General features: G+C 42.2%; 3 protein-coding genes across 8 annotated transcripts; 2 read left to right on the top strand and 1 right to left on the bottom strand.

The window, feature by feature from the left end:
• Positions 1–4514: 4514 nt before the first annotated feature.
• wdr45 (WD repeat domain 45) lies at positions 4515–12293 on the top strand. Of its 3 annotated transcripts, XM_012956862.3 has the most exons (10): positions 4518–4808; positions 6552–6626; positions 6696–6800; positions 6882–6978; positions 8788–8882; positions 8987–9066; positions 9762–9970; positions 10077–10178; positions 10832–10977; positions 11977–12293. In XM_012956862.3, exons 1-10 carry the CDS (start codon positions 4760–4762, stop codon positions 12084–12086), a joined length of 1068 nt encoding a protein of 355 aa, XP_012812316.2. In that variant the 5' UTR covers positions 4518–4759; the 3' UTR covers positions 12087–12293.
• A 1877-nt stretch (positions 12294–14170) lies between these two features.
• ccdc65 (coiled-coil domain containing 65) lies at positions 14171–23650 on the top strand. 4 transcript variants are annotated; one of them, XM_012957774.3, is made up of 9 exons: positions 14171–14277; positions 14943–15112; positions 16749–16916; positions 17273–17442; positions 18186–18324; positions 19303–19500; positions 20245–20463; positions 21353–21505; positions 22643–23650. In XM_012957774.3, the coding sequence occupies exons 2-9, from the start codon at positions 14972–14974 to the stop codon at positions 22955–22957; spliced, it is 1503 nt and encodes a 500-aa protein (XP_012813228.3). In that variant the 5' UTR covers positions 14171–14277; positions 14943–14971; the 3' UTR covers positions 22958–23650. The 4 variants fall into 4 exon arrangements, with proteins under 4 accessions (XP_012813228.3, XP_031753008.1, XP_031753007.1 ...); XM_031897148.1 differs by having other exon boundaries at positions 14199–14277; positions 14946–15112; positions 22643–23085; XM_031897147.1 differs by lacking the exon at positions 14171–14277 and adding an exon at positions 14284–14387 and having other exon boundaries at positions 22643–23085.
• A 3609-nt stretch (positions 23651–27259) lies between these two features.
• Positions 27260–36876, bottom strand: fkbp11 (FKBP prolyl isomerase 11). The gene is made up of 6 exons (XM_004921446.4): positions 36717–36876; positions 34702–34764; positions 31582–31669; positions 28829–28862; positions 27893–27963; positions 27260–27496 (listed from the first exon to the last, which is right to left on the bottom strand). Exons 1-6 carry the CDS (start codon positions 36822–36824, stop codon positions 27279–27281), a joined length of 582 nt encoding a protein of 193 aa, XP_004921503.3. The 5' UTR covers positions 36825–36876; the 3' UTR covers positions 27260–27278.
• Positions 36877–72089: the final 35213 nt, after the last annotated feature.

The following is a 72089-nucleotide window of genomic DNA, read 5'->3' on the forward strand; positions in this document are numbered from 1 at the left end:
GGTTCATTTACTGAATGATATCAGCGTCTTCTACATTAACTTTCCAGCAGGGGAATGACTGGTTATTATACAGTAACATCAACTATTTATATTGGGATCTATTTACTGAATGATATGAGCGTCTCCTACATGAACTTTCCAGCAGTGGGGATGCCTAATTATTAGCGTTCCAATGTCCCCCTAGTCTCTGTGCCCCCCAGCATTTGCAGGGTCAGTTTAGTTTATAGTAATCCCCCTTAGTGCTGGGCGGTATACCGGTTTTTAAAAAAAAAAACGATATGGTTTTTAAACATACCGCTACACCGGTATGCGCGCCTCCTGCTATTTTTCTTCAATTATATCCGGGTTGCGCCCGTGCGCATGTGACATCAGCGCGCATGTGACGTCAACGCGCACGCGACGTCGCTAGGACGCATCGCTGGAGGAACCACAAGTTGGGTAAGTTCTGCTGGGGGGTTGTGGTTGGAGTTGTGGGGGGGTGTTGGGGTTGGGGTTGTGGGGGGGGGTGTTGGGGGGGTCGGGGTTGTGGTTGGGGGGTTGTGGTTGGGGTTGTGGGGGGGTTGGAGTTGTGTGGGGGGGTTGGAGTTGTGGGGGGGGTGTTGGGGGGGGTCGGGGTTGTGGGGGGGGGGTTGTGGGGGGGGCCACCAATATTTATTATTTATTTTTTATTTATATACCGTCAAATACCGTGATACCGATATAATTTTGAAAAATACCGTGATATAAATTTTTGGTCATACCGCCCAGCTCTAATCCCCCTGCTATTCAGTAAAATGATCGGTGAGTTTGTATCATAGTATTACCTCCACATTCATAAAGTTTAACCTTTTGTCCTAGAATAACCTCCCTTCCTGCTAGTTAATCTTTTGTTTATTGCATACAAGGGGCATGGTCTAAAATTTGGTACTGCACACTTGTGTTCATGAGGGGGCCCCAGACAAATAAGTTGTATGGGGCCTACATCAGAACTTGGGTTACATTAACACCCCCAGGTTACTCAGAGCAGAATAGGGGTCCATATCTACTTCACCGGCTATTCACAGCAGAATAGTAAGACCCCCGTCATGTCTACAAATGGATATAAAGTGTCAAATGCAAACCATAGGTGCAAGTAAGCATTTTTCACAAAATGAAGTTTTTTTCTGAAATTGAACCTCATTGTGCCTGCCGTCATTGGCCACAAAAGTTTGCACTGTCTGGGCTAAAATACTTGTTTTACCGCTGCCTGTTAATGGGTGCAAGCTGCATTTATGTCAGCTTAGACGTCCTCTGAGGGATGTCAGTGCTGAGCAGTTTTATTTGGTGCAATAAATGTAGAGTGCAAAGTTAACACTGGGCTAACTATCTGATGAATGGCGGGTGTACAGTGCAGGTTCCAGATCCCCATTATTTAATCCTTTCTACCAGTTTAGGAACAAGGAACAGTAACACCAAAAATTAGTTTTAAAGTAATATATATATATAAAGAAACAAAGAAGAGTGGAGCACACCCTATGGTGGTTCAAACGCCCTGGGTGCTGGCTAAAATTAGGCAATATATGGACAGAGAGCCGCACACACAAGGACTTAGCAAAAAAAGTGAAAAAGTTTATTCAAAAAAGATCCAACGTTTCGAGTACCAACTGTACTCTTCCTCAGGGACAAACCAGGTGGTTTGGAAGAGTACAGTTGGTACTCGAAACGTTGGATCTTTTTTGAATAAACTTTTTCACTTGTTTTGCTAAGTCCTTGTGTGTGCGGCTCTCTGTCCATATATATATATATAATACTGAGTGCTAGGAAGCTGCACACCATAAATATTGATGATATCTGGGTGCCTGTGCAAAAGATAGTTAAATAGGCATGAAATGACGGCACCGTCATTTCATGCCTATTTATATATATATATATATATATATATATATATATATTGACACCATCTCCTAGATGAACTCTCCAGCAGGGAAATGACTGGTTATTATACAGTAACATCAGCTTTTTCTATTGGGATCTATTTACTGAATGATATGACCGTCTCCTCCATGAACTTTCTAGCAGGGGAATGACTGGTTATTATACAGTTAAATCAGAGGTTTATATTGGGATCTATTTACTGAATGAAAAGAGCGTCTCCTACATTAATTTTTTTTAGCAGGGGAATCCCTACACTTACTTCAATTTAAAACTTACGCAACTTATGCAAAAACTGAAGTTACTTTTAAAGACATGTTTGAGGTAACTTACATATTAACTCCAGTGACCCCCCCCCCAATTGAAATTGACTTATCAGCACTTTAATTATTTGTAATATTTTTATGAACTACTACTGCCTGGTTATTGGGCCCCACAGCAATATCATTGGCCCCCTAAACTCATGCATTTGGGCCCCAAAGTTTCTTATGGCAGCCCTGTGCATAATAAGCTAGCAGGTAGATCCGCTCATTATGCACGAGTGCCAAACAACATGACCAGGGTCAGACTGGGCTAGTGGGGCACTGGGAAAAAACCTAGTGGGCCCCGCCGGCCTAGACCCAATGCCTGCAGGAGCTTCCCTGGGCTGCCACTGCCTCTCCTGACGTTCTAAAAGTAAATTTAACACATGCTCAGGGGAGGGCTTTGGGCATGTGGCAGGGGTGGCCCCAGCTGAACACTGAACATGGCCCCTGTACCAGGAGCTCCATCCCAGCACTGACGGCCTAGCACTGAGGGGGCTACTTTTTTTCAAGAAAAACTATTGTTTCCCCCAACCACAATGCAAGCTGTATTAGCTCGCACTTCTGGGGGAAACAATATGAGGGGGTGATAAGTGCACTTTAGGGCTGTGACAGATGGGGAGATTAGTCGCTGCACAACAAATCTCCCTTGTCACAGGCAACTAATCTCCCCGAAATGCCATCCCACTGGCTATAATGTAAATCGCCGGTGGGGTGGCATACGCCATACACCCCAACTGTCCCGCTTTCTATAGCGCGTCCCGCTGTCCCGGATAGTTCCCTGAATGTCCCACATTTCCGTAATAGATTACAGAAATGCGGGACATTCATAGAACGATCTGCGACAGCAGGATGAGAAGGTTTAAGCTGAGCGCTCCTACTCCTTGCGCTGCTTCTCTTCTTATGTGGCTCCTTCTCCGGCGGTCCCTGGCCCTTTTATAAGGTTGCGCCCGTGCATAATGACGTCACACGTACACACGGGGCGCAACCTTATAAAAGGACCTGGGACCGCCGGCGAAGGAGCCACATAAGAGAAGCAGCGCAAGGAGTCGGAGCGCGTATGTGTATGGGGGGGTGTTCTGTGTATGGGGGGGTGTTCTGTGTATGGGGGGGTGTTCTGTGTATGGGGGGGTGCTCTGTGTATGAAGGGCACTGTGTATGGGGCACTGTGTATAAAGGGTACTGTGTATGGGGGGTTCTGTGTATGAAGGGCACTGTGTATGGGGGGAACTGTGTATAAAGGGTACTGTGTATGGGGGGCACACTGTATGGGAGGCACTGTGTATAAAGGGTACTGTGTATGAAGGGTACTGTGTATGGGGGGCACACTGTATGGGGTGCACTGTGTATAAAGGGTACTGTGTATGGGGGGCACGCTGTATGGGGGGCACTGTGTATAAAGGGTACTGTATGGGGGGCACGCTGTATGGGGGGCACTGTGTATAAAGGATACTGTGTATGGGGGGCACTGTGTATAAAGGGTACTGTATATGGGGGGCACTGTGTATGGGGGGCACACTGTATGGGGGGCACTGTGTATAAAGGGTACTGTGTATGGGGGGCTCTGTGTATAAAGGGCACTGTGTATGGGGGGCTCTGTGTATGAGTCTCCCCTGTGTGGGGGGGCAAAACTGGTAGATAGTTAGAACTCACATATAACTCACTGCCTTCTCTCTATATTTGTATTTATATGTAGGAGTTGCTATATTTTTCCTTAGGTAGTACAGTATGAGGGTATAGCACATTTGCATCTGATCCTGCCATTTCAACTATATAAAAGGAGTATTTTTAGAAAACAATGGGGTGTGTTAATTGGGGCGTGGCCACAAAGTGGGCGTGGTCAAAAAATTGCCCTCTTTTTTGTCCCTCTTTTCGGTTTTCAAATGTTGGGAGGTATGCATACGCGCCACAGCGATTTGCCGAAATCGCCAAAGTTGTCTTGAGAGGAAACTTATGCGATTTCGGTGACACATATGCCAGCCCAGCAGCGATTTACATTATAGCCAGTGGGATGGCATTTCGGGGGGGTTTGGCCCCCTGGCCATATATTGTAAATATATTGTCAACTTTTTAGCACAAACTATCACTAAAATAACATTGGAACAATTAAAACATACTCATAATACACAAACCTTCATTGCTCCCTTAGTGTTTTAAACAATTCAGCATCCAAAAGAATATAACGTAAGACAAATAAGCAAATGCACTTTCTTTTGACGTCTCTGCATGTGACACAGGCGCCATACGCAGTAGGCAGAGCCGCGCTACCGAAAGAACTAAACGCGCCTGCGCCAACTTTCTTGTCTCGTCACGTGACTCTCGATAGCAAGCGAAACGTCATCGGGTCTGTTCCACCAATAAGAAGGAACAAGTCAGTGTCATGTAAACAAGGGAAGTACTCGCTAAAACAGAACTGCTCCCGGTGTACCGAGCCCGTTGTCGCTGAGCAGATAGATGGTGCTTAGTGAGACCGGGAGCGCGCTTCCTCAGTCACGCCATTCCTTATATCGCTATTGCGGGTGTTATACATTCTCTTTCTTTGCGACTGCCATTTGGTGCTTTACGTTATGGCTCAGCAACGTGGTGTGAATGGGCTGCGGTTTAACCAGGATCAGAGTAAGTTGAGGGGATGGACTGTGGTACATTATGTGCTTCCTAAAATATGCTTTGGGCTCGTTGGTCAACGCTGGGCACAGTGGGCAAGGCTTGCACCTGGGCAGTAGCTTAAAGCGAATAATTAGTAATTGGCTTTCATTAGCCAGAAGCACAGCCTTTTAGTGTAACATTTTAAGGGAAAACACTTATTTCTGACAAATGTTGGGCCTTAAAGGAACCTTGAGTCACAAACTAAGGCAGAAAACCAATGTTAGAATGTCATCTGTCATCTAAAGGCTGTGTCAGTGAATCAGCTACTAATGTGCTAGCTGTGGGACTGGTTTGGACAGTCTATATCTAAGTCTGGAAATACATCTGTACCAGAAGTATAGTTTATAGCAGGGGTGGCCAGGACGTCGAACGCGGTCCACCGGTCGATTCCCCATGGATTTCTGGTGGACTGCATCGAGGCTGGGGGATGCGGAAGTGCGCCGTGAATGCGTACGTACACTGTGTCTTGGGGGAGGAGTCATCGGTCATTCGCCAATGGGAAAAGTCTGGCCACCCCTGGTTTATGGGAAGGTTAACAGCATGGATGTCAGCTACAATTACTAGCCCAGATCTGATCTTGAATACTGAAATTAGACATTGTCAAAGCCGTCACCCCCGGGATATCCCGTGTGTTATTTGATGTCAACATGCATGCACATAATAACATATTGTGGAGTGCTCACTGTGCGTGTGCAGTGAGCATTTTGGAGATATTAAAGGGGTGGTTCACCTTTAAGTTAACTTTTAGTATGTTATAGAATGGCCAATTGTAAGCAACCTTTCACTTGGTCTTCATTATTTTTTATAGTTTTTGAATTATTTTTCTTCTTTTCAACTCTTTGTAGCTTTCAAATGGGGGTCACTGACCCCAGTAGCCAAAATATTTTGCTCTGTGAGACTACAGTTTGTTATCATTACTTTTTTAAACTTATTTTTCTATTTAGGTCCTCTCCTATTCATATACCAGTCTCTCGTTTAAACCACTCCCTGGTTGCTAAGGTAATTTGGACCCTAGCAACCAGATGATGAAACTCCAAACTGAAGAGCTGCTAAATAAAAACTTTTTTTTTTTTAAAAACTACAAACAATAACTAATGAAGACCAATTGCAAATTGCCACAGCACTCTCAACATCATACTAAAAGATGATGAACCCCTTTAATCTTTATCTGGAGACCCGGGGGTTGCTGGAATTTTAAGCAGTTTTTTTTTTCAAAACACATCAGTTAATAGAGCTTCTCCAGCAGAATCCTGCATTGAAATTCGTTTTTCAAAAACACAAACAGATATTGTTTAAGGAAACAAGTAGATCTCTACATAGAGAGGTGGCAGATGGGAAGATTAGTCGCCCACAGTAAATCTTCGCTACTTCGGGCAACTAATCTCCTCGAAATGCCATCCCACCAGCAAGAATGTAAATCACCGGTGGGATGGCATATGCGTCACTTTGGTTTTCCGAAGTCGCTTAAAGTTTTCCTGTAAGGCAACTTCAGAAAACTGAAGAGATGCATATGCCATCCCACGGGCTATTCTTTTCGGTGGAATGGCACTTCGGGGAAATTAGCGACGTTTTGTCGCGGGCAACTAATCTTCCTGTCTGCCACCTCCCTTACAGTATTAGAGCTGATAACTATTACTGTATTGCAGGTACCTATAGTTTTAATAGGCCTTACTTCTTCTTTATATAATCCAGGTGTGTGTCTCTTGTTCCTAGGCTGCTTCTGCTGTGCTATGGAGACAGGTGTGCGAATCTTTAATATTGAACCCCTCATGGAGAAAGGGCACCTTGGTGAGTGAAAGCAAGAGCAGTGAATGGTATACACAAATACTCTGTCTTATCTTACCTTATGTCTTTCAGATCAGGAGCAGGTGGGCAGTGTAGGACAAGTAGAGATGTTGCACAGATGCAATCTGCTGGCTCTGGTGGGAGGTGGAAGTAATCCAAAATTCTCAGATATATCAGGTAATGCATTTGTTTTTCATTTTTTATAATATGACATAAAAGTTATTCTTCACTTCATGTTAATGCTCTTTTTTTATTCAGTATTGATTTGGGACGATTCTCGTGATGGGAAAGATAAGTTGGTCCTTGAATTTACCTTCACTAAACCTGTGCTGAGTGTGCGCCTTAGATCTGAGAAGTGAGTCTCTCTATGTTTTGACATCATGTAAAATCAGTGTTCTTCTAACCAAGAAGGCTGGCCGTTAGAGCAAGCTTTTGAGTGATCTCAAATTTACTACTGACTTACAAAGCTAATGGTAGGCACTAATATATTTAATGTGATCCACATTTCTATGGTAATAGGTATCAACATGTCAGTGTAAATAATGGAAAGTCACAGTGTTATTTTTATACAAAACTGCCTCCAACCCCCACCCCCGCCCCCCAGGCCAGGAGTTCTTACTAATTTTCAGACATTTTTGAAGTGGCTTACATGAAGGGGGGCAGTAAGCCGATCCTGTCACACTGGGCTGGAGGTAGCGTGACACTGCAGGGCGCTAGAGTATTGTATACGTTTGTACTCCAGCTTATAGAAGGATCACACCACCCCTATTTGAGCATAAGAGAATGAAAACACCCTTGTTCTTAATTACTGTGAGTACAAGGGTGCTGGTCTGGTTGTACAGACATAGCCACACATTAAATCGATGTGATTATTTAGACAGCAGTTGCTATAATTAAAGGAAAGGTAAAGTTACTGGGGGCTGCCAAGTTGTTAGGCACTCCCCAGTGATTCTAGTTGCTTACCTGTTACCCTGGGCTGGGGCCTCTCTTCTTTAGACAATGCATTACCCTGGGGTACAATTTACTGTGTGCTGTGCTTCCATTTTTTTCCTCCTATCTGTCCCCTGCACAATATTTAGGAGGGAACGTGTGCAGTACATAAATTTCATTAAGAAGTTCTGAACTGTGCATGTTTTCACCCAAGCTCAATGGGGCAAAACTGGAAGAATGAAAGAAGATGCAGAACGGTACTCTGGGCTGCTGCATGTACATTTCCCTCTGCTTAAAAAGGGTAGTTCACTTTAAGTTAACGTATAATATGTTATAGAATGGTCGTAGTACAATTTTTTTTTTTCTTCCTTTTATACCTCTTTCCGGCTTTCAATTGGGAGGGGGGGTCACTGATTCTAGGTGTCAAAAACTCTTGCTCTGCGAGGCTACATTGTTATTGTTAATTTGTATTACTTCTCTTATTATTCAGGCTCTCTCCTATTCATCTTTCACTCTCTCATTTAAAACCATACTCCCAAACTGGAGAGTTGCTGAACAAAAAGCTAAATAATTAAAGAAGAAGGAAAGGCTTGGGGGTGCCAAAATGTTAGACACCCCCAAGTGACTTTAATCGCTTACCTTATAACCCCGGGCTGGTGCCCCTGTTAGGAGAAAACTGCACCAGCCCAGGGTAGCAAGAGCGCCAGCGCGGAAGAGGGAAGCGCTCACAGCTACCCCGGGCTGGTGCGGTTTTCTTCTAACAGGAGCACCAGCCCGGGGTATAAGGTAAGCGATTAAAGTCACTTGGGGGTGCCTAACATTTTGGCACCCCAAAGTGACTTAGGCTTTCCTTCTCCTTTAAAAAAAAAAAAAAAAAAACACACAAAAAAATAGAAAGTGAAGCCCAATTGCAAATTGTCTCTGAATACATCATACTGACAGTGTATTAAATTCAATTACATGTGAAGCAAGTCTGTCACCTATGTGTACCTATGTGTACCTATTATTATCAAGTAATAGAGGTCTGTATGCTCCCGCAGCATGCTTTATCTTTTTATGCTGTTATTTTTGTTGTATGCAAAGGAATAGACAGGAAAAACGAAACTCTAAATGCAAAATCTAAATGCTTTCAACAATGCAGCAAACAGCACTGCTTAGTCACATTTGATATATTCTATTATACCATTCTAGTATTAGGATTGCCAGAAAGTTCTAACTCTCTATAATAATGCAGGATTGTCATAGCCTTGAAGAATCGAATTTATGTCTATTCTTTTCCCGACAATCCAACCAAACTCTTTGAATTTGACACACGGGACAACCCCAAAGGTAAAGTCTTTCATACATTCTTAACAAGTGGATGGACTAATTGTTGAAATGTCTCTTCTACTTCTGTTGTATTTATATATGCTTTGCTATAATGTATTTCCCAGGTCTTTGTGACCTATGCCCTAGTCTGGAGAAGCAACTGTTGCTGTTCCCAGGCCATAAGTGTGGCAGCCTTCAACTTGTGGTAAGTGTCAATACCAGGCTAATATCATCTGGAAATAGTGCTTAAATGAGAACTAAAGCTTAGCTAAAGAAGTGGGCTAGAAATGTTGTACATTTTGTTTTGGGCTTCGTCACCAGCCCAAGCAACCATTGTCCTTTAGTAAGAACAAAAAATGCCTCCATAAATGCCCCCAGTAGCTTCCCATCTTCTTTTCTGCTGATTTACTGCACATTCTCTGGGCTGATTTCAGTTACTGAACTTAGGGACCGATGTATAATATACTTATACATAGAATATAAATGTCATAATATAAGGCTGATTAGTAATATAGATTATTTGTGCATGGCAGCTCTGAAACCAGTGCATTTAGCATCAGAATTTAAAAACCAGCCCTGTAGCACCAAATTATATTGTAGGCAGACCTCATTTTTTTGCTTGATAATTTGGAACAACCCCTAAGCTTAGCTTCCCAAGGGCTGCCCAGAGCACACTGAACATGTGAGTGTCACTGACACTTCTAACTGTTTCCAGTATGGTGAACCCATATGTCAACTTTAAAGGCCTCGATCTTTGCTACTATAGAGATGCAAAACCATTAGGCTGGTTCAATTAGTTCAGTATATAATATATGGCATTTCTAGCCATATTTCTTTTTAGGGTTTAGTGACCAATTAAACACATATGGAGTAAATGAATACATGATATTTTCTGTCCAGGATCTGTGTAATGCAAAGCCTGGCAGTTCATCAGCACCATTCACAATTAATGCTCATCAGAGTGAACTAGGATGCCTGGCAGTCAATCAGCAGGGAACTCTGGTAGCTTCTGCCTCACGCAAAGGAACATTAATCCGTCTCTTTGACACCCAAACACGGGAACAGCTTGTGGAACTCCGTCGGGGAACAGACCCAGCCACTCTGTACTGGTGAGTCCACAACCCACATTTATAGTTACGAGTAGTGGAGAACACATAGAATCCAGCATACTGATTTTACTTCTGTGTGATGTCCCTTACTACTTTTATCTTTCAGTATAAATTTCAGCCATGACAGCTCCTTTCTCTGCAGTTCCAGTGATAAAGGCACTGTACATATATTTGCCCTGAAGGATACCAAGCTTAACCGCCGATCAGCGTATGTACAATATATTTTATAGCATCTGTGGTCAGTATGTCCAAAACAGATAGAGGTAAATGTCTGTTAGAATTGTAGATGTTGTAACAGCAGTTAGCACTGCCTTCTTACAGCACTGGGGACCAGAATTCAGTTTCAGACAGGGGCACTATCCACAAGGAACGTGTATGTTCTCCTCATGTTTGCGTGGGATTATTCCAAGTATTCCAGTGTCTTACTTTTAAACATTTTAATGACTCTCTTTTACTACATATTACACAATGTATATTGCTCTTAAAGACCCGTGGGAACTTGAGACATGACAGTGTGAGCAGAGGAAAGAGTTAAAAGCAGGGGGTGCTACTATATAAGCAGCAGGGGTGGGCCAAGCCTACCGTGTGCCCTAGGCAACCCGGTCAGACACCTCGCACCTGCAACTTCCCCCCATGTGTGCATGTAGGGGTAGGCAGGAGAGGTACCCTCTCATCTTTGCACCCTAGGCAGGTGCCTCTTCTGCCTACCCCTAGTTCTGGCCCTGATAAGCAGGCTTTTTTTTAAAAAAAAAAAACTATATTCCTGTTGCAATTTTGTTGATCATGAAGTGCTCTTTTAATACTAATTAGCTCTGTATTGTAGTTGTAAGCATAAATACACTTTTTGTTTTCTTTTGCCAGTTTGGCACGTGTAGGAAAAGTTGGCCCTATGATCGGTCAATATGTGGATTCACAGTGGAGTTTGGCCAGCTTTACTGTGCCTGCAGAATCTGCCTGTATCTGTGCTTTTGGCAAGAACACCTCCAAAAATGTCAACTCAGTCATAGGTAATAGGAGGATATCTGTCCTCCAATAAATTTTTGACTTATTTAAATAAAAATAAGGATACCAAAATGCCTCCATACAAAAAAAAGGCCTACATCTGAAAAGTAACATGTGACAATTAGCAAAAGACAGGTATCATTTGGATCTTTTCTGACTTTCATACTTGCATTACCTGTTATTTTTATGCATGTCTTTTCCGTTGCATTATACATTTCGAAAAATAGAAGGAATGTGTCTGTAAAAGGTACCCAAAACCCTAATAGTAACCCTAGTTTCCCAGACTGTGAGATGTGAGATGCAGTTACAATTTTGGAAATTCTGATGGAAGCCAGTCAGCAGCTAGGTAGACCTGTGTGTCTCCTTGTATTTATGACACTGATTGGAAAGTTGCTTAGAATTACAATTTTTTTGATGATTAAAATAAGTAAAATTATGGGAAAGCACACATGACACAGTACCAGAATCGTCCTCGCATCTGCACTCAGGATAAATCTCGATGTGCTTTAGTGTTATTTCAGCGTGGCTGCCAGTCATGTCGGCGACTGTTTGGACACAACGTGCTATTTTAATGGTAACACGTAAAAGGGAGCTGCAGGTTTTACAGTATTTGGTTATGTGACCTGTGTCTGTTTACTGATGGGAGACCTGCCCTGCATGCTCTCCACAAAGAGCACTCTCTAAATAAGTCTCTAGTTACAGGGCTTTTGCTTAACACACTGTACTATTAAGAGTGAAAACACATGGGGCGACTAATCGCAGTGATTTAGCCACCAGAGGCTAATTTACAAGTTGCCGTGACCAATCGTATTTCAATTTGTGGCACGGCAATTAGTTGCCATGCCTTTTTAAAAAGTTGCATTGACCCCCATGTGTCTTCGACCTTCTAGAATCTAGGGCAGTAAAGGAAAGGGAAGTAGGAGCAGTGACCAGGTTTTTCATGTAGTGCCCCCTATATATATAATTTATATATGAGACACATAACAATATTTTTTTACCTGCAGCGGTCTGTGTGGATGGAACATTTCACAAATATGTCTTCACACCAGAAGGAAACTGTAACCGTGAGGCCTTTGATGTGTATCTGGACATTTGTGATGATGATATCTTCTAACCCGCAACTTCCCTTCTGACACTCACGTGGACAATATCAAGAGCCTACATACATTTGTACAAGATATTATCTGTTTGATGCAATGTCATTGGATTTGCTGCTCTGTGTATAACTGTACATATATATATAAATAGTATGTTTTATTAGAATATATGTTTATCTTGAGCTTTTCATATTAAATATTACAGAGGCCTCGGCTATAAAGAATCATTGTTTTGCTTTATGTAGTTCCACTAGCATGGATTTGCATCTGTGTACTGTATGTATGGCCAAAGTATATTGTTAAAGTGCCTAAATTATTTTAACATTTATCTATGTCCCTGAGCAAGTGTACTAAGGGTTCCAAAATTGCCCTTTGTGTTGTACTTATTTGTTTCCAGGGCATTGTGCTTGGCACCTCAGGCTGGATTAAAAATACAATTAATACTAAATAATAAATATGAATAATATTGAAAAAATATATTAATGACAATAATATAAATTTCAGGTATACAGTATAAATCCAGTCCCTATATACATATGGGAGTAGAGAAAAACAGATGAAATAACAAACATGGCTATACATGAAGAACTGCTGATACACAATAAAAATGCAGTTCTTTGTAAGCATACATCCTTATTTCATTACAATGAAGTAGTTTACTCTTTGTGTCTTCTGGAGATAGAAATAATTATAATACTGACAAAAAATATAAAAACAACTGTACCCAATTTGGTAAATATGTTCCCCTGTGCTTAAGGTGCGCCAAGCCAAACAGAAACCCAACTGGCACTTTGAAAATAACCTGTGGGAATGCAGCCTATTTAAAAATGTTGCAAAGCAATATGCCTGGGGTGGGGGAATGCACAAAAATTGACTAGGCTAAAATTTGAGGTGGAGAAATAGTGGAGTTGAAGGAAAAGTAGAGGATAATAAACTGGAGGATGTGCAAGGGTATTGAATCACTAACTTTTTTTTTCCCAGGATCCCCTACTTATCACCACTTGCCATCATTTTTTAATGTTTCTCAAGACTCCCTTGTGGCTTTTTAATATTATAACTACAAGTTTGTTTTCTGGCATTAACAACACTTTACTCACATTTATAACATCAAATTAGAAAAAAAGTTAAACCAACACATTTGCTTAAATTCAACTTCTTTTTTTTAAAAAAAAAACCAAAACATTTTGGTGTAGGGTGGTGTAAAAAAACATTGGTGTTTAGACAATTGTGAATTTGTCATTTAATAATTTTCTGTTTTAAATGAATTTTTTCCTCTTAATGCCACTTTTGTGAATTCCCCCCCTTAATGTGGGGCAGCAGAGATTTGATAGATCTGGTGATAGCACAAATTGTGGCGTGCTCTTATTTGCTCTCTGTGCACAAAGTTTTACACAAAACAAAATTATTTCCAATTAGGTTTGCCTGCGAACAACACACACCCAACTAGTCCCAGCACAAGAATGCCCAGCGCCACTTGCACCCACAGCTCCCTGATTGGGTATTGATCATGCCCTCATTCTGCCTATGCCATGTCTGTTTTGGACATGTCAACTCCAAAAAACTTGTTTTGCGAAAATTCACACTCATGTCAAAATAGGTTGCATCAAAAAAATGTTGAGGTTGCTTAAAAAAACACAGTTGCGTCAAAAAAAGGGTGTGGTCACACAAAAAAAGTTGAGCAGCACCAGCGTTTTTCCGCAATTTCCCAAGTTTTCTGTCAAAGCAAAACGGGACACATTAACTCCTCACTTGTAATTAACACCTCTGCAGCTCCCATATGGTCCCCTGCAGCTTTTCAAATATATAAAACCTCTTGTAACCCACCAAACGCACTTGCTGCAGCAAAGCACCTCCACCAACCAACATGCCTTTGCCCTAAGACATTGTTTTTTTAATAGCTAAATCTTAATATCTAAATAAATAAGCTTTGCAGCCCTAAATTTGTTTTAAAAATCTTCTCCTCATCTTAAGGACTATTTTCTACTACAGGAGACTATTTTCAACTAAAGGAAACTTTACACAAAATAGGTACAAACACCAAACCCACGACCCCTGGCCAGCCTGTGCACTGTAACCCTCCAGCTCATCCTTATTCTACTCAGCTACGTCCCCTCTAGCTTCCAGCGCTAGGTACCGCCCAAAACAGGCGGGGCTCTCTGTTGCTAGGAGACCTCCGACAAACTGTTCAGGAACCGGAGCTGTAATAAGGTAAAACTATTCAATTTGCGATTTGGTTGGGCAAAAAGGTACTTAAATTACCGTGTCCTGGTTCTACATTTGGATAGTGCAACGCGAGCAGGATCAGGCCAAGGAAGCGGGTGAGGAGCGCTCTGGGGAATGGGTTCTACTGCTCTCTCTGCTTTCTGTCGGGATCCTGTGTTAGACATCATAAACATTGAGTGTGTATATATATATATAGATATACACGCACACACACACACATATATATATATAGGTAACGCGAGTATTCTGTTCATGAATAAATAATTATAGTGTGCTACATAATAGAAATATATTAGGTTTCTTGTTTGGAAACTCACAGGGTAGCTGTATCTAGGCAAAGCAACTAAACATGATGACAGTCATTCAGGTTTCCCCCTGTACTACATTCCCTTCTCTGTTATATGATTTTATTTACAGTGCCACAAGCACAGAATTAGCCAGACATAGAGATTCATTTCTAAGTAAGTTTTGCCCCCAGACTTTACAGTATGTTACTTTTGCTGTCCGCTGTCATTCTAGTAAAGATGTTTCAATTTCAGTGAGTATCCTATATCGATCTGTCTGTCTGCCTATCAATCAATCCTAGATAGATAGATCTATTATAGTATGCATTATGATATTATTTATTCAGTATGTTTATCTGCACTTAGAAGAATCGCTACTTTGAAATAACGCAGTCATGCCTAAAAAAGCTGGGAAAAAATCTAGCAAGCTGAGCCGCATGAGTGAAGAGGAAAGATTGCTTTACATGCAGCAGAAATTACTCGCAGAGGAGGAGCAGAGCAAGAAGAAAGAAGACATGCTTATGCAGTTTCTAAAGGTAATTGTGCTCAGCAACTATGCTTCCCATGGAGACACAGGTCACAGTATGAAATGCATTTATTATTAGGGCTTAGGGCTGGAGTGCATAATTCTGCCCCTTAGGGTCCGTGCAGGTAGAGAACACTTGCATTGGGAGGTTCAAGTTGTGCTTGGTACCTTGAGGTGAAATAAAAATTTTGCACAGCAGCCTTGTACTCAAAAGTCTGACAGGTGTCTAATGAAAAACTCTCATATATGTTGAAAAATGATATGGAGGCCTATGACAAAATCTGGCTACCCTGGATAGACAATTATTCATGGCTATACGAGCTAGAACAACTCAGCATGCATCTAATCATAAAAACCCACAGAATAAACAAGGAGTACACATCCCCACTCCACTACAATATAGGTCTCAGCCGCTATAACTATGTTTTCTGTTGTTACTTGTTACTGTTTTTTATCTCTTTTAATTACCTTCTTTTTCTTATCTACACATTTTCATTTATGATTTCACTTAACAACTGTTTTCCTGAAGCAGAAAACTGCATCAAGCAGTCTGCCAAAGATGTAATGCAAATGCATGAATGATGAGCAAGCTATTGATGTTCCAGGGGATAACTATATGCTGGCACTAAAGAAAACTGGACCAAAAAATGTGTATAAATATTTGCATTTTATTTAAACAAAAAAACATGTCAAACACACGCATTTCATGCCAGAAAGGGGCACTTAATCATAGGCTATGATTAAGTGCGCCTTTCTGGCACGAAACACACCAGGCTCTTTGTGTTTGACATGTTTTTTCTTTAAATAAAACGCAGTGTATTAACTGCGCCGCTATACACATATTCTTTGGTCCAGTTATCTTTAGTGCCAGCCCTGTTCTCATTTTGTGGGGATTTTTTGGTTTGAAGTTTTCCTGTGAGCTAAAGGTTTTTTCAGACTTGTGCACCTGGGCTATACATACCAATTGATGTAAATATCATTCAACTTGTCCAGTTGGAAAATTCTTTTGTACAGGTATGGGATCCCTTATTCGGAAACCATTTATCCAGAAAGCTCTGAATTACAGAAAGTCTCCTACAAACTCCATTTTAATCAAATAATTCAGAATTCTAAAACCATTTTCCTTTTTCTCTGTAGTAATAAAACAGTACCTTGTAATTGATCCCAATTAAGAAATAAATAATTCTTATTGGATGCAAACAATCCTATTGGGTTTAATTATTTTTTTATTGATTTTCTAGTAGACCTAAGGTATAGAGATCCAAACTACAGAAAGACTGGATAATGGGTCCTGTACCTGTATTTGGATAACCATAAGCTCCAGCCCTTTTCTACAGGCCTGGACTGGCAATCTGTGGATTCTGGCAAATGCCAGAAGGGCTGCTGTAAGATGTCATAGACAGTCACAATTTATTGGGTTGGTGGGGGCTGTGTGGCCCTCTGTGTACTCAGAATGCTAGGGCCTATTTTGCTTTCCATTCCGGACATGCTTCTCTGTATATAGTTACTCCCACCCACTCACTAAAGCTTGGAGTCACACACTTATTCATATACACTTTGTGCTATTAGCCTAAACCTTAAAACAAAAAAGGACATTTTGTTTTTGTGCTGATTTTTAACCCTTATTTAATTTGTCACTCCCTCAGGATAAACTTGCTAAAGAGGAGCAGAGCAGCAAAATTAACTTGAGCAAGCTGAATGTGCAGTGGCGCTCAGTGTTGCGGGAGGTGAAAACTAAAGAACTGCGCAAGGATATAGAGATTCTCAGTCAGACCTTTGAAAGAGTTGTGGACTGCAAGGACAGCGTTATCAAAGTGAGCTTTATTGTCATTACTTGCTAATGACCGTCTGTTGTTAGATTATTTGCACAAACTTTAAAGAATCTTAGGGATTAATATAATTAAAGGTTTTAAGTTTGCTACAGGTTTAGGAACCATAGTGACCAATCAACAGGTAGCATTTTATTGGTCAGCTGTTTTAAAGCAAACATCTGATTGGTTGTTATGAATTACTAGACCTGTGCAAACGTTGGCTTTTTGTTTTTACTTTACCCCATTAATTTTTTTGTTGTGCCTATCCCTTAGGGCAGAAATATGCTTCCCTGAGCCAGTAAGTGCTTTTTAGTGCATTTTCTAACTGTAAACACTAAGCCACCATCGTTTTATAATAGGCCTTAGCACAGGATGTCGAGGAAGCTGAAGAACAGTATGCTCATGCCCTGCGTGGCCACCTTCAGAACATTGATCAGCTGTTGGAGCTGCAGAGGGAGCGCCTTGCACTGTTGCAGGAAGAATATCAACAAGAGTTGGATGCCATACAGAAAGAATTTGAAACAGAAAGGTTTGTGTACTGTTATGTTGCTGCATAAGTTGAAAAAAATATGGACATAAATTGTTAAGCTTGCTTACAAATGGTTGGGGAAAGGTGCAAAGTGCAAAATATTCTTGATTCAGTGCTCACCTAGCTATGGTGGGACTGATGCCAGGGTCAGTGGTTGGAGCAGGAGCCATTGTATCAGATTTTTGGACATAATAGCAGCCTACAAAGTGCTGACTTATTGGTCATCAGTACAGGACAAGCCATATAAATTTAGTCAGAACAATGCCACCACAGAGAAAGGATATGCAAATAGCAATGCAGGAAGTAGCTCTGATTCTCAAACATCTAGAATAGTATAACTTTATCTGCTACCAGTATCCCAAAAATTGGAGCAGGTATTCCAAGTAAAAAATCTCCACCTCCTGTTAAGCTTTGGTTACACAATACTAAAGCAAAAAAAAAAGATGGTGCTCAAGCAGAGGAAAGCTTTTAGGAAGTTTAGTCTTTCTGCTCTGCCAATATCAGCCTATGAGAAAAGTACTTATCAATGAATATAAATTCCTTATTAATCTATGTAAGGCACATACTGATATTGCTAGAGGAAATCAGTATCTGAATGTCCTCTATTTAAGACCCTTTCCCCCCCGTATTTAATAAATAGCACTAACTTTGCCCAGGATCAGTAACCCATGGTAACCAATAAGGTTTGCTTTTAAACAGTTTTATAATTTCCAGTGTAACAATCCTGTTGTTTTGTTTAATAGGAAGATGATCATCCAACAAAGAGAGACCGAAATTACGTACCTGCAGAATGTTTTATTGGCCATGGAACAGAATACTACAGAGAGTGAAAATGAGGCCAAACTGGAGTATCAGAGCATGAGAGATGAAATAAAAAACAAGGTGAAGACATGCTAGCCTTAGTATTGGCACACTTTCCTGTAATATATGTAATGATGCACGCATACAGCCTGTGATATGGCTAAGCAGTTCTTTTATTTTAAGAATTGTTAGGGAGTTACCAAGAATAACCAGATTAAATCTTATCCCCTTTAACAAAAATATGTCGGTATATTTTATTCACCTAAATATAGAAGAAATGTGCTTTTCTGGCTGATTTATTGAAAATGTCTCCATCCTACTAGTCCCACACATCTCTTTCCCTTCCAGGCTGTGTAGGGAGGCCTGTAGCAGTCAGCACACCTCATTGTGGGAGAGAAACCAATCAGCATCTATGTGGACCTGATAGGGAACTGAAGCCTGTCAGTTTTATGACTGCAGAGCTGGATTTGGCTGCCCCCCTCCTACTGTGCTTCTGGTGGGGACTGTTAGAACATGCTCACGAATGTTTGTTCTTGCATGCACACGCAGGGGGGTGCGAATGGGGGGCCCGGATTTGAAATCTGGAGCTGATAATAACGACAAATAAATACAAAGTACAGTTAGAAAGTAAGAGTTAAGTGTACAATAGACAAGAGCAATGGGATTCCTGCCCCGTAGAGCTTACAATCTATTAATCTATATCTATCTATTTATCTATCTGTTTGTGATCTTCTTAAACATTTGCTATTTGATTCTTTAAAGATAAAGTATATTTTATATTAAGTATATTCCATAGTCCCATTATCTTAAATGTCAGATCCAGGCATGTCAGGAATGTCTAACCTGACACCCTTCTGATTTTGTTAAACCAAATGCACAAGCAACCCACTGACTGCCAATGGTATACAGGGAAATTCTGTGAGTTGCAGTTTCCCATCACTAAGTGATAGTAAATAATTGGAATATTGTTTTTCGTTGATCAGACTATAAAATATCTGGATACTTTTTACAAAGGTGAATTATTTTTAAAGATATGGGGGTTTGGGGTCTTGTCCATAGAGTTTGGAGGAGAAGCATGCCCTGCGTATATTGCTGGAAGGGACTGTGGAAGACCTTTGGAAGCAATTTCAGATGGCCCTCAAAAACTATACAGACTCCACAGAGGACCGCAGGATAATGTTTGAAACCTTAAAAGCTAAAGATGAGAAAAGTGCTGAAGAAATTCAGATGCAAATGAAGAAACTCCAGAAAATTCAGGTAACCAAGCACAATCATTCTGCTACTGAGCTATTGTACAGAACTTAAACTGTCATACTTGCTTTTAAGCAAATCATTCTAATTTAAATATATATATATATATATATATATTTTTTTTTTTTCCCTGTGATATTGAAACAGTAGCTTGTACTTAATGGTAACTAAAATTCAAATTCAGGCTGTTGTATAAAGGTAAACGTCCCCTTTAATTAATCTGTATTGGTACTAATGTTAAATGTTAAAATGTTTTTAAGCAGATTTATGGTATGGTGATCCTCAGTGGCGGACCGAGCTGAACAGGTGCCCTAGGTAACCCGGTCAGTCACCTCACCCCTGAACCTGTGCTTTCGCATCGCGAAGCGATAGATCGTTGCCCCCACCACGTAATGACAAGCAGCGGGGCAATGAAAACGGAGCACAGACTAGGGGTAGGCAAGAGAGGCTCCTGTCTGGCGCCCCCCCAATCATTGCTCCCTAGGTGGCTGCCTCTTCTACCTACCCCTAGTTCCAGCGCTGGTGATCCTATGGAGAGATTCACTATTTGGAAAATCCCAAGTCCCGAGCTCTGCTCTATACCTGTACTAACGTTCATATTATGAAATTGTGAAAAAAAAATTGCATAGACCTAATTGTGTTTTTTATGCTGCTCTCACTGCTTTCTGTTGTATCAGCACACTGTACGTGGGGGGACTCAGCTGTGACCAATTTCATCATCATCATTTATTAAGCTTTCTGCCAATTCAGGATTCTATAACAACCCTTAAGAACCGGACTGCAGCACATGCCCGAGAAAGTGAGGAACAGAATCGAAGGCTGCGTGAGGATAAGGAAGTGGTGCATAAGCAGTTCCAGAAACTGAAAAGTCAAATGAACCAAGCAAGAGCTTCAGAGCACAGTCACCTTTCAACCCTGACCATGCAGAGCAATGCTACCTTGAAGGAACTGCAGCGTATTATAGACAAGGTAACATGAGGGGTTGTTTACAAAAGCAATTTGCACAAAAGTACAATTTGGAAACAATTTGCTGTGTTTTTTACCCACAATGCAGGATTTTTTTACCCACAATGCCAGTGTAATTGCAGTCTCCCCCCAAGTTGCATCTGCTGCAATTGCCCCCCATGCATGAAAATGGACCCTATTGTGCTTGCATTTTGATGTAACTTGCATTTAGCTTTCAGTGGGATTTGCAGCACTTCTGATGCAAGCATTCAAACCTGTTTGTATTTGATTCACTAAGTGCAAGTCTGGTGTGCTTATTGACACAACCTGCCGTGGGAAGCTGGAATCTAAAATGTCAGGTCCTGAATGGCAGTAACTTAGGTTTCCCAGTGTCAATGAGTCAAGCAGGGCACAATTTATCAGGACACATTGGAAACCATATAGCAGAAGTGTGTTAAGTACCTTAATAAATTGTGTAATAGGTACTACTCTTGTGCCCATTTTAGGACATTGGTATTTGACCCCTAAATAAATGACCCCTATGATCTATAAACACAACATACACAATGCAAGGTATTGAATACTGAATATTATTTTTTTATAACATTATTCATTTATAGGGTTATAGGACATGCAAGGGTTTATAACTTTTAGTTTTTCACAGTTTTTTTTTATTCCAGTTAACGAATTGCCTCCATAGACTTCTTAGGGCAGTGGCATACACAGTGCTTGCAAGAGTTTTGGCTCACAGATGATTTCCAGATTAATGCGCTGAAGTATGGGAAATAGCCTTTGTGATTGTTATTATATCATCTTCTAAAATCATGTTAAATTAAGACCTTATGTGGTTCTTTTTTTCTCATGCACTTGTGAAAAACATCCCTCCTCATCACATTCTGATATCTCTGCCCAGGGAGACTCCATACTACGACTGGCAGAAATGTGCCGCAAACTGGAGACTGAGGACGAGAAAGTGCTCCCATTCTACCCATCTTCCCTCAGTGACAAAGAGAGGGAGGAAGCAGAGAGGGCTAGCATGGAGAAGCCAACAGAAGAGCTGGCACTGGTAAGAATGCTAAAAAAATATTTTACTGCAATAAATCAAAAGCAGTTATGTTATGTCTTTTAGAAATCTAGGCCTGTTTGCCTTCAGTTACATCAGGGGGTCTCATTTTTGCTTTTATTGGGAGAAGTTCTAGGCATACTTGTTAAGTACCTCATAATATTAAAGTACAACTTAGAACACGAATTTGGGGCCAAACAGGAGAAACCTGTAATTTACATCTGCCTTTCACAAGGCCTTTTGTCATGGATTCATTTGTTTATACTATTGTACACTTTGTTTTGCCTCTGCAAAATTATACATAGAGGATTTTTAAGAATGTCCTGCCTATGTGACAGCAATATAATATTGTAAGTTAGGTTGAAAAAACTCTTCATCAAAAAGGCTTAGGTACCGGTCAATATCAGGGAGACAGGGAACTCATTATACTGTTTCTTTTTAAATGAAAGCTATAGTTATATAGTTATATACAATTGCAGATTTTAGCGGCCCATTCAGCGCCTTCAGACGGAGTCAGCAGCCTATTTGCCTGTGTACTGGCCACCCCAATAGATATCAGGCCTTAAATTGGGCAGATGCAGCCCTCACCCTGACAACCTGCATTTGCCTATCGTTGGTTCGAGTGCCAAACAGGGAAACATATGCTTGTTTGGTGAGGTCTTTAGGTGTATGACCAACTTTCCTTTTTCAATTCAAAGGGGAGGGAGGAAAAAGAAGGGACAGAGGAACGGGAAAAGTGAAATGAATGCATTAATAGTACTTTGTAATAAAATTAAAAAGGATATTGGTAAAAGAAAGATAGAACACGTGTTTAGTTCAAGCCAATTTGATTGGCTCATGTATATTCTTCCTTTATGTTAATGGGGAAATTTAAAATTAAATCTCCTGCAGTACTTTGCCTGACCATGTGTATGCTGATCCTAAAGGAACATCACTCACATATTACTATTATTATGTCCATGCTTGGAAGAGCAGCATATGTTCTTAATAAAATGAGGGGGTCCTTGAAGTGTGGTTTTTAAAAGAGGGTGTGGCTTAAAATGATGTCTCATGATTGTGTATAGCTATGTCTTATACTGATGCCAACCCCATAACCTGTCGTACCCTATCAATATATTAATCATTATCATTTTAATACAGCTAATGCAGGATTATAGTGCACTGGACCAGTTTTGGAAACGTTACAATAAGGTTCTTCTGGAACGCTGGGCATTAGATCGTGAGAAAGTTGTTCTGACCCATGACAACCAGAAACTGCGATACTTGCTCAAGCAGTACTTAGATGGCATCTCTGTAAGCGATGAGGTTTTGTCACAGCAAAATCCATTACTGATCCTTAACAATCGTAGCAACCTGCAACAGAAGCCTCTGCCAGTTCCTGTTACTGATGCAAGAGTCCGGCGGCCTGTCCATAACGTTATTGAAGCTGCTCATATTGTCAGCCAGACATTGTGAACATTTCCTTGCCTTCTGTCAGCATGCCACGTGCCTCTGTTCAGGAGATGCCCATTCATGTGGGACTTCTCTATTGGCAGTATGTTCCATTTCCTGATTACCAAATACACTCCCTATACACCTCTAAAGAGAACGGATTTTTTGTCAGGTGAGATGATACAAGTGAATGAAGGGGACAGTAGGCCGCAGTTATAATAGGGGTTCTCTTCATTTTAGGTACATGATGTTCCTTCACTGGATGTGTGCATCTATAAATATATGAGCTGGAGCTGCCTTCTCTATAACCAGCAATTATGCCTTTTTTATCCGTAAAAAGGTGACCAGGACAAAACCTAGTGATGAGTGGGCCATGAAATCTAATATACATTATCGTCATACTATGTCACAAGGGCCCCAAATGTTGTGCTTGTGCAAGGCCACAGAGGAACAACTGTCACTAATAATTATACAGTTCATCGCCAATGCTGTCCTAAGGGTAAACACAAAAACAGCAGTGTGATTGTATTTCCCTTTAAGTACATTTTTTATTACGTGGTTTATCTTATATTTTATTTACTTTTTTATTATAAGATATGTCTTAGTAATAGTGGAATGCTCCTGATATCCAAGCTCTCACCTCCACTTTGTGCTCAAATTTTACTAGTAAGTCTCTAATACAATAATTAAAGGCCATCACATAATCCATATAATTACTTATGAAGTCTGGAGCAAGATGCCATGTCTTTTTTTTACTTTGCCCCTCATGTTATGCACAACTTTTTGGCTGCTTTGAACCTTTTTTTTGCACTATGCACACTGTTCTCAGCTGTGTGCAAATAGCACTCCTAAAACCAGCTAATGCAATAATAAGCTTTCTGTTTTCTTTTTTATCCAAATTAGTACTTGACTATATAAATAGGGCATTCTTCTGTATACATAAATGGATTTTCAATAAGGCTAGGGGAGGCTAAGCCTCCCCAAACCTGCTTGGCACCTTAAAAAAAACTCACTCCGTTTCTGCACTGGTCTAGAACCTTTAACATCAGGAAATTTTGTTGCATTCCTCCTTCCTGCAAGCTCCGGTTCTGCTGTAAGCTGCTGTGCTCAATAAAATTGTCCAGTCAGGGCACAGATGTAGGCATGGATGGGGAAATATTACAAACTAAAGGCAGTGCAGAAATGACTGATAAGAAGAATCTGCAGGCTGTAACCTTTACCTAAGAACCTCACCAACTCTGAACATTTGCAGATTTCATCCCACTCCCACAGGTACTTTATATGTTCTAAAGGCTTAGTCACTTGCTGAAATTAAATCTATCCCCTGAAAAAACTATTTTTTTTTACTTTTGTCACTGTTTTGTTTATTTCTAGTTAGTTACAGTGGAGCCCTCACGAGACTGCATAGCTGGGAAACAAAATAATGTTATGCATCAGTGCCAATGTTATAGTGTCAGGGCCTGAATATCTGCCATCAGTACCCACTGCTTCTCACTGCATATACTGTGTGGGTTTTGTAAATATACACTGCATTTCACTGTATATAATGTGCCTGGGATTTCAGTACCCACTGCCTTTTTCTCTATAAAACTAAGTTAAACTCATTTAAGCTAACTAATCCCAAATACAAATTGATTGAGAACCCCTAACAGAAGTGCATGTATGAATACTTAACATTTTAGGGTGAAAAAAAGCACTTTTGCACAATATACCTGGAAGTCAGTGGGAACCACAAGAGGTAGTGGGGGTTAATTTTTACACCAGCAGCGAATCTCACATTCAGGCCCGGATTTGTGGCGAGGCCACAAAGGCCCGGGCCTAGGGCGGCAAAAATTTAGGGGCGGCATGCCACCCCGCCGCAATAAAATGTGTAAGTTTGCCTCCCTTACGGAGCAATGGGGACCTCTCCCCACTGCTCCGTATCTGACTTTAAATGCTTGCGCATGCGCGCTCGCGACCGGGGGGTGGTGGTTCAGAGTTTGCGCATGCGCACACGGGGGCGGTGGTTCCGCGTTCGCGCATATGGGGGCGGTGGTTCCGCATTCGCGCATGCACACACGGGGGGGCGACCAACGGGGGTGGCCTAGGGGCGCCGAAAGAACAAATCCGGCGCTGCTCACATTAGCTTTTGGTCAGTCTATTTTAGTATGGCCGATCTTTAGCCTCCCCAGACAAAAAAGTCACCCTCTGCCAATGTCTGTATAGTATGGGATCTGTTATCCAAAATGCTTTGGATCTGGGGGTTTTCACAGTTGGGTACTAAAGAAGCATTTAAATATTACAAAATGCCAATACTGATTCATGCCTCTGTTACCATCAAGTACAATATAGTGTCGTAATATTACAGACCACTGCCTTACCCACACTTCTCCAATCCACTTGTCTCGCTCTCTCTTCTTCACTTGCAAAAGTAATTTAAATGTCTGTGTGTCCAACAGTAGAACACATGTACTCTGCCTTGATTGCCACCTCCCCATACCCTTGGATTATGACAATTCAGGGTTTATAATGATGCTACCTTTGGTTTTATGGTGGTCAATGTGTAGGCTTGTGAGTTGGATCAGTTAATGGGATAGTGCAGGAGTTGGGAACCTTTTTGGCTGAGAGAGCCATAAACACCACATATTTTAAAATGTAATTCCGTGAGAGCCATACAATATGTTTGGCCGCGGATGCTGCGGGGGAAGGTAGGCGGGGTCCCAAGGATGCCAGATGCGATGCAGAGGAGGGCGTGGCCTGCGCTGGGCGGATAGAAGACGTGTTCTAAGGCTTAGTAACACGTCTTCTATCCGCCGAGCGCAGGGGCAAGGTAGGGTGGGTGCCAAGGATTCCGGATGCGATACAGAGGAGGGCGTGGCCTGCACTCAGCAGATAGAAGACGTGATCTAAGGCTTAGAACACGTCTTCTATCCACCAGGCGCAGGCCACGCCCCCCGTTATTTTTTTTATTAAAGATTTTGCAGCGAGCCAGATGCAGCCATCAAAAGAGCCACATCTGGCATAGGTTCCCTAGTGGGTCTGCCCAATTAGATCCCCAGTGAATCTTCTGCAGGCAGCTTGTTTGTTTCTGTGGGGGGGGGGGGGGTAGGGTATGAGGCAAAGGTGTGAAGCAGTTTTGTGAAGTTGCATAATGGAATTAGTCACTGAATATGAAATAAACTGTATCCATACCCATGAAGTCTACTGAGCTGCCCCATTACAGAAGGTATGTCATAGTGACATATGGTAGCTTTAGCCCATGTTATCAGAGCCCAGTAATCTCTAACCCTTGCCTGTAATTCAAGTAGATACTTGAAAGTCCAGGAGGTGCAGCCTTCATTTGGGCCCTGTTCTTAACCCCTGCCCTGAGGTGTAGTGTATTTGCGCCCAGGATGATTGTATATGAACCCTGATATATCTACAGTCTATGGTATTGCAATTAAAGTAGGTGAAAAAATACTTAACATGATCTGTGGTATGTAGTTGAACATCCTTGGACATGGATTAATACAATGATAATAAAAGAATAAACATAATTGCAGATGCAGATGTAATCCATTTAGCCTAATTATATATATAAATACATGACAGTTTTGATGCCCACGCCATTTACATGAAAAAGTTGTGATATAATTATTGGGTAGCTCCATCTTACATAAGTAATTCCCACTGTACGTAGGCTTTTTCTTGATTTCTAATCCTAAAGCTCTAGACATTTCTAATGTTGTTATGTTTGACCTTCTGCAAAGAAAACAAGAAAGAACAAGGGGCTCAGCTACTGCCTTAAACTATCCCATAACTCTGCCAGGCTGTCATTACAGAGGAAAACTTTCTCCCATCACTATAGAAGTGCAGCTTCCCTATTACTGTGTGACTGGTATTATAACTAAGCTTTCAAGTAAATGTCAAAGCTAATTGAAGGGGTCAAAAAAGGGCCCTGCCCCGAGTTTGTATTTGTTTGTACAGGCAAGGCTTATAAAATTAAAGGTACAACATTTGCCACAAGTCTAATCATCTATAGCAACCAATGAACAGGTAGCATTACGTGTCACCTGTTTAAAAAGCAAACATCTTATTGGTTGCTATAGGGGGTAGCTCTCTGTCAGCATTATATGAAAGGTGAATTATTTACTTGGTGAGGGCAAGTCAGTGAATGTTCCCTGATTTGGGGCAGGCATAGCCAATCTCAGCCCCCAGATACTACTAAACTACCACTCCAAAACATTTTCCTGTTATGCTCCAAATCCTTTTCGTTACTATCTCAGGGTTTCAGTGACATGAAAAAATATCACATGGAAATGCTGGATATCATCTAGGCATCTGAATCTCAAATTCATGAGTCTGTGATATGAGAAAATATAGTATTTTATTTCTTTTTTGCTTTGTTTCTTTTCTCCTCCTTTTGTTTCCTCTTGGATACAGCAGGGCTTTTAGCTTTGGCGTACAAGTGATAGCCAATAAGCCCCAAAAGCGTGGGTACCAAACCAATGCACAGTAGGGGGAAAATATCATTCACAAGAGTCTGCCAGGGGGTAGGCTTGAACAGTGCCATTACTTCTGTCTCAAACTGCAGCACAGCATCACCTAGAGGCGAAACAAAAGGGTAAATGTTACTCCTCTAAATGGAAGTCAAAAAAACAAATGACATTTATTTACATTAGTCAGTGACATGACTAGTTAGTTACACTAGTTAGTGACATGAGTCAGTTAAATGTATTTACTTGTAGGACCTGAAACAGTAAAACGGTGGCCTGAAATATAAGCCATACCTTCTAATACTCATGGATTAAACTGCTCCCTTCTAAATACTGTTTAAACATAAATCACACAATAACAATGTGTGTAGTGTACATATGAATTTCACTATTAAAAATCATGCTGACAATATGTTATAAACATCCAGTTAAAAGAACATAATACAGATGTGTGTTTCAGTCCCTTCTTTTAACATAAGAACTGCCAGTAACTGGCATGTAGTACCTGGTATAGAAGGAGGGTATCCTCTCTTGCCGTAAGCCATGTGAGGGGGGATAACCATTTTGCGCTTCTCTCTGATAGCACAACAAGTAAATTAAATCATTAGAAACACAGCAAATTAAAACAACAGCTTTCTAAGGATATTTTTGAATTTTTGTTGTTGGAGGCTGTAAAACATAAAGTTAAAATTGCAATATGCCTTTCCTTTTCGTTTAAAATATATTTTAACAAATTGCAGCTGAACTACAGCTCCAATAATCTGTGTAATTAAAAGGGTTGTTCACTAACTTTTAGTATGATGTAGGGGGTAATATTGTGAGACAATTTGCAACTGGTCTTCATTTTTTATCTTTTCTTTTTCCAATTTTTTTATCACCAGCTCTCCAGTTATGAGTTTCAGCAACTATCTGGTTGCTAGGGTCCAGATTACCTTAGCAATCAGGGCATGGTTTAAATGAGAGACGGGAATAGGAGAGGATCTAAATAGAAAAATAAGTTATACAAAGGAACATTAAAAATGTAGCCTCACAGAGCAATAGTTTTTTTTTACTGCTAGGGTCAGTGAACCACATTTGAAATCTGCAAAGAGTTAGAAAAAGGAAGGTAAATAAATAAAAAAAACTATAACAAACTATACAAAAATATATAATGAAGACCAAATAAAATGTTGCTTAGAATTGGTCATTCTATGCAAACTCAAACGTGAACAACCTCCTTTAAGTGATTTCAACAGCAGAAAATGCAGTTGTAGTAATACAGAGATCATGTGAAATGTCACTCTGTCTCACCATGCTTTATGACTTTGGGGCAAAGCCTAATTGGTGATGAGAGTCCTCAAAAGGATTTGGGAACTTCTATGCCAGCTAAAAACAACAGTAAAGAATACACCTTGTGTGCCATAAGCGTAGTGTCCATAAAATAAAAAAATCCTACACTTACCCAACACACATGCCTACCAAACTCTTTTCCAGACCTGTATAATAAGAGAAGCAGACAGCAATGTAGCATGAATCACAGTGAAAAAACCAAAACTACATACAACTTTTGTTAAAATAACAAAATTCACTGTTACCACATTTATGCACACCTACCACAGGCATGGAGACATCAAGTTCAAATACATCTTCCAAAAAATATAACAGCGGGCCCACGCAAGGTATGTACTAGTATACTAAGGAAGAACCCTCATGCACACACACATAACTAAAGGTCCCCATACACGTTGAGATTCGCTCGCTTGGCGAGATCGCCAAGCGAGCGAATCTTCAGCCGATATCCCCACCTACGGGTGGGCGTTATCGGGGAGATTGTAGGCTATAATGGCCCTGGGGCCAAACGATCATATTATATTGGCGTCAATGGGGCAGTTGATTCGGGGACTGCATCAACGAGCCGATGCGGTCCCCGATCTGACTGAATTTTCTAACCTGCCCGATCGATATCTGGCCAATTTCAGGCCAGATATCGGTCGGGCAGGCCCCTCGTTTCTGACCCTACACGGGCCGGTAAGCTGCCGAATCGGTCCAAGGGACCTATATCGACAGCTACTATCGGCCCGTGTATGGGGACCTTTAGTTATTCCACAATCTAACATTGTACTGTTGGAGAAATGAAAGCTTTTCCCAGATTCCATTCTGGCAGCTGTAAACAATAGAAATGTTGAAAGCCTGGAATTTGGGCTAGTGAGTATAATTCTGAATGTAGAAAAACAGTAACTAAATAACATGTCTAGACCAATATGGATGTATGAGTGTGCTACAATCAGCACAGAGGTGTATTTATGAGCATAACTGACATTCCCTGATTCAAAACTCCCATGAATAGATTTTCAGGGCTACAACTTGGTGACAATTTTCTGAAGAGACCGGGAGGAGGAGAAAGAAATTCAGTGCTGAAAATCAACATGTTCTGACCTTGTCTGCTATGATTTTTCTCTTATTCTGTATGCTGAGACTTAAGCCCAAATATAATTACATTTATTCTATTTGTATCAAAAGCAGGACCTGGCGAAAATGTTTTTATGCAATGGGAAATAAGCAATTTGCCTTAAATTTAGGTTCCTTAACAAATATTTGTTGAGACAGGGCACTCTACAAAGCATTAATATTCAGTTCCCAACAGGACAAATCTAAGAGCTTAGAGGCCAAACGAACCCCCTCAAAAATGGTGAGCTACGTTGATGCCCTGCAGTTTTAATCAGAGGAGAAGGCTTTATGAATTAATTATGAAAGCAAACTGCATGCCTTATAGCAGAAAATGGTATATGCCTGCAAGGAATTTTAAAATAAAAATTGTGTGGGATACTAAAAGCCGCAGCTAGAAAAGACCAAAGTGTAGTCTTAACCCTTTCTGACCTAGGTGGCAGCTTATTGTCCCATGTGTGAAACCATGCCAAGGGTTAGATATCTAGGTTAGAGTTCAGTCAGACATGGTTCACATTGCCAAGCTGTTTCTAAAGGTGGCCATACATGGTACGATTCGCTCGTTTGGAGAGGTTGCCAATCAAATGGACTATCTCCAGGTCCTAGGGAAAAATGATTAAATTAAATGGCAGGTCTAAAACCGGAAAGACCTACAATGGAAGTCCCTTTCGTATGATTGGTGTCTGCCACCTATTTTATGTTCAGAACATCCTCTGATTTGTTACTTTTAGGGCTTTATCCTACAATTTCAGCCTGAATGTTAGTTTTAGATTGCATTTAAACATACGACCGATATACGAATGTCTGCCGGAAGACTAAAATCTGAATGTGTATGGCCGGCTTTACTCACTGGTGGCCAAACTGGATAAAGATCCCTTCATTTCATGACTTTACCAAATAAATGGCTCTTATAGTGAATGCTCACACCCCCACAATAACAAAAAACAGCATTTGGGGATTATCTTTTGATTTGCTGTGATGTATGGAGTTAGTATGAAAAAAGAGTCTGATGTTCTTCTTTCTAGACAGTTGTAAGCACAATATCATTCTTTTATGTGGAAATGTATTATTATTATTATTTATTTATTTATTTTTTTTAAATACTGCAAATTGCAAAATTGCTCTGAACAATTTTACATTCATTTGTTTTGAGGGTTTACATTCCTTTTACATTCCTTTAACATGTTTATAGGGTAACTTTCCTAACAGTAAAACAATCCAATATCATATAGGGACAGATTTCGGCATTGAAATGTATATGTTTCCACCCCATCTGTGCACTAACTGGACCATGGCATGCATGACAATGCATAGAGTAGAAATCTCAGTGGAGAAAACTACACAAATCACTGTGCATCACAAACTCATTGGGCACATCTTAAAAACTGATTGGAGCTTGAGACAGCAGGCTAAAATACCTAGAATTGCCACACAGCATATTCAAGCTGTTTTGGGTAAAAGAAAAAAATCAAGCACATTAATGAATCATTAATATATCTCACGAAATATAGGATAAAGACAATTAAACCTAAATGTTAGAAATATTGTTTGAAAGATTGTTTAAATATTCACTGCAATGCAGGCAGAGTATTATAGAGCTTACAGTGCCCCTATAATGCATCCTGATAAGTTCACTCTGGAGAACCAAGTGTGAAACTGGCCTATCCAACAGTTTTTCCTTGACACAAGTTACTCATCCAGTCATATGTTTATTGTGTGCTGCATCCTGCTTAGCCCCATGAAAAGAATCCCAAGCTGTGTTAGACCTACCTGGAATAACTTGTTTCTTTCCAAGTTCAACCACAAGAGGATCTCGAGAAAGGGAACTGTCAATAATCCGCCCATCTTCTAGCCTTCCCTAGAGATTCATATGGCCAGACAAAGAGGTAGAAATCCAGTTATTTGTATGATAAAAGTTAGGTCCATTCATTCTAGATGTTTGTTTGTTTTTTATTTACTTTAGGATTCAACAGCTGTGCATTTTCTACATTCAGAATGTTGGATTTACCAAGTGGCACCTACATACAACTGCCTCCTAGGTTTCAGATTGTGCAAATTAATTCATTAAAATAAATTATCATGACATAAAATATGTGCAACTGAAATAGAACGTAAGAGTATGTGCTATTACAAAATTACATAAAAATTCTCTGACTCCACTGAAGTTCTGTTGTATAAAGAGAAGCAGGGCATAAATGTGTATTGCTCATGTGACGAGAAGGCAACAGAAGGAAGAACAGAACCAGAAAGTACAGTTTCCTGGACACAAATGAATAAGGTAGATGACACAACTAGTACACAGCCCAAGAAGTTAAATGGAAGGTAACGGGAAGCTGGGAGAAGAATTGTTATAAGCAAAGGTTTGGTTAAAGTCTAATGAAGAGAAAAGATAATAAAAGATGATGAAACAACAAACTATCAATATTTGGAGGGAAAGAGAGGTGTTCAGGAAATAATTAATCCTTATTCGAGGCAAAAAAAATCCTGCTGGGTTTAATTCATTTTTTAATGATTTTAAGGTATGGAGATCCAAATTACGTAGGACCCCTTATCCAGAAACCCTAGGTACCAAGCATTCTGGATAACATGCCCTGTACCTATATTCTATACAACACTGACTGGCTTCTTATATATTTCCCTTGCATATGTGTTGAAAGAGGAAAAACTTATTCCAATCATGATATTTTTGCACCTTTCTACCATGTTACTGCTCCTGCTTGAGGTCATGTGAGCATGCAGATTGCTGGATAGGGACAGTAAGTGCAGGGTCATGAATGCAAATGCAGAAGCAACTTTAGGACAGGAATCACCATAAATAAATAGATGTAAGACAGAGATGCAACCCCATATATATGCTGAGTACAGGGTAATTGGCAGGGAGCCTGGGCAGTACTTAGTGCTGGCAGGATTCTTATATTAAATCATGGCCTGTATGTGAAAGTGATGCTAGGCCTTAGCTTTCATTAGCTACATCAGCAGGGGAGGGAAAGCTGCTATCTTACTTGGGATCAAGTACAAGATACTGTTTCATTATTACTAAGAAAAAGGAAAATATTTTTTTAAAACCTGAAATTTAAAATTAAAATGGAGTCTATGGTAGACAGCCTTTCTGTAACTTAGAGCTTTCTGAATAATGGATTTCTGGATAATGGATCCCTTACCTGTACAATGAAAACTATTTATATGCCTATACCATGGCCATTCCACATCTCTATATAAGAAAACAGAGGAGAAATGGAGGGAAGGATAGATGATAGTATATAAGAAGAATGGATCAAGACAACAACGAAAGTAAGTGAAGAGAGAAGGAAAAATAGTGAGTGGGCCTGGCAGTCCAAGGTTTTCTTGTAGACCCCTGGCACCCCTTTTTGACACTGGAACCAGGAAGCATACAGGGAAGGCATAATCTCACTTTTAAACTTGGCCCTTTATCAAATTGTAAAATTACCATCCAGGTAAATAGAACAGGCTTGCTCATTAATGTCTAATAAAAAAATAAATAAATGTATCACTTCCATGTAAGTTGGTTAAATAAAAGCTGAGACAGAACATGATGAGCTGGGGTTTGTTTGCAGTTTAAAAGCAAATATTAGGCTTTACAGAGTGGTGAATAGATGCAAAACAAAAAAGGTTTTCCCTGCGGTACTTTCCTAGTGGCATGACTAAAGTTACTGTGCCCCACAGCACATTTGTATTTATACACCCCATATTTCATATAATATAACTGCACAGTAGTTGGGACCCCGCCAAGGCCTTTACATTTCCCAATAGCCACTAAAGCTACTAACTCTATTGTTATGCCAATGTCTGTAAATGCATGATGCCCTACAGGGGTACAGCTTTCCATTAGACATTTCTATCTGCTTTATGTTGTTATGTGACAGGAATCTGCATCACAGGCAGATGATCTTCCTCACACTGACTAAAACTGTATATACTAAATTGTACTATTTGCCTTACGGGCCATTCCCAGTAGACTCATAAGCCACTGTAATATATGCTCTCTTCGAGTCCAGGATGCAACATTATTATGTAGGCTTGGTGGGGGAAAATTCGCTACCATAGACTAGTGTTCTGTTCACTGAGCTAAACTGAATATAGGGAAACTAATGAGAGAGGGGAATTATGGGTGCTAATTACATAAAGCAGCGTATGTATTCTCACAAAAGCACTAAGATTTGTACTACACTACCACAGGTTGATATAAATGCTTACTATTGCCAACTACTGCTAGCATTGCACCTATGTGCAGGGAGAGGGCAGTTTCCTCCACTTGCACCCCCTGAAGTAGCAATGGGAAAAGTGCACCCCAATAATATCATTTTGCAATGAAAAGGCATTAGAATTCTGCTGTAAAGGTAAAGCTAATATCTTTACTATCCTAAGGCTCCTTTGTGCCGGTACACCCTGTATTTTGCGCACTTATTTAGGCAAGTAGACCGAACCAGCAATTTGGTGCCAGGTGCAGGTACAGTGTGTATAGGGAAAGTGCGTTTAGGGAATAGCATTTAACGGGCGCAGTTTTGCTCTTTTCCTTGCGTTAGTAAATAAGTCCTAAAATAAAAGACTTGCAAAAATGGGTTTGGGTGTTATGTGCGAACCGAATGAACGCACCTCCACTGCCAATATATAAGGCTGGGTCTCTTCAGGAATAATGAATTTTACCCCTGCAAAACTACAGCTGTAGAGTCACCGGCCGCCCATGTGCTTTCTTCAGCAACCAAAGCCAGCCCCCATGTGCTGTGTACCCGCCTCCTACTCCGGTGCCTGCCCTCTGTCTCCTCCCCCTCCCCGGTGTGAGGAGGTGGGACGCGCAGTGCTGACGTGTTATTATTGTTACAGATGTTTCCCTTAGGCCCAGCTGTGGCTCTGCTCAAAGCGAGAACTCACCGTGTAATGCAGATGGATGGTGTCCCCCATATCCGCAGTTTCAGTGCATGAGTCCGGCTTCTCCTGCGTCAGAAGACAAGGAAAGTTACATTTAGGATAAATATGGGGGGGGGGGGGGGTCAGAAAAGACAGACTACATAAAGAAAAGACAGACTACATAAAGGAAAAATGCAAACTAACGCTTTCCAGATTATGCTAAATTAAAACTCCTAGACCCTGCGGAAAACTGGGAGCTGTGTTTATAAACATTTGGAGAGCCACAGGTTGCCCACCCCTACGGTGGATAGTAGCGGCCAACAGGCAGGGTGCAGATTAGTACTGAAGCGCCCCTTCTGGAGGTGCATAGTCCCAAGGAAGGGTTACTGGGCTACAGATGTGCTTATGGGCAGTGCCCACAGTCCCAAGGAAGGGTTACTGGGCTACAGATGTGCTTATGGGCAGTGCCCACAGTCCCAAGGAAGGGTTACTGGGCTACAGATGTGCCATATGGGCAGTGCCCACAGTCCCAAGGAAGGGTTACTGGGATACAGATGTGCCTTATGGGCAGTGCGCACAGTCCCAAGGAAGGGTTACTGGGATACAGATGTGCCATATGGGCAGTGCGCACAGTCCCAAGGAAGGGTTACTGGGCTACAGATGTGCCTTATGGGCAGTGCCCACAGTCCCAAGGAAGGGTTACTGGGCTACAGATGTGCCTTATGGGCAGTGCCCACAGTCCCAAGGAAGGGTTACTGGGATACAGATGTGCCATATGGGTAGTGCCCACAGTCCCAAGGAAGGGTTACTGGGATACAGATGTGCCATATGGGTAGTGCCCACAGTCCCAAGGAAGGGTTACTGGGATACAGATGTGCCATATGGGTAATGCGAACAGAAAAACAACAGTAGAAGTGCAACAGCTGGGGGTGCAGGCAGGAATAATGATGTTACGGTTGTGGGGTTCCATGAAATGGGGTGCATGGAGACAGGCTGGTGCTGGGGGAGTGGGAAGGAATGCGAATAAGCCCGTTTGGGGGGTAGGAAAGAGAGGTAAGAACGAATGGGTGGGGGTTCTGAGTGTAACTGGGAGAAAAAAGCAAGCGGCGGAATAGCAGCAGATGAAAGGAAGAATCAGAAATGAAGTGATAGGCACTGGGGATAATGAGAGGCGAATATGTGCAGGGGAGATGGGAGCTGATGAAAGGGAAATGCATATGGAATGTAAGTGCTTGTGATGGGAACTGGCAGCACCTATTTTCAAAGGGAGAATGGAAACACAAGGATCACAAAGAGGAATGGGGGTGTAAGGGAAAGTGCTGGGGCAATGTTCCTATGGGAAGAAGCTGAGGATCACAGAGAGAAGGGAATGGAGGCACTAACCACAGAGAGGAATGGGATGGAGCCATGTGTACATAGAGAATTGGGAGGGGGCACCATCCTCTGGGGGACACGTAGAGAGTATATACAGTGAGCTCAGTGACTGCAGCAGCACATAGACCCGCTACAGATAAGCAATGCAATTGGGACAGGGAGGAGGAATCAATGGGAGCTGGGAGAGATCTGAGAGAGGGAGGAATTCACAGCAGGGCTGCGGGGGCATTTATTTAATGGCATCAATTGATCCGTCAGGGCGAGTGCAAAGAGCAGTAAAGGAAAAAGTCATTGAGAAGGAGGGGAGGAGAAGTTGCATGGGGGGCGCCCAATGGCAGGCGCAGCCACTGTCCCAGCTGGAAACTTTTCTACCTGCAGCGCATAGCGGACATGTGACTGGCACATCGCAAGCTACACCGGCAGAACCATGCTGGGCAGCAGAGCAGTGAGGGGGTACAGTAAGGGGGTACAGTAGGGTCTGTACAGGGCGAAGGTGATGTGCCATGAATGGGATGGAGTAGGGCGGTATGTCAGGGGCACACAGCTGCCGGAGCGGGTTGACATGGGACTGACGTGCTGGCGCATCAGCTCTCGGAATGGAGATGTTATTGCACCTGGGGAAGGCAGGTCCGCAGAAGCCAGTGCCACCCATAGGCTGTACTCACCACGGTCTCAACCACAAGCTCAGTGACATTCTCACTCTCTTCCTCCGGGGTTTCTGCCCTGAGTGTTGGAGGCGTGAGGAGCAGGAGGAGCACAAACCCCCAGAACATGGTGACAGCTGCCCAACACAAGAGAGAGAGAGAGCCAGCACATAGGGAGCGTGGCAATGAGACGCGGAGGGAGGGAGCCGGCATTCCCAGCACCGCCCACGCTAGCCCGCCCACCCGAATGCTCCGCCCTTCCACTCGAATGCCCCGCCCCCCATAGCTGCACTTTACTACCTGGGCCGTGTTAGCGAGAGCTCGGTGCCACACAAGGCGCTCAGTGCGTTCGGATGTAACAGTGCGGAGTCGCAGTGCGCTGTTACATAGGAATGATGGCGCAGACACATAACCGCATCTATAATGGGCAGGGATCCAGGCTTGGCATGCGGATTATGTGGAGCCGCTCGCTGTAGTCTGCTTTCTCTACCTGTCCTTATCGCCCATAGCAGCAATCAGAATAACAAGCCCATACTACTTAGCGGAGACATCAGGTGTCGCGATTATTACTTCCTTGTATCCCTGGGTATGGGCTCTGCCTACTAACTAGACTGAACATTTACAGCCATGTCCCTAAACTGGCAGTGCACTTCAGATCTTAATTGTCTTACAATGAAATATCCAATATCGACAGGGTCGGACTGGGGGGTGCAGGGCCCTTTGGGGCTGCAGGGGCCCCACACTCCACCAAGGGACCCCCACCATGGTCCCTACACCCCCCTGAGCCCCTACTGTCCTCTCAACCCTCAAGTGCCCAGACTCAGGTGTGTTGGGTGAGGAGGACCTGCAGGCCCTGGAACACCCAGCAAGGATTGGTTCTGGCCCAGCTGTGCCACAAGGGCTATTGCACTCTCTGCACTACCAGAGCTGAATTTTCATTTTTGCCGCCTCCGGTAACTGGCTGCTCCCTGCTGCCTAAAGGTGGCCATACACAGGCAGATCCGCTCACTTGGAGATGTCGCCAAGCGAGCGGATCTTCATCCGATATCCCCACCTATGGGTGGCCATATCAGGGAGGCATGTCGGTGAATTCGATCAAATTCTGCAAGCGGCAATGGGGCAGTCGGTTCGGGGACCGCATCAACGAGCCGATGCGGTCCCCGATCCGACGGGATTTTCTAACCTGGCCGACCGATATCTGGCCAATTTCAGGCCAGATATCGGTCGGCCAGTCCGATTGTTTCTGCCCCTACACGGGCCGATAAGCTGCCGAGTCGGTCCAAGGGACCGATATTGGCAGCTTCTATCGGCCCATGTATGGGGACCTTTAGGCAAGGTTCTCACTTTGCCTCATGTCAGGAATGGCCCTGTAGAAGATCATGTTAAGCCATACATGTTTGGTAAGGTCGCCAAACAATTGGATATATTTCCGATATGCCCACCTAATGTGTGCGATGTTGGGCTAATTCAATCATTTGGCCCTATGGAAAAACAATCAAATAACAAAAGATATAGGCTCTCTTGGACTGAGGACTGCATCAATAAAACAATGCAGTCCCTGATCTGACAGGAAGATCAAACCTACCCAATCGACACCTGGCTAGAAGCTACTGGGCCCCACATTATTTTAGGGACCTGCATAAATTTTCAGAAAAAGATTTTCCATAAACACATTTAGCCCCAGCAGTCACAGGGTCTGCTTCCTCCTCTGATGAAGCGCCACATGGTGCGAAACGCGTTAGGAGATTAGGATGCACCTGGTCATTGTTTGGTATAGTATGTTTTTCATATAATTTATGTTTTTGTTAATTTGAGCCAATAAATGTTGTTGTTTTTATTCCACTGAAAATCTTTGCTATTTATTCTTATACTGATTCAGGACTTATTCAGTGGGATATAACTAGTAGATTCCCTTTCTGAAACCTATTTACTATTTATTCCACTGTAGTTATACCTCTCCTCTTGTACAAAATGTGGTCTGGGGTTGGTGGGCCCTCCATTATTTTTGCAACCAAAATTTTGTTTTACCCTTGCCACTATTTTTCTAGGTTCAAGCCCTTATATCCAAATAAATGGTCAAAAATATCTGGACGACTACCTGACCAACATCTCATTCCCAAAGCTGTAACAGCCTCTGCTGTCTTGGGAAGGCTTTCCTCTAGACATTGGAACATTGTTGGCAGGGTCAGACTGACCTACTGGTATGCCTAAGAAATCCCAGTAGGTCCCAGTTTTGGTGGGCTCTTCTTCACATGTGTGGTGGCATTGACGGGGTTAATGGTATGGCACCTTGTCATGGTAGGAGGACTGTTGTTCTAAAAACAGGAAAGGGCCTTCTAACTGTTACCACAAAGTAGGAAGCAAAGAATTGACAAGAATGAAAATATATGTGTTCACCATCAGCTGCTGTTCCATAACAAACTTTTGGGCCCAGTTCTGAAACAGAGGGGTTGAGCTGCAGCTTATGATGCATGAACACGTACTCTTACTATCATGGAGATTAAACTGACTATGACCCTTCCCAGGCATGCTAGCAGTGCATAGATTATCTTGGTTTCTAATGGCACAGCTTTGAAAAATCACTGTTCTGTGGCACTACATTCAACCAGAAATTGTCTGTATATTATAAAGTAACAGGGCTTGGCTGCCTTGTTCTTCCAGATCTTCACATTATTATCTGATGTCCTACAAAGCAGTTAATAGTCTGGCAATACTTTTGTAGTATTTGGCTTGCCTTTAATTCCTAATCTGCAGTGTGACATGAGCTCATGAAATGACCCAGGGCTGTAACCGGTGTTCATTCTGCATAGAGAGAAGCTCTATGTCCTGTAAAGCCTACATTTGCTTGCAATGTATATCAGTTGGGCATGTCTCCCCCACCCAAATGGCATTATTTGTATGGCATATATCCCCTCCGTTTGCCAGCACCATCACACTTTCCTAAAGCAAATAGCAGCTTTCACCCGGTGGCCATAATTGGATATATTTAAATCTGCAAACAGCATACACACACAGACCCTTATTCAGCATTAGTGATGGGCGAAATATTTCGCCAGGCATGGATTCGCGGTGAATTTCCGCGTTTCACCATTGGCGGATTGTTTCGCGAAACGGATGAAAAAATTCGCCGCAGAAAAATTCGACGCACGTCAAAAAATTGTCGCGGGCGTCAAAAAAGAATAGTCGCGGGCGTCAAAATAATAGCCGCAGGCGACGAAACAATAGCCGCGCAACGAAACAATAGCCGCGGGCGACGAAACAATAGCCGCGCAACGAAACAATAGCCGCGCGACGAAATAATAGCCGCGCGACGAAACAATAGCCGTGGGCGATGAAACAATAGCCGCGAGACAAAACAATAGCCGCGGGCGAAGAAACAATAGCCACGCGAAAAAACAATAGCCGCGGGCAACGAAACAATAGCCGCGCGACAAAACAATAGCCGCGGGTGACGAAACAATAGCCGCGCGACAAAATAATAGCCGCGGGCGACAAAAGAATAGCCGCGTGACAAAATAATAGCCGCGGGCGACAAATTTTTTTTGTCGCACAACATTTTCGCTGTTTCGCGAATTTTTCGCCGTTTCGCGGATCTTTTGAAAGATTCGCAAATTTTTCGGCGAAGCAAAACGGAACAGATTCGCTCATCACTATTCAGCATACATTTCATCAAGAATACAGGCTCACACAGGCAGAACTGTCTCTGATAAAAGTTCTGCTTTGTTTGAGCTGAGCTCAGGAGAGGAGGTTAGGAGAAGAAAATTGAAGCAGACAGCTAGAGGTGAGTTTCTATGGAAACCAGCAATGCCATCTCTTCACTGGCTGCTAGACTGGGGGGGGTGTGTTTTGTAATCTGAGCTTAGAACAACTACGCATGCCAACAAACCAGAAGTCAAAGGAAATTCCTGAGGGAGGGGGCTGAGTGGGTTTTAGGAGGAGAAGGAAAATTAATACTGCCATATAAATAGATTGCATTAGATATCTTTTTGGAGAGGCTAAGCCCCCTCTTAATTTTTATTATTCTCTGCCTATGGAGACAGGATAAATGTAATAACATTGCGGGATTAGCAAGAATTGCTGCTTTGCAATGCTGGGGCCTTGTGATTCAGTACAACCTCAACATTGTCTGCATAAACTTTGTACGTTTTCTGTTCTTTCACTTATTTTTTTGTTTATTCCTCTTTTCTCCCAAACAATCTTAACACATACAGGTGTATTTATTGACTTTAGATAAAACTGACCCTAGTGTTTGTGCGAGTACAAAGACAATAGATCCTCAGCGCTCACCTATTATACTCTATTATACCTATTATAGTTAACTTTTAGCATGTCATAGAATGGCTAATTCTAAGTAAATGTTCATCAGGGCCACTGCTGGCCAAATGGGTGCCCTAAGCAGAAATTTACTTTTGTGCCCCCTCCCCCAAATATTACGGAAGTAAAAATAAAATAATAAAAAAAAAACCACACACAGTGCCCCCAATTGCCCCCATAGACAATGCCCCCATAGTAAGTGCCCCCAATAGCCCCCATAGATTGATTGAACTATCCGGGACAGCGGGATGCGCTATAAAAACCGGCGGGACAGTGTTGGGGGGTATGTTAAAATATAGCAGCTGGGATGGTGCCCCCCTGGGAGTTGGTGCCCTATGCAGACTGAGTACTCTGCTTATAGGGAGCGGCGGCCCTGCTGTTCATTTTACCTTTTTTATGGTTTTTGAATTATTTGCTTTCTTTTTCTTCTTTCTTTTGCTTTCCAGCTTTCAAATTTGGGTTACTGACCCCAGCAGCCAATAAAAGATTGCTCTCTGAGGCTACAGTTTTATTGTTACTGTTGCAAATTGTCTCAGAATATAACTCTCATCATACTAAATTTTAGGTTCATGGTGAACAACCCCTTTAAGGACATGAAGGCCAAAAACGTCTTCCCCTTAAAACAAAACAGACATAGTTTGTCCATATATTGGAATATATTTATGTATTAAGTAATGCCATCCTCTTCAATGTATAAACCCATATTTTGCACAGCGCAATGAAAAATGTTGTTTTTTTAAAATACATGTTAATGATAATAAAATATTACTCCAGTAGGTATGGACTGCTTACAAATGCTGTACAGTATGATATATGCTTTGGCCTTTTATCTACCCTTTTCCTTCCTAAGAAAAAGACCCAGAGCAATTCTGCCCTCTCTGCATTTCCCAAAAAACATCCCTCTTTCTGCAACTAAATTAAGACCTAAAATTCCTTAGGTCCAAAAAATAATAGGTAAAACTGTTTCAATTTAGGGGACGTATAAGAACCTGGTAAGTTCTGCATTCCTTCATTTATATATTTTTTTCAGTTTTCAGGATATAAGCAGTTTTTAAAGTACTAACACTACTAATATAATGCACTTGAAACAACAGCATCACTTGCCAGTCATTTCAAATACAGTTACAGACTTAAAATTAATTTTCCAAGAAAAGCAACACCTTGGGACATTGTTCTGCTAAGCAAATGACGTTAGGGAGCAGACGTGTCACCTGGCATTTCTCTAGTCAGTTCTAAGCAGATCAGTAAGATGTTCCTTTTCGCAAGAAATTCATTTGAGCCTATTGTAGCCAGTCATCTGAAATGACCAGAATTTACCCGTCATTGTTTGTTTCAGATTCATTTAAGGCAATTATAGCCGGCAGGTGGCAGTGTTGTTTCAAATTCTTGATATTAGCTGTAAATATCTTGAAAACTCTTGAAAAAACAAAACGTGTTTCTGATTTTTAATTGACATTCTGTTTTTCTAATTTTGGCATTATTAATGGAGAAGGAAAGGGTTAACCATTAGGGGTGTTCCAATTTGTTAGTTACCCCCAAGTGATTATAGTTGCTTACTTAAGACCCCAGGCCAGCATTCCCAGTTGTATTTTAGTACAGTCTTAACTTATGCCTACAGCCCAGGAGCAGAGCGAAGATCCCAAGATAAGAATAAAAGATGGGTAAATGGCACTCACTAGAATACTACCCAGAGCCAGTGTGTTTTTCAGCAAAGAGGAGTTCTGACTAGGTTCAAGGGAAACAATTATAATCATTAGGAGTTGTATAACAATTTGGCTCCATGTTGATAAATCATATTCTTGTCATTTAAATGACAAGATGATGTTAAATACTTATGTCATCTCAAACAAACTGGGGCTAAATATATCAAAGTTATCTAGAGGCACAGAGGCTGGGGAAAATGAAACAGATTGGGACTAATTGTGCTAATTTCACACCATGCCATGCATCAGTTTAACATGGCCACCATTGGGGGGTGGTGGGTAGTCAGAAGGCCCATGGATGAGAGGACCCAGAGATGGTGCAGTGGTCCCATTTACAGTCTGCAAAGGGACATGGCTCGTGGGCAGAGTTTGGGCTTATTGTTTACATGTTCTGAGCATAATGGGGCAAGGCTGGAGAGATTAGTGGTGTGGTCAGGCATGGCACTTAGTTAGACATATTTTTTTAACTCTTGTCCAATTCTACCTAGTTGGATGGGCCCACCTTTCAGGGGGCCCAGACAGAGGGTAGACTAATAACAGGGATCCCTGGAGGAGAGCCATAATAAGTACTATGGGGACACATGATTTCTGATAGCAGCAGTTTACAGTTTAGGCAAGATACATCTAAGAGAAAAAAGAGTAACATTCTTAAACTTGTGGAGTACTGATGGTTCAGTTTCCCTTTATTCCGGCAGTCCCCTAAAGTTTTGGCTGTGTAGTCCTAACTTATTGTTGGGAGGGGAGTCTGTTTCCCCATCCTGGATTAAAATATATATTTCTGGCAGTTCAATAACTAGCCATAAGATGTCATTGTACTAATCTTTAAACAAGGTGCAAGGCTTTTGGTACACGGGAGAGCTGAGATTCCAGAGGCTGAACTAGGCCTCACTCTCTGGATTAAGCCAGGATGCCAGGTTCCAGTGAGAAATCGTTATTGGATAGTAGTTCTCAAGGGTGGTAAGCAGGTTGGGATAGTGAGCAAGGGCAGTTCAGTGCCCCAATTTAGGAGGATTAGTATTCTCCCAGGCAATACTGCCTAGAATAGGCATTCCTCCCAATTGTCTAGATATTGACAGCTCTGTCCTCTGCCCTGGATCCTTATTGAAATGTTCAGTATTGCAAGCTCAACTGGCTAAAAAAGTTGCAAAGTTTCACAAACTACACAAGATAAGAAGACTTTTGGTAGAGCGCCCAGAACACCTGCACTTAGATACAGCTGTAACTAATAATTTAAGCCAGACATGGGGAACTGAGACATGCAGTTTAAATGGGAATTTCACCTTCATTTGCAAAAACTGTACACATAAAACATTAACCTGGGAACCCCAGAATATGTTCAAACTTTCCATAACCTGCCAAATTAAAGTTAGTATTGTATGTACAGATATTTTCATTTATATTGCACTACTCATGTACTAAGCACTGCACAGCAGAACAATAAATGAATAAACAAACGGTACAATAGATAAATAAATACAGAATACAATATTGAATACAAATAATAAATAAATAATAATAAATAAAAAGTACAGCTACGATAAAGATTCCACAGAGACAAGAGGGAGGAGGTCCCTGCCCCAAAGATCTTACAATATAAATGGGCAGTGTATTAAGTGCTGCAGGTACAGGGGGGGGCACTGCAATGTAAGTGCCAGTCTCAGTTCAGGTGCTGTGCGAGTGCTCCAAGAGGTAGTATTTGAGTTTAGTTCTGAAGAGACTGAGGGAAGATTCTCTCCAGACGAATTCAGGAATGGCATTCCAAATATAAGGAGCAGCAAGGCAAAAGAGTTAAGGATGAGAATCAGCATTAGTAGTGGGGGGTGCAACCAAGCAGTTGGTCTGAGAGGAACTGAGGAGACACAAGAGAAGAGATGTACTGAGGTGAAGAGGAATGAAGGACTTTGAAGGTTGCAAAAATTAGGTTGTAAGTTATTCTTTGTTCAATTGGAAGCCATGATAAGGACTTCAGCAGGGGAGGGGCCTGTTCTCTTTTGGATAAGTGGAGGAACATTCTGGCAGCAGTATTTAATACAGTCTGTAGGGGGGAGAGATGGGAGTTGGGAATGCAAGTTGGGAGCAGGTTACAGTAGTCTAGTAGGAAAAGGATGAGAGCATGCATAAGAGTGTCTTAGCTGTTGCAGGTGAAAGGAGTGGGCTTTCAAGGTAAGAAGAGATCCAGGATGCAGCCTGATTGCAGATACCAAGCTAATGCAGAATTTACATCAGGAGGAAGTCGTCAACTATATCAAAGACAACCAATAGGTCATGGAAGATTAGGGTAGAGAAGTGACCCTTGGCTTTGGCCACCTCAAGATCATTTAAAACTCTGCACAATGCAGTCTCAGTAGAGTGTGCAGGATGGAACCAGACTGCAGTGGTTCCAACAGGACAGTAATTAGAAAGGATGGATCCACAGGATGGCTTGACACAGGCCTGTAGATCCCCCTCTCCTGACGCACTAAAGGTATTAATAAAGTATGCATGCTCGGGGAAGGGGGTTGGGCAGGCCCTGGGGGGTGTGGGGGCCATGGCAGGGTTCCCTTGCTGTTACAGGAGATTGCAACCTGATCACATGGTAATTGTTAAAGGAAAAGTAACACCAAAAAATAAAAGTGTATAAAAGTAACTAAAATATAATGTGCTGCTGCCCTGCACTGGTAAAAGTTGTGTGTTTACTTCAGAAAGACTACTATAATTTATATAAATAAGCTGCTATGTTGCCATGGAGGCAGCCATTCAAAGGAGAAAAGGCACAGGCACATAGCAGATAACAGATAAAACACTATTGTATTCTACAGAGCTTATCTGTTATCTGCTATGTAACCTGTGCCTTTTCTCCTTTTTTCCAGCTTGAATGGCTGCCCCCGTGGCTACACAGCAGCTTATTATATAAATTATAGTAGTGTTACTGTAGCAAACACACCAGTTTTACCAGTGCAGGGCAACAGTGCATTATATTTTTATTACTTTAAAGCTCTTTTATTTTTAAGTGTTACTGTTCCTTTAAGAAGGTGAAGGTTTTAAAAGGTGTTGGAAAGTTTTTTTTCACTGTTTACTACACCTGAGGAAGGACCAGTTAGGTCCAAAACATGTTGTGCTTAGCCAATAAATATACCACATTTGTTTCAAGACAAGGCTCTCCGGTGGATATTTGTTTATATTGTTAAGCTGTGGATGTGGCAAAACTCAATCACTGACAACCCACATTAACTACAACTGCTATACACAAGGAGGTGGGAAAGAGGTAAAGGATTTTTTCTTTGGATGATTTCATGTCCTACACTAATATACAAATTGTCTATGATCATTTTATTTAAAAGCATTGAAATTCACATTTAGTTAAATTTAGTGACATTATGTTAGAAAAAGTCAACTTTAATACGCTGTTCGTGAAAGTATTTGGCCCCAACATTTTAATATGTACAGAGCAATCCTTTTCCAGCAATAACAGCTTGTAGTTGACAATTTACATGGAAATGTATATTCTCCCCACTTCCTATTTAATCCCTAGCCTTCTTCTCCAGTGCTTAATTAACAAATCTTATGAGGCCCACAGATTTTTCAACAATATGCCCATGTGTGTTTATTCAGGGTTCAGTTTTTTGTGAAGGGAGATCCCCTGGGTTAGTCTTAGGGATACTCTGTATCGAGACTAAAATAAAAAAAAGTCTTTCCACAGCAATGGAAACATTAACAGTTTGAGCAAAGCATGTAAATAGAGATACTATTAAATTATGGAAGTGGAATAGTCTATCCCATGTATAATATGGAAGGTCAATAGTTAAGTCTCTCATTTGATGAAGTTGCCTTCTGACTCTTTATGTTAAGTATATTAACATTAAAGTTCCACTAAATCAGGTTTAAATCACATTTATTAGACATGTCTGAACCAAAAGATAGATTCAAAAAATAACTTGTGTCACTCTGGAAGTGAGCAAATACAAAGTTAGGACTGCCTTTATTGATGGGGAGTCCCTAAGTAAAATAACCGTAGTGGTGTCTCTGTTTGTTACACATTTATATTTTTCTGGGAAATGGCTGCTGGTGTTTTTATTAATGTTCTTAACCCTCAGTGTGGCTATTACGTGATGTCATTTTGTCATTTAAATGCCACATCCCTTCTATTTTGTAATATCTGCTAACAGGGATTGGAGGAGAGCCCAACCGGCAGACTCTCAGTAGCTTTACTTAGGGTAGATGTCTTTCAATAGAGTTGTTAAAAACCCTGTAGATCAGGGGTGTCAAACTCAATCACATAAGAGGGCCGAAATCTAAAACACAGGCTAAGTCGCCGGCCAATTTTTTTATTAATATACTTAGTAAGATATTTATCACAACGTGTAAAAAGTGAAGTAAGACATTACCGGTGATGTTGCTAATAGCAGCCAATAGATGCTTTGCTACTGTTGAAATCTGATTACTGATTGGTTGCCTTGGGCAACATTACTGGTAATGCTTCACTCCACTTTTTACACAGCATGATAAATATACCCCTTAGTCTTAGTTACTATGTGAGGAAAATGGAAATTGATCAGGCTGGATGGTTAGACACACTCACCAAGGGCCACATAAAACAGCCAGGTGGGCCGGAATTGGCCCCCGGGCCTTGTGTTTGACATATATGCTGTAGATGTTGGATAAGGGTGAGGGCAGCACAGGTGTGTTTGGGACAAGTGTTAGGGAAAATAACATTCCAATAAATCAGGCCTAAATCAACAAAATCAGTTGCATTCCATGTTAGTAAATGTGAATATACAAGGTTAGAGCTCCTTTAGTTATTCTGGGCTCCAACACAAAATAACCATATTAAGGCTGTGCTTATTACAGATTTATCTCTTTTGTGTGAAGCAGATGTATGTTCTGAACTTGTCTATATATTAGTGATGTTAACTTATTCAGAGTACCTTTCTCAGAATTCTTGCATTTTACATTTAGCTTCGCTTTTTAATTAGGTTCTGAGATATTTGCATTTTAGACTGCTAACAACAGGGCTTTGGCCCAACTCATAGTCATTAACCCTAGGGTAAATATATACATTATTTCTATCTGAAATGTAGCATAGACAGTTAGCGTTGCTGACACTTTTAAGAGAGCTGTTAAGCTTAAAGCCTGGTATTAGAAGTCAAAACTGCTAAAATCTAGTAAAGCCCTAAAGAAATGTATGTAAACTGAAAATGTGCTCAGAGGATCACAGTGAGAAAATTTACATCATAGTCAATAGATAAATCTTATCTTCATTATTATTATTTAAACTTCTTGCAAAATGTATTTTTTGCCCATATTGCATCAATCTATATATAAGGAACACATCATGCTGTCTCTGACCAGCACGCCAGTGGTATTGCACCAATACAATTGAGGTAATGTTAAATAATTTTGAGTTGTCATGATGGGTAAAGGACCTTGAAGAAACAAGGAGACATCAGGGAGATACCATATCTGTGACCATATCTGAGTAATTGACCAGGTAAATTAAATGTCTGTGCTTTTTAAGCCTTTGTTTATCCTGTTTGGTAACCCAGATGGGGAAGGACCTCTATAAGTAGTGCTGTAGAAAGTCTAAGACCCCAAAGGATGTTGGTGAAGACCAGTGCCTGCAGTGCTATAGGAAATCCACAAGCTAGAAGCTAAGCACTTCGCTACTGTCCTGTCTGCAGCACTAGCTCAACCACAATGTGAGGACAGACAGTAGTGCCTTTTATCTTACAGCATGAAAGTGAGGCTAGTGACCGTCCATTTGGAGGGGCATAAGCCAAGCATTAAGCTAAGCTTTACCAACCAGGGAGTCAAGAGTGAGAAGACCTTAGCACTATGTGCTTGATACCAGTTTAATTCTTGTCTCCCTTAATCATCCCCTGTGCCTCATACCCATTCTTTTAGATTGTAAGCTATTTTGGGCAAGACCTTCTTTACCTCTTGTATCACTTAGTGCTTGTATATTTGTATGTAAGGTGCATGTTCAATGTTTATCCTGCATTGGTCTATTGACAAAACATAAGGAACACAGCATGCTCATCATGCTGACAGCTTGTCAATGATGGAGGGCAGAAACTATGCAGATAATGCAAGGTTAAATCATTTTGAATAGTCCTGACAGGGGAAGAAGTTTGAAGAAGCAGGATGATGCCAAGGATGGGGAGGGTAAAGAAATGCAAAATGTGGCACTGTGAAGTGGTGAACACAACAGATAAGCAGTGAATACCACATCTGAGTAACTGACCTGGTAAGTGAAATTTCAATTCTTTTTAGGCCTTTGTTAAGCCTATATGGTAACCCAGGTGGGGCAGGACCTTTATAGGTAGTGCTGCAGAAAGTCTGAGGCCCCAAAAGGACGTTGGTGAGGACCACTGCCTGAGGAGCTCTTCCTGCTTTGCTGTAGGAAAATTCACAAACCAGAAGGTAAGCTAAGAGTGAACACTTTGTGCTTGATCCAACTTTAATTCTTGTCATCCTCAATCACACATTGTGTCTTTAGATTGTAAGCTCTTTTAAGACAGACCCTCCTTGCAGGGGACCTGTCACCCTAAGAAATCTATTTCATTTCAAAATCTATTTCATGTTAATTGAGCAAAATAAACTTTACTTACACTATATAAATAATATAAATATTGTTTCCTTCAGTCTTGGAATTAAATGCAAACAGGCTGGTGCCATTTTGTAGGCACTAGTATTAAGGCAGGCTTGGCATCATGCCAAAATCTTGTTTATGCGCCAAAATGGAGGACCAGATGCCCAGACCCATACACTGGTTACACAATTAGATGGTGAGGAAGAGGAGGACATGCAGTGACATCTAGGAAGTGCTAAATGGAAAGTTAATGTTATTCTCTGCCCCACTTTTCTGTTTAAAGCAAAAGGCAGAGCAGGCAATGTATGATTGAAAGCTGGCATATTTAAATACCTTTATAATGGGTATGGAGGTGTTAACAAAAAAAGGAATTTGGGTTTCATGTTTTATTTTGAAAGGACTTTTATTATACAGCTTTTTATGTCTGGGCAACAGGTCCCATTTAAAGCCATCTATCGTATCGCTTGTATCAGTTGTACCTTTGTATATAATCTGTATGTTTAGTGTTTGCAACACTGCAAATTATCTGACAGATATGGCAGAACTGTTTGCCATATTGCTTTTATGCCATTTGGTGCCCCATGTAAGGAAGGCTCTCAGTAGGTAATGCTTCTTAAAGTCCAGGGCTCCAAATGGGCATTGGTGAAGACCAGTGCCTACAGAGCTTTTCTGCTTTGCTGCAGAAAAATCCACAAGCCAAGGCATACCCCTTTACAGAAGAGAGGCAGTAGTGCATATTTGCTTGGAGCATGATGGTTACACCTGCTTTATTTGGAGGGCTGCTTACTCTTACTTTTGTTTGTTTATATTTTAATGAAGATGCCATTATTGGGAAGGTATGGGTGTCCCTTGTGTTTATCAGGAGGGACAAAATAAAATCAGAAAGGATACCCAATCCTCCAGGCAATGCCGGCTGCCCCGTTTTTTTCTACACATTGGAACAGAGGGGGGGGGGGAGTCGGAAGTGACTATTAAAAGCAGTTAAAAAGGTATGAGCGGGGCAATTTAAAACACATGACAAGCAGGAGACCAACAAACTAACCAACTAACCTCTCTTCTTTGGTTTCCCATGCTCACAGCCCTTGCAGACTCGAGAGAAGTAAAAACCAATGTACCATGTTGATACAGAAAATTTGCTTGAGGTCGCCATTCAGGGGCCAGAAAGGAATTTTTCTCCAAACTAACACAGATTGGCAATAGTGCTGGTGGGTTTGCCAAAAAAATTTGTGAAACTGCTAAATAATTTGCAAATCATATTTTTTCTTTTTACATGCTTTTTTTTTTTACAACTTTTTTTTTTCTCACTCCAAATACAGGCAGTGGGCGGTTTTCTTAATTTTTTTTCTCACTACAAATGCATTAAAGTCAATAGGTATTTTTTTTCTTTGCAAATTTCGCCGGGAATCCATACCTGGTGAAAAAATCTGCTCATTACTATTGGCTGGGTTTTTTCGCCTTCCTAAAGCGATCACTTTAATTTAGGACCCTGTTATGAAATAGGTAATTTAGATGTCAACTGTAATTAAAGTAACCCACGTTTTGCCACTTAAAAAGCACGTCTGGTTAATATTCTTATTCATGGTGTATGTTATTATTTTAATGAACATGTCAGTCATAATTAGGGCAGGTATTGGTTACCAATTTCTATCTTCCACTAGAGCCACTTGCAAACTACTGCCAAAATAAGTCCCTTCATCAAGCTTGAATTCTAGCCTATGTACTTACATATTAGACAGTGTACTTACACTGACTCCTCTGAGCCTTTCCCAAAGAAGCAGCTTGTTGAGTAAAAAATAACTGGAATTATATATTTATTCTCTTGTAAACAACTGAGATGCTACAGTCATTCACAAAAACAGAAACATGGCCGCTATTTAGAGAAGAATTCAGAAACAGGATGCCGAATACAGTGTAAGAGGTTTATTATTATTATTATTGGCCTATCAGAACACAGAGAAATACATACATTTATCCAAAAAAGTGTCTTGATTAATTAACCAAAAGATAGAAGCCATAACCTGTCCCAGACCCTGGGCAAGATTAATTTCAAACTTCCCAACGGTCGTGCTTTGCTCAGGACAGTCCTGCTTTTCCTGCCTCATCCCGCTGGCCTACATAGTAGGTTGAGTGTCCCGCTTTTTGGTACACCAAAAAGAGTCAAAGACTTTGGCTTTTTCTGGCTCTGTGTGGAGTATGGAAATGTGAATAAAGAAATGGGAAACAGACAGAGGGTGAATTGTGGAGGGCTAATGGTAGAGGGAGCTAAGGGAAGATCTTGCTTGGTTAAAGGAAGCTGTGCAATTCATGGAGGGAAGATAGGGGAAGGCTAAGGGTTGATGGAAAACTCAGAGAGCTGAGGGAGGATGAGAAGGGGTTGAGATGAATTGTGGTTGGTTGAGGAAGAAGGGGGCTGGGGCAGATCTTGCCAAATTAAGGAAATAATTGGCTGGGACACATCATGGAGGGAGAAGGGAGCTGAGGTGGATCATAGAGGGTTGTGGGTAGATTAGAGAGGGCTCTAGAAAAATGAATAAGAAAGCTGAGGGCAGATTGAGGAAGGCAACTAGTATAACTAGCATTAACTAGTATAAAATCTGTGTTAATGTGTCTTTTGATCCTTTAGCTCCTTAAAGAAAATCCAGAACAATGGATTGGTGCACAAGAGACATCAGGCTCCACCCATTCTATGAGTCAATTGATTGGGTGGAGCTGGAAGAAAAAAGAGCCCAACCACTTTTCAGCCTGAAGCAGTAAGTACATATCTAGTATAAATTTAAAGCAACTGGACTTGTTAAGTAATCATTGAAGACGTTTCACTACTCATCCGAGCAGCTTCTTCAGTTCAACTGACTGGTATGGGAAGTCCTCAGCATATATACTCTTCCACTAATCCAATCACAATGGCACTTTGTAACTCTTCAGAAAGGTGACATCTGAAACTCACAGAGGTGAGAATGCTGTGGAGTTACTTTGAAAGGATTACCAAAGTATCATGCAACTCTTCAAAGCAGGTGTTACTTGTTAGAGTTGCATGAATGGATGTGTGAAGAGTTCATAGATATACCATGACCTGGATGAATGAAAATCTTCATAGACAGTAAGTACATAATTTGTGAACACCAATCAAAAATGATTATAGCCTAGGGTGAATAACACTGACTAGTAAAATAGGTGGATCAGAAACAGTGCGTTAAACTTTTGTGTAAGCATTAAACAAACAAGTCTCCATAATCACACAACCATGACAGCCCATCAGAAATCTATTCACATAAGGAAGCGATAAGGCACTTTCATTTCTAATGGGCATTTTAATTGGATGTCATATTCATGGCAAACTAAAACACCAACTGCTCCGGAATTTAAACCTCTAAAAGCAAATACAGTAACTACTCTCTTGCTTATAATAGATATTGAATTATTCAGGCCGTATGATGGAGAGCCCAAGCTGTCATATCTTGACCCCGAGAAGGATAAAAATAACATTAAGAAACTTCTCCTTTTTTACAGTCCTCCTGGCTGCAATAGGTGTGTATTTTCATTTGTAATCTAGCCAGTAATACTACAATGCTATTCCATCTAGCATGGGTATATAAGATCAGAGGACAGGGGCATATCTGTGGGCTTCAAGATCAGCTTCATCTACTGCAAAAAGCCTGTATCATCTCTTGCCTTCCTGGTTGCACCATCAGCTTCTCCTTCTATAGTAACATCAGATTGTGGAATCCTACAGTGGCTCATCTGGGTACGGTAAGTAAAGGGGTCAGTATAATATATGTGAGCGAATGGTGCGTGGCTGTGTGAGAGAATGTGAGATACGAAAGGCTAAGGGTGTAAATAGAAGACAAGCAGATGCTAAGATCCCAGTCTGCTTTGCCTTCCTGCACATCATGTCTATAGAACCCATACCTAGTTATGTTTATAGTTCTGTCGTTTTATAGTATAGTCCAGGCCAAGGGTTTTTTCCCTGTCTGAGACAAATCAGATGGGGTTTTTTTTTACCTTCGCCTGGAAGTTTAGTTATAGTTAAAGTTTAATGAGCAAAGGGTGGAACTCATAGACAAGTGCAGTTTAAGCCTCTTTTGTGTTGTATTTGTTTGTGTCACGTTTGTCATGTTTTCATGACAAGTGAAATGACATCTTACTGAGGGGAACCAATGGCAAATTATTCACATTGGATCTCCCCTGAGGCGTTACACCCGGCGTGAATGGTATGTGAATGCCAGTAACAGGGTGAAGCCTTGACATGGCGTTACTGCTCACATGTAGAAACATGTGGTATTTCAACCAATGGTGCGACTGTGAGTGAAGTGTTATTTTATTGCCAGAACTAGATTTATTTAGGTTTGAGATTGGGAATTGATGTTTTAATATTCATTAGAAAGGGACAGTTTACCTTTACAGTTGGAGTATGGCACACACAGGCAGGGTAGGGCAGGCAGAGTATGGCACACACAGGCAGGGTACGGTAGGCAGAGTATGGCACACACAGGCAGGGTAGGGCAGGCAGAGTATGGCACACACAGGCAGGGTAGGGCAGGCAGAGTATGGCACACACAGACAGCATAGGGCAGGCAGAGTATGGCACACACAGGCAGGGTAGGGCAGGCAGAGTATGGCACACACAGGCAGAGTACGGTAGGCAGAGTATGGCACACACAGGCAGGGTAGGGCAGGCAGAGTATGGTACACACAGACAGGGTAGGGTAGGCAGACTATGGCACACACAGGCAGGGTAGGGCAGGCAGAGTATGGCACACACAGACAGAATAGGGCAGGCAGAGTATGGCACACACAGGCAGGGTAGGGCAGGCAAAGTATGGCACACACAGGCAGGGTACGGTAGGCAGAGTATGGCACACACAGGCAGGGTAGGGCAGGCAGAGTATGGCACAGAGAGACAGGGTAGGGTAGGCAGAATATGGCATACACAGGGAGGGTAGGGCAGGCAGAGTATGGCACACACAGGCAGGGTAGGGTAGGCAGAGTATGGTACACACAGGCAGGGTAGGGCAGGCAGAGTATGGCACACACAGGCAGGGTAGGGCAGGCAGAGTATGGCACACACAGGCAGGATAGGGCAGGCAGAGTATGGCACACACAGACAAGGTAAGGTAGGCAGAGTATGGCACTCACAGGCAGGGTAGGGTAGGCAGAATATGGCACACACAGGCAGGGTAGGGCAGGCAGAGTATGGCACACACAGGCAGGGTAGGGCAGGCAGAGTATGGCACACACAGGCAGGGTAGGGCAGGCAGAGTATGGCACACACAGGCAGGGTATGGTAGGCAGAGTATGGCACACACAGGCAGGGTAGGGCAGGCAGAGTATGGCACACACAGGCAGGGTAGGGCAGGCAGAGTATGGCACACACAGGCAGGGTAGGGCAGGCAGAGCATGGCACACACAGACAGCATAGGGCAGGCAGAGTATGGCACACACAGGCAGGGTAGTGCAGGCAGAGTATGGCACACACAGGCAGAGTACGGTAGGCAGAGTATGGCACACACAGGCAGGGTAGGGCAGGCAGAGTATGGTACACACAGGCAGGGTAGGGCAGGCAGAGTATGGTACACACAGACAGGGTAAGGTAGGCAGACTATGGCACACACAGGCAGGGTAGGGCAGGCAGAGTATGGCACACACAGGCAGGGTAGGGCAGGCAGAGTATGGCACACACAGGCAGGGTAGGGCAGGCAGAGTATGGCACACACACACAGACAGGGTAAGGTAGGCAGAGTATGGCACGCACAGGCAGGGTAGGGTAGGCAGAGTATGGCACACACAGGCAGGGTAGGGCAGGCAGACTATGGCACACACAGACAGGGTAGGGCTGGCAGAGTATGGCACACACAGGCAGGGTAGGGCAGGCAGAGTATGGCACACACAGGCAGCATAGGGCAGGCAGAGTATGGCACACACAGGCAGGGTAGGGCAGGCAGAGTATGGCACACACAGGCAGGGTAGGGCAGGCAGAGTATGGCACACACAGGCAGGGCAGGGTAGGGCAGGCAGAGTATGGCACACACAGGCAGGGTAGGGCTGGTAGAGTATGGCACACACAGGCAGGGTAGGGCAGGCAGAGTATGGCACACACAGGCAGGGTAGGGCAGGCAGAGTATGGCACACACAGGCAGGGTAGGGCTGGCAGAGTATGGCACACACAGGCATGGTAGGGCAGGCAGAGTATGGCACACACAGACAGGGTAGGGTAGGCAGAGTATGGCACACACAGGCAGGGTAGGGCAGGCAGACTATGGCACACACAGAGTTTGTTAGAATTTGGAAATAGTCATTATATGGTCCCTAAGGTGTGTAATTATGTGCTGGGGGTTGCTGTGCTACCTACAGGGGAGGAGGAGGCATATGGATTTAAGTGTGTGTCTTCACATAATATAATTCTTTCACATATGAATAAAGAGTGATCTCCCTACAGTGAGCACCATTGGGATTTTTGCTGCACTACCACCATTAATGTGGGGACGGCCTTAAAAGGTCTTGGGTATAACATGGGTGTGGTTTGAAGTGGGCGCAGTTTAAAAAATGTGAGTGGTCAAAACTAGATTCTATCATCAGCCCTCGACCATGTAGGCCAGAAAAATTTGGTACCACAAAAGTTGGACAGCACTGTTTTACAGGATAGTTTGGCATTATAATCCTTGTTATATATTAAATCACCCAAATAATTTAATCAAACTTAGAGTTACTGTTCTGCAACAACCTTCCTCCAACAATATGGGAGGACCCATTTCCAGATTTCCTTTTCTTTTTAAATATAGGTTTACACACTGATGCCATATTCCCACTTTAACCACCAGATGGCAGCAAATCATTGCCAAACTTCAGTTTTGCACTAGCACTGGTGATATGAAATGATTATAGTATTCAGGTCATTTAAAGGAGGATTGTTTTTTAGCATATACATAAGAATTAAATGATTAGCCTATAAAAGCTTGTATAATTTCCATACGTGTGTCCTTGTTCTGTCTATTGTATAGCCGCCTATTAATATTCTGTCCTTGTGTCATTAGTCTTGTCATTTCGGAAATTTATATTTTTCGTTACCATAATAACATAATAAATAAGGATGGAAAATGTATAAATCCATCAAGTTCAACCTTTTAGGCCTATTTAAAACCTGGTAGTTGGTCCAGAGGAAGGCAAAAAAAACAAATCTAACCTATTCCTTATTCCTTCCTGACTCCAAGATCAGACCAGTCCCTGGATCAACTTGTACTGAGAGCTATCTCCCCTACCCCTGTATTCCCTCACTTGTACTGAGAGCTATCTCCCATACCCCTGTATTCCCTCACTTGTACTGAGAGCTATCTCCCATACCCCTGTATTCCCTCACTTGTACTGAGAGCTATCTCCCCTACCCCTGTATTCCCTCACTTGTACTGAGAGCTATCTCCCATACCCCTGTATTCCCTCACTTGTACTGAGAGCTATCTCCCATACCCCTGTATTCCCTCACTTGTACTGAGAGCTATCTCCCCTACCCCTGTATTCCCTCACTTGTACTGAGAGCTATCTCCCATACCCCTGTATTCCCTCACTTGTACTGAGAGCTATCTCCCATAACCCTGTATTCCCTCACTTGTACTGAGAGCTATCTCCCATACCCCTGTATTCCCTCACTTGTACTGAGAGCTATCTCCCATACCCCTGTATTCCCTCACTTGTACTGAGAGCTATCTCCCATACCCCTGTATTCCCTCACTTGTACTGAGAGCTATCTCCCATACCCCTGTATTCCCTCACTTGTACTGAGAGCTATCCCCCATACCCCTGTATTCCCTCACTTGTACTGAGAGCTATCTCCCATACCCCTGTATTCCCTCACTTGTACTGAGAGCTATCTCCCCTACCCCTGTATTCCCTCACTTGTACTGAGAGCTATCTCCCCTACCCCTGTATTCCCTCACTTGTACTGAGAGCTATCTCCCCTACCCCTGTATTCCCTCACTTGTACTGAGAGCTATCTCCCTACCCCTGTATTCCCTCACTTGTACTAAGAGCTATCTCCCATACCCCTGTATTCCCTCACTTGTACTGAGAGCTATCCCCCATAACCCTGTATTCCCTCAACTTGTACTGAGAGCTATCTCCCATAACCCTGTATTCCCTCACTTGTACTGAGAGCTATCCCCCATACCCCTGTATTCCCTCACTTGTACTGAGAGCTATCTCCCATAACCCCTGTATTCCCATCACTTGTACGTAAGAGCTATCTCCCATACCCCTGTATTCCCTCACATTGTACTAAGAGCTATCTCCATACCCCTGTATTCCCTCCTTGGTACTAAGAGCCTATCTCCCATACCCCTAGTATTCCCTCACTTGTACTGAAGAGCTATCTTCCCCTACCCCTGTATTCCCTCACTTGTACTGGCATATATCTGCCCCTGTATTCCCTCACTTGTACTGAGAGCTATCTCCCATTACCCTGTATTCCCTCACTTGTACTGAGAGCTATCTCCCCCTGTATTCCCTCACTTGTACTGAGAGCTATCTCCCCTACCCCTGTATTTCACTTGTACTGAGAGCTATCTCCCATACCCCTGTATTCCCTCACTTGTACTGAGAGCTATCTCCCATACCCCTGTATTCCCTCACTTGTACTGAGAGCTATCTCCCATACCCCTGTATCCCTCACTTGTACTGAGAGCTATCTCCCCTACCCCTGTATTCCCTCACTTGTACTGAGAGCTATCTCCCATACCCCTGTATTCCCTCACTTGTACTGAGAGCTATCTCCCATACCCCTGTATTCCCTCACTTGTACTGAGAGCTATCTCCCATACCCCTGTATTCCCTCACTTGTACTGAGAGCTATCTCCCATACCCCTGTATTCCCTCACTTGTACTGAGAGCTATCTCCCATACCCCTGTATTCCCTCACTTGTACTGAGAGCTATCTCCCCTACCCCTGTATTCCCTCACTTGTACTGAGAGCTATCTCCCATACCCCTGTATTCCCTCACTTGTACTGAGAGCTATCTCCCATACCCCTGTATTCCCTCACTTGTACTGAGAGCTATCTCCCATACCCCTGTATTCCCTCACTTGTACTGAGAGCTATCTCCCCTACCCCTGTATTCCCTCACTTGTACTGAGAGCTATCTCCCATACCCCTGTATTCCCTCACTTGTACTGAGAGCTATCTCCCCTACCCTGTATTCCCTCACTTGTACTGAGAGCTATCTCCCATACCCCTGTATTCCCTCACTTGTACTGAGAGCTATCTCCCATACCCCTGTATTCCCTCACTTGTACTGAGAGCTATCTCCCATACCCCTGTATTCCCTCACTTGTACTGAGAGCTATCTCCCCTACCCCTGTATTCCCTCACTTGTACTGAGAGCTATCTCCCATACCCCTGTATTCCCTCACTTGTACTGAGAGCTATCTCCCATACCCCTGTATTCCCTCACTTGTACTGAGAGCTATCTCCCATACCCCTGTATTCCCTCACTTGTACTGAGAGCTATCTCCCCTACCCCTGTATTCCCTCACTTGTACTGAGAGCTATCTCCCATACCCTGTATTCCCTCACTTGTACTGAGAGCTATCTCCCATAACCCTGTATTCCCTCACTTGTACTGAGAGCTATCTCCCATAACCCCGTATTCCCTCACTTGTACTGAGAGCTATCTCCCATACCCCTGTATTGCCTCACTTGTACTGAGAGCTATCATCCCATAACCCTGTATTCCCTCACTTGTACTGAGAGCTATCTCCCATACCCCTGTATTGCCTCACTTGTACTGAGAGCTATCATCTCCCATACCCCTGTATTCCCTCACTTGTACTGAGAGCTATCTCCCATAACCCTGTATTCCCTCACTTGTACTGAGAGCTATCTCCCATACCCCTGTATTCCCTCACTTGTACTGAGAGCTATCCCCCCTATCCCTGTATTCCCTCACTTGTACTGAGAGCTATCTCCCATACCCCTGTATTCTCTCATTTGTACTGAGAGCTATCTCCCATACCCCTGTATTCCCTCACTTGTACTGAGAGCTATCTCCCATAACCCTGTATTCCCTCACTTGTACTGAGAGCTATCTCCCATACCCCTGTATTCCCTCACTTGTACTGAGAGCTATCATCTCCCATACCCCTGTATTCCCTCACTTGTACTGAGAGCTATCTCCCATAACCCTGTATTCCTCACTTGTACTGAGAGCTATCTCCCATACCCCTGTATTCCCTCACTTGTACTGAGAGCTATCATCTCCCATACCCCTGTATTCCCTCACTTGTACTGAGAGCTATCTCCCCTACCCCTGTATTCCCTCACTTGTACTGAGAGCTATCTCCCATACCCCTGTATTCCCTCACTTGTACTGAGAGCTATCTCCCCTACCCCTGTATTCCCTCACTTGTACTGAGAGCTATCTCCCATAACCCTGTATTCCCTCACTTGTACTGAGAGCTATCTCCCCTACCCCTGTATTCCCTCACTTGTACTGAGAGCTATCCCCCATACCCCTGTATTCCCTCACTTGTACTGAGAGCTATCTCCCATACCCCTGTATTCCCTCACTTGTACTGAGAGCTATCTCCCATAACCCTGTATTCCCTCACTTGTACTGAGAGCTATCCCCCCTACCCCTGTATTCCCTCACTTGTACTGAGAGCTATCTCCCATAACCCTGTATTCCCTCACTTGTACTGAGAGCTATCTCCCATAACCCTGTATTCCCTCACTTGTACTGAGAGCTATCCCCCCTACCCCTGTATTCCCTCACTTGTACTGAGAGCTATCTCCCCTACCCCTGTATTCCCTCACTTGTACTAAGAGTTATCTCCCATACCCCTGTATTCCCTCACTTGTACTGAGAGCTATCTCCCATACCCCTGTATTCCCTCACTTGTACTGAGAGCTATCTCCCCTACCCCTGTATTCCCTCACTTGTACTGAGAGCTATCTCCCATACCCCTGTATTCCCTCACTTGTACTGAGAGCTATCTCCCCTACCCCTGTATTCCCTCACTTGTACTGAGAGCTATCTCCCCTACCCCTGTATTCCCTCACTTGTACTGAGAGCTATCTCCCATACCCCTGTATTCCCTCACTTGTACTAAGAGCTATCTCCCATACCCCTGTATTCCCTCACTTGTACTGAGAGCTATCATCTCCCATACCCCTGTATTCCCTCATTTCTAAAAAGCCCTTCTTGAAGCTATATAATGTAACAGCCAGTATGACTGGTTCTGGGAGAGATTTTCACGACTTCACAATTCTCATTGTTAAAAAAACATTTTGTATTTTAAAGGGAATCTTAATCCAAAATTATTAATTGATATTTTCAGAAATTGACATGACTTTGAAATTGAAATTTACATGAATTTGCTATTTTAAGTGGTTTCTAACATATTACTAATGGTAGCTGATTTTATACTGCTGGCTGGTTTTCAACTTACTTGGACACTCATGTCCAGTTAAGACAAAAAAATTGTACTAGTAGGTACAGTTGCCCATAGCAGCCATTCAGTAATGGTGATTAGTTGTCAGGGCTTTGCACACATACCCAGTATCGGACTGGCCCACCAGGATACCAGGAAAAGTCCCGGTGGGCCCAGATGTCAGGAGGCCCTCTTGCTTCTAACTATTTGGCCAATTGCATGGTCTTTCCATATTTCTGTATGGGAAAAAGAGATGAAAGGACAGAGAAAAGAGACTTGGATGTTAAAGAGATTGAGGGAGGAATAACAGTTTATAAAGGAGGCCTATGGTCCAAGGTTTTCTGGTGGGCCCCTGGCATCTCAGTCCAACACTGCGCATACCCCATTAGTCAGCACATTTCCTTCCTCTTGCGTTTACACTTCTTCTCCCTCCTCACCAACTAACTCTAACCCTAAGGGCATGACATTAGGGCTAGAGTTAGGGCTAGGGTGGTTAATGCAGGAGGGCTGACAAAGAGTGGAGGTAGAGCATGGAGAAGGCATGGCAGTGGTTGGAAAAGGGAGCATAGAGGAGCACTAACTACAACGATAGGCTTTGACAACTAATCATATTTACAAGGGCAAGTAAAACTGTAGGCCTGACACAGTGAAAGGCACATATAGGACACTGTAATCGCCAGAGGATGTCCTGAGATTTACAATGTACCAAAGGGATTTGTAAGTAGGGCAGCACATAATAGCTGAAATGGATTACTGACCACAGTCCTGCGCTGCAGAGCAGCTTTAATAGTGATGGGTTGCACCATGATTTGGTGCAGCCTAATGTGCTGAGGTGCCGACTCTGCTCAGTGTTGTTTGCACCTTACTGGAGAATATAAAGCAACTATGCTGCTTGTGTAGCATTACCCTTTGGACTGTGTGGTATATGGTGGTGTTTATTCAGAGCTATTGATAAGTGATCAAAACTGTTCACTTACCGTAGTCAGACATCAATGACCAGCTGTATGACTGCATGGCAGTCAGTGAGATGAAGCCTTGCGAGGCAACTTCGCCGATTTGCGCGAAATTGCGCCGCCACGTGTGCCATCCCACCGGCGACTTACATTTTCGCCGGTGGGATGGCAGGTGAAGGCAACTCGGGGAGATTAGTCGCCCGCGAACAGGGAGTTTTGTCGCGGGCGACTAATCTCCCCGTGTGCCAGAGCCCTAAACCACCAGGGTTCCTGGAAGCCTGATAGTGATCATAACCTTGTTTGCACTATAGCTGCATTGATAATTACTGGAGTATTTAAGTGGGCCCTTTAGGCACAGGCAAAATTCTTTTTACATAAGCACCTAATGCCCAAACACAAGCAACATATTTTGTACCCTTGAACTATACCTATCCTCCCTGCGCATGGCGTATGTCTCTACGTGGATGAAAAAGGCTTCATGTTTTAACTTGCCACTGATCCCATTTAACTTAGCTTGCTGTACATTACTTTTCTTGTATCTCTCAGTTCTGCTCGTTTAGTTTTAGATTTAATTAGCTTAGATAAAAGCTTTTTTTTAATCTTCTGTTTTCTCAGCTGCCAGAGGCACAAACTGCCTTTATAAATATCAGGCAGCCCAAGGCAAATGTTCCTGCTTTGAGCCAGAGTTTTTGTGGTGACAGATCCAGAAGCGGTGAATCTGACATATTTTCTAGTGGAATGATGCAAATGATGAGAGGGGGAATCTCCTGTTCCATGCATGCCCCCCTCCTAACAGCATTCTGAATAAATGTCAGCTGGTTCATAGGTTTGATCCAAATCCTTATCATCACCCTGAGAGTTTGGTTACCAAATGGTGGCTTTTATTATTATTTCCTTTCCACTCATCCTATGTTTACATGGTTGTATGTAATACAAGGGCCCCTTTCACATTTATCACCCTGGATTCTTCAGAAATCTTTCACCCCAGTCAGTGTACTTTAAAATCAGATTTTGTGTTTAAAGGACAAGGAAACCCTGTGTGTCCTGTAAGGTGCACTATATTGCCAGCTAGCCTCCTCCCAAATTACAAACATTCTCACTGTTAAAAAGTTATTTTTCTCCTGTATCACTGCAGAGAATGCTGCATCATTTCCAGAAGTGAGACTGCCAAGATGGCAGCGCTACCAATGCATTCTCTGCCTGTGGTATATATTACATTATAACTGAAAAAACAGTTTGGCTTTGACAACCAATCAAATCAATGCTTTCTATTTCTAACTGCTGGTAGACTGATCAAAGCTAATGCTATGGGCAGCTCCACTTGTGGCGTTAAGAACCTATTGGGGTTATGTAATAAATTACACTATGGTTGCCAAGAGCAGTAACCTATAGCAACCAATCAGCAAGTACAGTTTGCTGGTCTCCTGTTTAAAAGCAAACATCTTATTGTTTGCTAAGAGTTACTGGTCATAGGCAAACTTAGTACCTCTTATTACATTTGGGGGCCTATGTATATCTTAGATCCAGCCAGTGTCGAATTGGCCCACAGGGATACCAGGAAATCTCCCAGTGGGCTCAGGTGTCAGTGGGTCCCACTGCTTCTAACCATTTGGCCTTATTCATGGTCATTTCCTATCCTCTATGAGAACAAATCATTGTGAGCAAAATTTCAGTGCGACTTGGGCAGCATGCCGCCCCTAAATTTGTGCCTCCCTAGGCCCGGGCCTTTGTAGCTTCACCACAATCCAGGCCTGTGCACAGACTGGGTACCAGAGGGCTGTCATACGTAATTGATGCTGCCCACCTGGCCCAGTTCTTTCCTTCAGAGCAGGTTGAGGGGGGTGTAATGCTAGTGTAGAGAATGCAATAGTGCTCTCTGCATTAGAAAAGCTGAATTTCCGAATTTATCAGAAATGTCTTTTTGCCTCCCCATGAGTTTCTCAGCTCGCCTCATGGCAGCATTGCCCATGGCCATACTCTAATAGATTCTTTTATTTGGCAAGGTTACCAAATGACCATTTTTTAATATGCTACCCACCTAGAAAGGACCTTATTAACTTGACAGAGCAGTCCTCATACAATGGGATTCTCTAAACTGTTCCATAGATATATGCCTGAAATACAGCCAGATATTTTTGGGGAATGGTGCTGGGAGGCTCCAGACACAGGCCACAATTTCTTTCCTACTTGGTCTGAAGTCCGGTGGTATTTTAGCCTTGTTCCCAAGTCTTGCTCATAATCTGTTATGGTGCTATACTGTGTCCCTTCTGAGCTATACCTACAATCTGTGATGGCACAGATTACCTGTCTGCATGTGTACTGAATACGGAATACTGTCAGTTGCTGTGCATTAAAACAGATCAATATTAATTGTAGCACACCGAAAGTCAGTGTTTTAAAAGTGTTTTAATGACCCCAAGAGCTCAACCTCAAGAGCAAAGTAAACACTATATGGTGCAGGTGAAATGCAAATGAATAGGTTCAGGGCTGTGGGCAGCTAGATATGTATATATGATATGACTGGGTCCTGCCATACTTAGGGTTAGTAGCTCTGTTTACAGTACGATCCTTACAGTACCAACAGTCACATGAATACTCCACAACCCTGATTCCCATACTCTTAGGGGCAGATTTATCAAAATGTGAGCTCACTACAAAAAAATTCACCAACATTCTGTCTATTTCCATGGGATTTTTAGAAACATATTTATCAAACAATGAACTCATTTTCACCCATTGATAAATATACTTATAAAAATCCCATATGAACCAATAGAAAGTGGGTGAATGTTTCCAAGTGAGCTCTAACCTCACGTTTTGATAAATCTGCCCCTAAGTGAGTAAGTCCTCATCTTTTGGGGTAAATCCCCTAAACTATCCATGCAGTTAACCATTCCATGCTCCAAATTTATGGGTTGTTCTTTAGGGAACTCTTCATGTTCATTTTTTGTAAAGTGTATATATTAATTAAATACTTTATTTTTCCTGGTGTCTTCAGAATATGTTTGCAACATCATTTTCTGACTCTGCTTATTACTTGCACATTGTAATTTTAGTTCATAAAAATGGGAGTAGCAAAACTGCGGCTTCCAGAGAAATAAATCAGCTTTTCAACAGGCTCTTTTGCTGGAGGAGGACATGAGTAATTTGATGAATCCCCGGTGCACTTTGCACAGCTCCTGAAGGCCCTGTCAGAATGTAAGAATGAAAGGACAAGTGCATGGGATGGCATCAGGCTCTTTGTGAGCATGGCATCAACACGCACGGCTGGAGGAACGGTATCCAGCTGTCAGCCTCAGGATTCTTTACCCTAATTTTTTCTGTGGGTATTCAGTGCCTCTGTCATCCTGGCTCCTCTCTGGCTAGTTCCCGCCGTGGGATGAGGTGTCATTTCTGTGGTGAGACAATCGGGGGGTCATCCAGAAGCCAAACCACCAACCACAGCAGTGTCCACCCCGGAGTGAGTCAGAGCCAAAGGTTAACCCCGTGTGGCCTGTGAGCCAGTAATCACAGGCATCTACAGAATCTTTCCCCTGCCTGCACCTCACACATGCTGTACAGCTGCGGGATGTGGGCAGATGAGAACCACAGCATTCACTATGCACTATTCATTGATAATCAGTACCATATATAATACAAATACAGGCCTCTATAATATCATAAATTAAGAGGAAGCTTGTACTGCTTGGGACAAACACAACTCATCAGTGCATAATTTGTATATGAAACTATAAAGAATGGTGCCTGCCTCAGGGAAAGTACAATGTTCTCTGCTGCCTCAGGGAAAATACAATGTTCTCTGCTGCCTCAGGGAAAGTACAATGTTCTGTGCCTCTTGGTATCCCATGTACAATGCTTATGCAGGGCCAGGTTCCTAGGACACCCAGTCTATGTGACACTTTGAGCTTAATTTACTGCAGCTCCCCCCTGCTGCAGGGTTGAAACAAGACTATTGTAACAGAATTACAGCAGATTTATTAGATGAAAGCCCCCCACTGCTCTCAATAGGATTCTTTTCCCTTGATATACCTTAAGCTGTTTTCCCTCTGTTTTTCCGCTTTGGAGAGTTTAATAAACATTGCTCACAGAGTGGAATATGCACTGGGATGGCACTACCGACACTTGTGTGGGATTCTCATGACCTAGGGCTGCCATAAACCATTATGGCCTTTAGAAAATAATAATGATCATGTTTTTTGTCATCATTACGTTGATGTACGTGGTTTATAGCATTGTTCCAACACTGGTCCATTTTGTTATTGTTGTTAAATTCAACACAACTCAGTGTACCCACAGGGAGTGTTAAAAATAAACTTAGCAGGGCCCAGGATTCTGTATAAACAGGCAAATACTACTACTACTAACACCAACAACTAAAAAGTCCAATAAAGCACTGAATATGGCTCCAAGGTGCAGGAGTGTGATATCTGCTCTACATAGTTCCATCTGCCTCCCCTAGCTAGAGTACTTGAGCCATGCACCCAGACCCGTAACTTGAATTCTAGTGCTGGCCAGGGACAAATCTTGGTCTGCTGTCACCTGTGGCAGCAAACCCAATGTTTTCCCTTGCACTTACTCAGATGCCACCCCTGGTAAAGTGCTGCTTAAGGCAAGGCTTATGGCCGAAATGTTTACAACTGGTTAATAGCTAGAGTATGACAATCACTGTGCTTGAGTTATGAACAAAGGATTCTGCGGTAGTTCTGTTACTACACTACATTATGTGAGCAAAATAGATTTTTTCAATGAGATATGTAAGGGATGCCCAATGTATGTAAGGGGCCCCATTGTCTAGGAATACCACATGGTACAAGCCTAGCTCTTTATAAGCAAATTGTGCTGTGCCCTAGTAATTTCAGGGGAGGTGACAGCTCTAAGTGCCCATTTCACCCCCTTGGTGAGGGTCTGCGATTCTCAGCATTGTGCGTGTGAAAGTCACATTGTCCCTTGGGCTGGAGCCTTAGATAATTAGCTCAATTAGTCACAATAGGAGTGTAATAAATACCGGCTTAGTGACTTCCATCCCGCTCTGACATCCAAGATTAATGCAGGATGGACGGGCGCACCTGAAAAGCGTGATGGACAATTCATTACTTTGCCTGAGGGGCACACAGTCGTGCCGTGACGCTCCACATTAACCCCCCAGGAGGAGGCTTTGTCTGCTGCAGCCACTATCTACAAGGCCCTCGCCAGCAAGGCTGAGATAGTTTGGCTGCTTTAGCAGTGTCAGGGATTAGAGGGAGGTGTGTAGGGGGGTACACTTGTTGCCCCGGAGTTGCTGCCATGATGGTAGGAATGTGTTCAGAGGTGATTAGGCAAAAAGAAGATAGTAACAAGGAGGGGAGGGCACAGAGGACAAGATGGGTGCATGTTAACCCCACAAACCAGAAGGGATTGATTACATCAATGGATTGGGAAGTAAGAAAAGGAACAGTAATAAAAATCCCGTCATTTGTGATAGGCTCCATTGCACCAGGGGATTAACCCAAGGCCATTCAGACCTCATTACATTAATAAATGACCCCCTGGGAGTCCTTCTCCTCCCAGTTCAGCCTACACATTCCCATCCCTCTTAGCATTCAACCACCCATCCATCTACTTACTAAGCATCATACCACTTTAGCTTACCCCAGACTACCTAGTGTTATGGCTATAAACAGTGAGGATTTGCATGCCACTTCCCTGGCATATGCTGATTGGAAACCCTCTCCTACACTGATAAGCCTCAACAAGGGTTTTAAAACCCAGTGGTTGAGTACCACTTTAGAAGGTCTTCCATGGAAATGTGAATCCCTGTATTCCTTTTTGTGTAAATTGACAATACAGAATAATAATAAAATAACTAAAGGTGGCCTTACATTGAAAGATCTGCTTGTTGACTTGGTCACCCCACCCTAGTGCTAGGAAATATTTCACATTGGAAGGGGAAGATTTGCAGGCAACATTTTAGCAATTCTTGATCAGCCCAACTGAGACTTAAACAAGCTCTAATTTGAGCAGATATAAGTGACACACATTAAGCCAACAAGGGGATTAATTGGTACCCACGCAAAAACCAATAGGCTACTGGTAAGTTTCTCTGTACCCATGTATGAGACATTTTTTTACAGTTTTATGTCTTTTTTGTGAAATGGACAACTAACTAACAACCGGCCACCATGAGTTCAAGAGTAGGGTAACCTCCAGCTCTTATCCTCACTCACTGACTGCTAAATTTGTTGTAGGGTGTGGAGTTGTTGTAGGGTGCTAATAGCCTCTCACAGTTAGCCTGATTCACTGGGCTCCACACATTGTTTGCACAGCATAATTTAAAACCAATTATTTTACTTGAAGGGATGTATTTACCCCAATAAATTGTTGGTGTGTGTGTGGTTGCATATGGCCTATAATACCCAACATCCAGAGAAGGAGAAGGCTGTCTAGTTTGTAGTTCAATAATTACAGAAGGATGCAGGCTGGACATCAAAGTGCCAACCTTTCCCAAGCTTTCCAGTTTTACCGTAGGCCCCCCTTTACCCCAGCATGAGCAAGAGTTACCATTTACTAGACTGGTGGATGGAAAGTTTCAAACCACACAATACAAAGGTAAAGCTCCTGTAATTAGCCCACTCATGTTACTGGTTAAACTAAACACAACAAAGCTAACATGAGTAACAGAAAAGGAACAATGCCAAAGGAGGGGCTCTGTGGCTAAGGTACCGGACCATATTTACAAGACAAACTAGTAGCAACAGAGTTTCTTCCTCTGAAATCTATGGAATCTTTGCAATTACAAAGTAAATATGGATCACTGACATCAGATCTAGACTGGGATTCAAAATAAGTCCTGCCATTTCAAGTAAGAGGCACAAACAGCCCCAAGCCCAATAAATACTGACTGTCTGTGGTATCTTACAGCAGCCCCTCGGCCAAAACCCACAGATTGCCAATCTGGGCCTGATTGACATTGCCTGTGAAAGCAGTTATTAATGTACAGTGCATACATATGTTCATTCAGAGAGTCTCATTTATAAGTGGAATGTAAAGCATTTCAATGCCAGTGCATTATAATGCAAGGATATCAGGTGATATATCCTTCCTCATGAAACATAAACTTTAACAACACATGGGGATATGATGTTTATTTATTGATGTCTCACAGGTAATTGTTTAAAAAATGTATATTTAACATAAATGCATTGATATAGGACTGGGAAAAAGTTTGGGTTGATACACCAACATCTGGTACAGTCTAATTAGCTTGTGTCTTATCACTCTTGGTCAGCCATGTTACCCACACATACTGTATATATATATATATATATATATATATATAGGAGCTTGAAATGCCTGTGGTTGACACCTTTTGATAATCCTAAAGCAACACACAGCCCTTACTTGGTGCTTCACAACTGCAGCACAATGCCGTTGCCCCAGAAATGCATCACAGAATCAGCACTTGGGAATCAGCACTTATATTGAAGTGCCACCCACCGTGACCTACTGCACTTATACTGCATTTGCCTATTTGTGTCCCTCCCATATAGATTGTAAGTTCTGCGGGGCAGGGACCTCCATCCTCTTGTGTCTTTGACTCTTAACTTATTGCAACTGTATTTATCTTGTATATATCTGTATTTATTGTTGTACCTTGTATTTATCTATTATTATCTTAATAATCCCCTGTTTGTATTAATGTATTCTACTGTACAGCGCTGCATACATAAGTAGCGCTTTATAAATAAAGATATACATTCATACATACATCACAGAGCCCACTGCATCACTAAAACAGCAAAGTGTACTTTATCTCCCTCCCAAAATCAAATAGCCAAAACAGTGAAACAATAACCACCAAAAAGCAATGATCAGCAACCATTTGCATTTGGATACACTGTCACTGCCAATGCAGTGAAATATTTTTAACATATTATATATTTAACTTATATATAACGTCATGGATAATTTATCACTCATGGGCAGTGTGTAAAGTGCAAAAACAGGATCAAACCAGCATGTTTTCCATACCTCACACCCTGCCTTGTGGGTGAATGCCCCATATGCTGCGCTCTGCACCTTGCACTGCAAGTGCTTTTTAAGTGAGCATTAAGGGACACTATTCTTTACCCCTTACTGCTCTAGCACTTGGGTCAAGGGTCATTGTCCCCTGTCATTGTTTTCTCTACATTTTACAGCCCTTTAAAACCACAACAGTCCTCACAAAAAATAGACAGCGCCTTCTAAAAGTGGACTGTACAGTGTACTTCCTCAGGTGTAGGATGGGGTTGTTTCCCCAAATACTTGTACAAAACATTCTGCAATAAATGGATTAAAGGCATTTGCTGGTGTGCTTCTTCCTTATTCAGAAGTAAATTGGTTGGCTGGGAGCGGCCTGGGAATTGAATTGCACCCTACAGGAATGAGTAAGTGGTGTGCCGAAGAAAAAATTATTACTGCATTCCACTGTAATTAACCTGCATTTAACTTTACTTGTATGTTCTTAAGAGCACCTCTGTAGTCATCCTCTTCTGATATCTTGCTGGAAACTGTGGGGGGAGAGCTCAGCATGAAATGTGGAAATTTCAGATGGTTAATGAATGAGTATTTAGACACTCCTCCATCAATCAATCACAGCTTCATCTGTCGCCCTCACTTATCCTTGCCCTTATTCCTTTTCTTTCCAGTACCTAAACACAATGGAGGAAACATGTGAAAACTATAGTTTGGGGTACCTAAGTACTGTCACTATTTTTTCGCAGCTCCATACCTTCAATCTATGTTTTTTTCTCCCAGATTTTATGTTTTCCTGGAATTTACTATTCTTTGATGCCAAACGTAAAAACTGGGTTCTTCTGTATTATGGAAAATGCTTAACAAACAAAGCGTTACTAGAAATTCTTATTGGCATTCCTGTATGTCAGTGCCCTGTGTGCCGCCTCTAACCCTGTTAGCCCGCGGAAAGGAAAGGTGTGCCCTTTCTGGAAGGCATGAGTAACACATCTTTGATACTGTCACTTTACAGTACCTTTTGACTCAGATCAGCTATTTATTTCACATATTTTGCACAACTGACAGGGAATCTCCCAAAACATTATGACACAGACCTGTGATTATTTCTGGACCAAATGACATGTTTGGCTCTGGTGTCTTGTTTTTTTGTCACCACACAAGGGATTATGTATTTTAAGAGCCAGTCTTTCCACTTCTTGCTTGCTCCAGTGGGTATTTGCAGAAACATTCAAGCATTCGAGATGATATTGTATTTCTCACCCTTCTTAGAAACCTCGGCCAAAATACACTCACCCACCCACCTACCCACAACAATGAACAATAAAACCTTCCATAAACCTCCACTCTAAATATATGGAAAAGGTTGGAAAAGGGCAAATTCGGAGCAGTGTACACGCTGTGCGTGTAATTATAAGCATGAGCAATTTAAAAACACTGCAAACCAGAGACCCAACACTAACACAGTTTGTGGTCCTCAGTGCAAAATGGGAAAGCAGAATAGGAAAAGCATAGCAACTTAAGCAATCAAAAGTAACACTCTCAGGTAGATACAGGAAACAGAAAAACTCAATCTTACCATAAATTATTATTAATACAGTACAGATATAGGATCCATTATCCAGAAACCCATTATCCATAAAGCTCCAAATTACAAAATGGCCATCTCCCATAGAAATCAGTACCAGTACCTTGTACATGATCCCAACTAAGATATAATTAATCCTTATTGGAGGCAAAACAGTCCTGTGGGGTTTATTCAATGTTTAAATGATTTTATAGCAGAAATAAATGACATTAGTTGACAATTTGTAGGTTCTGGAAAATGCCAGAGGGGCTACTATATGATACCATATAGTCACTATTTATTGGGCTCTGTTTCTCTGTTTTGTTGCAATTGGCAATGATGCTGCTATTTTTATTAGCTTTATTTTATACCAATTTTACTAATTACACAAACTGAAGTTATTTATTATACACGGCAGTTTACAGGGATCCTTTGCCCTGTATAGTTTACGATGCCTGTGCTCAGGCAGATTAAGTGACTTTGGCTGCAAGGATTTTCCGCAGGAATGTAACACAATTCTCCATATGTTACTTTGTTATTTAAATGAAGGAAAAAAGTTGAATATAAATGAAATATGACTAATGTCCACCACCAGGAGCATTGTTTAAAAATCTATGAAACGCTCATTTCAAATTCTGGCATGGAAATTTCAGTTTAAAATGATATTGAAACCACTGACCTCTGCATTCATTTGTATATAATAACAGCACTCCTTCCAAATGAGAAATGAAAATTGCGAATAACTTTCCAGCTAGGTATATGTAGGGTTAACTAGGAATCTGTATGGTTGACACTGCTTGCCAGCCTAATCCTTTAATAAAAGAAGTCACATATTAAAAACAGGCTTCTCTTATACTATATATTGTAAAGCTCTTTAACCACATAACATAT

This window comes from Xenopus tropicalis, chromosome 2 (genome assembly GCF_000004195.4).
Source record: "Xenopus tropicalis strain Nigerian chromosome 2, UCB_Xtro_10.0, whole genome shotgun sequence".
Classification (NCBI taxonomy): Eukaryota; Metazoa; Chordata; class Amphibia; order Anura; family Pipidae; genus Xenopus; species Xenopus tropicalis.

Excerpts from the sequence above, each read along its gene's own strand:
- wdr45 (XM_012956862.3), top strand. The coding sequence starts at position 4,760 with ATGGCTCAGCAACGTGGTGTGAATGGGCTGCGGTTTAACCAGGATCAG. Across the intron at positions 4,809-6,551 it reads GCGGTTTAACCAGGATCAGA|GCTGCTTCTGCTGTGCTATG; the intron begins GTAAGTTGAGGG and ends TCTTGTTCCTAG. Across the intron at positions 8,883-8,986 it reads CACACGGGACAACCCCAAAG|GTCTTTGTGACCTATGCCCT; the intron begins GTAAAGTCTTTC and ends TGTATTTCCCAG.
- ccdc65 (XM_012957774.3), top strand. The coding sequence starts at position 14,972 with ATGCCTAAAAAAGCTGGGAAAAAATCTAGCAAGCTGAGCCGCATGAGT. Across the intron at positions 20,464-21,352 it reads TGCAGCGTATTATAGACAAG|GGAGACTCCATACTACGACT; the intron begins GTAACATGAGGG and ends ATCTCTGCCCAG. Across the intron at positions 21,506-22,642 it reads CAACAGAAGAGCTGGCACTG|CTAATGCAGGATTATAGTGC; the intron begins GTAAGAATGCTA and ends ATTTTAATACAG.
- fkbp11 (XM_004921446.4), bottom strand. The coding sequence starts at position 36,824 with ATGTTCTGGGGGTTTGTGCTCCTCCTGCTCCTCACGCCTCCAACACTC. Across the intron at positions 34,765-36,716 it reads AGCTTGTGGTTGAGACCGTG|GAGAAGCCGGACTCATGCAC; the intron begins GTGAGTACAGCC and ends CTTCTGACGCAG. Across the intron at positions 27,964-28,828 it reads TTGGTAGGCATGTGTGTTGG|AGAGAAGCGCAAAATGGTTA; the intron begins GTAAGTGTAGGA and ends TTGTGCTATCAG.